This window comes from Vanellus vanellus, assembly GCF_965231255.1.
Source record: "Vanellus vanellus genome assembly, chromosome: 13".
In the NCBI taxonomy this organism is placed as follows: Eukaryota; Metazoa; Chordata; class Aves; order Charadriiformes; family Charadriidae; genus Vanellus; species Vanellus vanellus.
The window spans coordinates 15,662,925-15,735,013 of record NC_138918.1 but is presented as its reverse complement, the minus strand read 5'-3'; positions in this window follow the sequence as shown (position 1 = coordinate 15,735,013).

Below are 72,089 nucleotides of genomic sequence, written 5' to 3'. Positions count from 1 at the left end.
CATCGCTCTAAGTTTGAGCCAAACTTGTACTTACAGAAAGGGATAAGCAACTCAGAATGCTAAACTATGCAGGAAAGTTACTAATTTAGCTTGAATCAGCCACATGAAGCTAATCAGCGATGAACAGGTGGAGGTGGGATGTTTAACACTGGTCGCCAGCGTATCGATTAGAAAAACACCAAAGACTAACTTCTCTCTTCCTAAGCTGAGAACTACAAGGGTCACTTACTCTATTGCTTGTTCAGAGGAGGAATAACGTAGCCTGATGCACTGACAGCACCCTGAGGAAGCAAAACCACAACAGCACCTGTACATGGGTTAAACTCAATTCAGAATTTAAGAAATTGACGGCTGACACTACAATCCTAAATCTACTGTTACAATATACATTAAACAAGAAAAGTAAATACATAGCAGTTTTACTTAGACAAAACCAGCTGAGAAAGATCACTATTCCAGACAATGGCTCACTGCCCATATCTGTTGCATCAGTACAACTTTTTGTGAGAACATGCTGTAAAAAGGATCAATAAATTAGAATTAAAACCACCGAGCAAACAAAACCCAGGAAAAAAAGCAAGACGGGGGTAACAATAACAAAGCAAGACACTTCTATTGGTATTTTTTCTATATTTTCCCATATAACTTTCTATAATTTATATGAAACACATTCTAGAAAATTTCTATTTGCTCCTATTTAGGCTTTTTATTAATCTCTGCTATTTGCTTCTCCTGTTTAAAAGATAGTCCAATAAGTAACTATGTAAGCAATAGGTGTTGCAAGAATGCCTTAAAACAGTTATGCCAAAACCACCCAAAAAATCCCACCAACCCTATGAAAGCATAAGAAGTCCTTAAGGTGAGTGTTAGTACAGACTAATTCAAATAATTTCACTGTCAAGACATGTAGCACCTCCCACACCCTGTAAAAGCAAACATTTAAGTTACAAGTCCAATTTCCCAAAATTGGGATTAGAGCTGCAGAAGGTATTTAGTTGGTGCTAAAAAAAAAATAAAAACCCTAAATATATATATATATACACAAGAATCAAACACTAAGACTGTCAATTCATTTAATGAACTGATCTACTATCTCAGGGAGCAGATGGACTGATATTAGCAAAATATCAGAATCCTGCAGGTTTAAATACCTGTGTACTGTCAAGCTGTCAATAGTAGATATATTTTCTTTAAAACAACATCACATTGAATCTTAACATTTATCAATAATACGTTCAAACAGGACACAGACTTCTCAATATAAATTGCCTAACAGAAGGGATAGATACTCTTTATGGATCTTAAATTGAATGCAAAAAACCCCAAAGCTGTTAAGGCTTTTCCACACTGTAAAAGTAGAAAATGAAAGAACCCATTATGGTGGAAGAACAACCACCTCTTCTCTTCTGTGTAACATTGGCAAGATTCTATTGTCAATGCAATTGCCAACAGGGAAAAAAATTACACATTTGGCCTAGATTAATGTTCTCCTTACTTCTGAAATAGCTCTACTAGAAGAATCAGCAGCTAGACAGGCAAGTTTGCTTGCCAAATCTATTCACGCGGATTATGTCTCATGAAGAACCATAGTAAGTATGAGTTTGGCAAATTTCTGAGGTGAAGAACTTGAACATGCAACTGTTAATTCCTAAACCAGCATTATAGTGGAAAAAACGTTAAAATAATGAGGTGTGAAAAAGATGAATCAAATGTGCTCCTTCTTAGCACTATGAAAACAGAATACAGCAACATTATCCCTAATAAGTAAAATTGAAGTGAACATATACGAAATTAAGCACTTCAAATTTGATTCATACTTCTAACAGGTTGAAGGGAAAATCATAATTGATCAAGTTTTGTTATTTAAAATAATTTCTAAATATTTGCAATACTTCCGAGATTATGAATCTTAATTAATTCCTTCAGCTTCAGGAGTTTTCTCCTTATAGATATGATTTCCAGTTTTAACTCAACTGGGAATTTTAACATAAAGGAATCAACGACTTCTTCTCTGAAACCAAAAAAGGACACAACACACCCCCTTTTTCAAGGTAAAAGATACTAATTTGCTTTTGTCATTTGTCCTGAACTGGGTCTACACCAATAGAGTCACAGAATCCGGTAGTTCTTTCTCAGTTCCAAGTTCCAGGTATTCTATATGCTACCAGCACAAGTGAACGGATGGATAGTCAGACTGCTGCTGATTTGACTCTCTCTTCTAAAGAGACCTTTTTAGTTTGCCATCTGCTGTATTCTCCATTCTCGAGTTGCAGTGAAAACATTACTCAATTTCTTTGAACTCATCAAGCAAAAATTTTAATAAAACCCAAAATCCTTATGACTTGAAATTATTTTGCCACAAATGCAAAGATCTTAATTTTACTAAACATCACCTACTCTCCCGAGTACTACCTAGAACAAGTTCTACATTACTCCATGAAATAATTCAGATCTGTACTAACTTTAAATGGGTAAGCGCTCCACATGACTTTCACCTAGACTACTTATTCAGTTCACTGTAAAGCACGTAGCAGTTTTGCTGAATAGGTAAAAGTGTGCACTAATGCCAAGCTTCCAGAATATTCATAATACTGTACATACAAAAATTCAAGAATTTAAAAAATGGATGTAATTTTTTTTAAAAAATAAGACAGTATTAAGACTAATGGTATTCTAAATACCTCAATTTGATCTAGCGATGAAAGCAACCATACAAAAATACAGTTGTAATTAACAAAAATTCCCACCTGATTCATTTATTTGGAATAAAACTTAAGTTATCCTGCTAAAGGGAAATTCCCATCAGAAAGTTCCCATGTTAAGCCATAGATAATGTAACATTTCAAATTCATTTTCATGTCTCTCAGTAGTATTTTAAATCATTTAAAGAATGATCTTCAGAGCCAATATTTCTTTAGATACGTTTTACCCCCAAGATGAAGATTTTCTTACAATTGCAGGCAGATCCATAAAACCAATAGGTAGAAGAAATACTCCAGAGTTTTAGTTTGTTTTTTTTTCTTGCTGTAGTGCAGACATACTAAGAAACCCAGCTTCTACAGTTTTAAGCCGCCTAGACAGTCTGCCAATCAAATAAAAATAGATTCTGTGCATGTTTGCTTCTTAAGACTTGTGAGCCTTCAACTTTTGTACAGCATTTATAGACAACAGCAAGAAGAAATCATATGATATGAAGTAATAAACCTCACAAGCTAAAACAATAAGATTTTGTAGTTACAAAACCAAATAAAATACAAGTCCACAATATCATTAGCTATCATTAGGTAACTGTATTCCAAAGAAACCTTGCAGTATTCTCCGTTCAAGAGGGAAGGGAAATGAAGTCTAAGAAAAAAAAAAAAAAAAAAACAAACACAACAGCTGCTGGAGAGAAGAGTACGAAGCAGTACACTGTATTCAAGGAACAAGGCTCCCTACAAAGAACAATTATCTATGAGAAGCACGGTCTCAAATTATAAAAAGCTCCTAAATTACAATAGCATGCAGTCTCCAGAACCACAAAAAGAGACAGAAAACAATAAAAGCATCTTAGCTGCATTATAGGGAGCCTTCAGAAAATAATCTTTCACACCACAAAATGACAAACAAAAATAACCTTCTTTTTCCTAATGTTTGTTTTTTCCATACCCTGGAACATGGTACCTTTTCTGGTACCTACAACAACTCTTTTACTTTAGGTTAGAAGAAGAGTTTATTCATTACTATTCCTGCTGTACCAACAAATTAACTATTCCTACCAGACATTACAGTTTCTCTGACATACAACCACTTCCTGAAAGCTATATTTCCCTAAGACTTACTGGAAAGTAACAGAAAGGAGAGGGACAAAAGTCAGCATTACATAATAAAACCAGTAAAAATGACACCTGTTACTCAAAAGGAGTAACTAGGAGTGAACTACATATCATGTCATCTTAATTTTTCATAGACAACTTGACAGGCTCCCTCTCACCATATATTATTTTTAATTTATTTTTTCATGACTGAGAAATGATGCAAGGAAAAACAACAAACAAAAAAAATGTGAACGCGTTGATAACAGGAAAAGCTACCCGGTCAGCAATAACTTGTAAACAAGCACTTAAACATGTTACCTTAAAGCTCCACTGAATGTGGTTTCACTTAGTTATATCTAAGCTTATCTGATATCTAAGCTTCTTCTACAGAAAAAATAAAAACAAAACTTAACTCTTCATCAGAAGTCAAGATCATGAAGTTAAGACTGCCGATTACTTCCTGATTAACTACCATTAGATATCATTGACATTTTAGATTACTGTTTTTTTTCTCTGAAGCAGCAAATCACAGAAACAAGAATAAGAAAAAAAGTGCATTCTTCAATATTTTCCCATGAAAACATGTATAAGAGTTACTTCAGGCTTAATAGCCACATAGACATTAATTTTGTATTCTCTTCAGCAATAAAAAAATGTTATTATTTTATCTAGACGAAGTTATTTGTACAGGATCCCAGACATGAACAAACTGATATAACTGCATTGAATTGCATGTATCCAGTCAATTCTTTCTTGAGGTTTCCAGCAAATGTATTTACATCCATACACTATAGGATGTACACACATACATGTATGGACATCCGTTTCAGGTCTGTAATATGCATGTTACACAAGAATATTTCAAACGTGACTTCCCTTTTGGAAGCCGTAAACTTTGCATACCACATACCAATTTATGAATTTGAACACAGATAGCATTTTGCTATTTTTTTCAGAAATTAACTAGTCTGTAGCACAGGGTTAACTTTAAATTAGTTCTCCTTTTACAGGCATATATGTGATAGACTACAAAAAGTCCTTTTGGAAGTAGGAATGCATTAGCATCTTTCATGCAGTATTTTTTAATTCTTCTGTATTGTACTGTATTATATGTTCTCCTCTTAAAAATGTAATCCCTTCAAAGAATTATCTTGCTAGAGAAGATATTTTCCTTTTTTCTGCTATGTACTTCTGCTTTCAAAAGTTGCAGCAAAAACTCGTTCACACATTAGCTTCCCCCACTGACATGTTGTTTTTCATAGACTATATGCCACTTACTGCATTCAAAGTGCAGAATTTATTCTCAATTCTTTTACAAATGTGATGTCAAAAAGTTAAAAGGACTATTACATTCCCTTAAATATATTTATTAACACTATTAAAATTGCATCTGTATTTTGATATGATACTGTGTTATTGCCATGACAGTCAGATGAGACTTGTACAGAGAAATAGTATGTTTGATTAGACCAAGGGTTATGCATGGAAAATTAGAGAAGTACTGGGGACACTAAGCTCTTTGGGTCTTTAAAATACAGTCTGTCTAACATGTTACAGGTTTAAAAATGTGTGTTTCTATCTGAAGATCTTAGAAAAATTCTACAGCAAGGTAATAAAACTAAGGGGAGGGAGCTATAAGCAACAAGGACATAACCACAAGTACTGTTAGACATGAATTCGGGAAAGTTTCCTTTTGAGTAGAGACTGTGCTGGAGTCAAGCTCATCTCTACACCTACAGGTCAAAGTCAATATAGATAACAAGTACAACCGAATAAACAGCCCTGACAAACTAAACTGCATTTACTAGCAAACTAAATTGGAAGTCACCGGAGATCAAACAGCACACGAAAATAACAGCAAACCTGAATGCAACGTGTTCAACAGGTTAAAAAAAAACAAAACAAACAGGTAAAATATAACACTGGCAAATATAAAGTATCAGACATGAAGGACAGGAGATTTGATTGAAGTATACAAAAAATCACGAATAGAGTGGTAACCTGTGGCACACAACATGGATAATTGGGCAAAGTATGAAAAAAGAAAGCAGAAAAAAAAAAAAATTTAGAAGCTGAAGCTCTCACCTCTCCCTAAACTGTGTACACGCAATGGCCTTGCAGGGATGACACTGCAGAACAGAATGCTGAAGCTATTACAGTGAGCCCATTATCATCTCATGAGAAGGGAGAATGGTCAGAGGATTACAATAAGTTTGATGGTCTTAAAACATTCAGAAGAAAAGGTCACTATTTAATGATATTAAACAACTATATTAATATTTCTAGAAAAGATTCTGTCACATTAAAAGCTGAATAGCCACAAAGATTATATCCTCCTGCTTTGCCTGGGAGATCCTGATTCAGTCTTGCCTATAGAATATATCAGAAGTAGAGATTCAGCCATCTGATACAGCTGGGAAAAATACCGATCCTGATGATAACTAACTAGTCCAAATTAAATTTCAGCTCCAGTTCCATGACAGGCCCATAAAAGAGAACACAAGCTTGCAGCAAAGCAGCCCGCTGAGGCCAGCTACATAAGGTTGTGAGCTCTAATTTGCCAGCTCTGTGATCTTATTGTAAAGACAAGCTAGAGAGGAAAACTGTCATTATCACCACAAACTCAAGTACAGCTGCTCATGTTGGAAACAGAGTTAGCACAAACACATCCAAAGGCAGTATGCACGGTCATAGTATAAGACAATGCTGGTAAGAGAGGTCTACTTTGTCAGGGGTCTACAAGGAAAAGAACGTAACTACATCTACTTTGTTAAGGACTCACAAAACAGAAGAAACATTAAAATCAATAGGTAAAACACACAAAAAAACAAATTCTACCTTCTCATCCAATTTATAGGTGGGGAATGTGGAACACAGCTGTGTAGTTTTGTTTGCAGTGTTCCTGATGAAGGGTATTTTCCTGATGAAGGTTATTCCCACCAGCTTTTGAAGTAGGAAGTATTAGTTTCATAGCAAGAAAAGTAATGAAGTCTGTTCTACTGTTTGTCTGTCTGTCCTGGTTAGATACTGTGTTTAGCAAAAGTGCAAAATCTCACAGACTCATCCCACAGTTAGGACATTTGTGGGTTCTGCATATACAGTCCATGTACCAGCAGTCTTTCACCCCTAAGTAAGTAGGTCTAAGTATCCAAAATTCCAAGATGCACCCTATCTTAATAGTCTTATGCAGTTTGCTTGAAATCAAGTCACCTGTTGATAACCTGCTGAGAAGGGATGGAGCACACCAAGAGACATTCAGAGACCTCATCCTCTCCCAAGCCTTGTTTCCTTAAGAAACAAGTTCCTTAAAGCCATCAACTACTGGGTTCATCACTTGACACACGGTCCGGTCAAAATAGGTCTCTAACACCTCCCCCTCAAAAACCTAAAACAACTCAAACCAACTCAAAAGTAACAGCCCAAAGTTTTACCTAACTGTGAGACTGCAGCAAACTACTGATGCCAATAAGTGCTTAATCTTTTTGATTAAGTAGTAAAGAGGCCCTCATTTCTAAGTCAGTGGCTCCTTAGCCAGTCCCCCAACACTTGATTTCCACAAGTTTGGAACAGGCTCAGAGCCCACTAAAAATACACATTCCCCATATGGCATCGCTCCATGAGGCATCCTGCCTGGGTAAGAAAAAATTTTCCTTGCTGCTACAGCAAATGTAGTCCTCCATTGAAGAAGACGACCTTACATTAAATCTTGTGAAAATACAAGTACAGCATGACAGTATAGCTACACAGTAGCCCTTATTCACTTCTTCTAACTTATGTGGCTTATAAGCAAGAGAGTATAGCCCTCAAAAACAATCTCCGAGGTTAATTGGAACGTGAATGGAATACAATACAGGGCATTGTATCCTTTTGTAGTTTTATTTTTCCTCTATGACAATAGAAATGACATTTTTAGCTTCTCTTTGCATCTAATGAATACACCAGGACGTTCCAAGAACAAAACACGCTATCGTTTTTCATAGCCTTATTTACTCAACTTTTGTTTATTCAATTGAATATAGCTGGGGAGTTTGCATTCAGCATGACATATTTACTGACATTGGCACACAGGATACTCTAGAAGATATTAAGTGTTGAAATAGAGTAACTGTTCACTTCTTAAGCATTCCTGGTTCACTCACCATGTATAACGCATTTCAAAGGCGCACACAGTGCACAAGCAGAAGCTCACAGAATAAAATCTTCAACTATTTTCTCATCCATTGGAGAAACTGATTCTATTCTCTGTCAGAGTAAATCAATATTTATACCATCTAAGAAATCTGACTAATACTACCATTTACTGAATAGACAACTGAATTTTAGATACAAATTTAATAAAAGTAATACAAGACAGGTAATATATACCGGGTAAACAAAAACTATTTCTATTTCCTTTAGGCTTCTGCAACCAAGAGATAGATTTCAAAGTGGTTGTAGGTGTTCGGTGCTCTCAAGGATGTTACTATTCAGAACTTAATCACCATTTATTATTTTTCCCCTCAACATTTACAAGCATAAGGCAAATACATGCAGATACAACTAGCTAGAAAATGACATACATAAAAAATCAGAAGCTAGTAAGCAGAGACATGCAGGGTTTGGAGATTTGGATTCACTATTCTAACTAAAGGGCATCAACATACAGTAGCTTGCATCATCCATGTCATTCAAGTCCATCGCATTTAAAGATGACAGTACCATAGCACGTATGGGAAAGTCAACCTCACTGGATGTGCAGATAGCCAATCAAGTCTACAGACAGCAAACATTTTTGGATGCTATCACACTATCATTTAAGAAATTTTCCAAAATGCTGCTATTGCTGTACACATCCTTTACCTGGCATGCTTTTCTCTCTCCTCCCCTAATGCCCCCCGCAGTGGACTCCAAGCTTCTGTACCACTGTATTTCTACTGTTCTTCAACTCAGTGTTCTATTTTGCCACTAAAAATACAAAATTCTTAGCTGAACAAGAACATCCTTGAAAGAGTAGCCATGCTTCCTTCTGTACTCCCAGATATTTGTTCGCATGTGTACCTAGTCAGTCCAAAATACTTGCCAATCTCACGGCAATGGACCCCTTCCCACTGAGGAAATCAAAAGGCTTTAGGGTATGCCACCTCTCTGCAAGAAGATATGTGATACCTTTACAGCTTCTCCAGCTGACAGAGGCATCCTCTTGTACAGCATCCAAATCTCACAAGGATCACAGCCACACAACAAGCATCACAACTTTCAACACTTCTGATATGGTGGAGAACGTGACTAACTTTGCTCACAGCTGAGTTCAGTCTGGAGAGCATATCAACTCTTCTCACAGCTCTGAATGCCTGGGTATGCCAGCTTCCAGCCCTCAGAGTCCAGTCCTGCGTAACAGGCTCCACAAGACTCCTTTGGAGCTATCTGTGCAGAGTCTTAATGACAAGAATTATTATATAGGAAGATTAAGCCCTAAAAGCAATCCTCTTGATGTTCAAACTGAATCCCAATGCCTACTCTAAGGCCACATATTAGATTATCTAGTAATTTGTGTAGAAAATGTATCCTAATTTTACATTCCATGTAACCAACAAGGTGTCGGACGGGACTTCCCAAGAGAGGCTCATGTTGCAGTTGATGTCAGTTTGTCTAAAGTTTGACAGAAACTTCCCTGGATAGCTTTTTTTTTTTTTTCTTCTCTGTATTGCGCCAATTTTCAAGTCAGTTTATGTTCTCAGACAGTCTTATATACCTACAAAGATTTTCCTTTCAAATGTTGCCCAGGTTCTACTAAGCAGTAGAAGCATGACTCTTTTTTAAATGTTTACTTAAAATCTTCATTGCACATTGGAAGTTTTCTCTGCATAACATCCAGCAATGTTTTGTTAAAGAGAATTAAATATGGCTTTAGCCATCCATAGCCAGCAGAGCTCTCATTACCTTTATAACGTTTACTGTATACACGGAGAAAAGAATGAAGATAGATAAATACAATATTAGTCAGGTGCTTTGGGACTTGAGAGAGAAAATAAATTCCTGAAATGTCTGGTGGTACAATATAAGGGGAAAGGTTGGTGCAAATGCTCACTCAGAACATTTCAATCAATGCAGCTTTCAACAGTAATGCCAAATGGCACAAACACTTCACCTCCTTTCTTGGTTGCCACTGATTCATATTCAACTTGATGAATAAAATGAAACACATTTTGAGAAGTGTCCTACACCACTAAAAGACTGGTCAGTGCACAGACCCTCAAATATTAAATCTCCAAGAGAAATTTAAATTATTTTGAATTGAGAGAACTACAGTGAGAAATTAGAGTACATATCCAGATAGAGAGGCAACAACATTTCACCTAAAAGAAACAAAAGCAAACCCAGAAACTACATTTCTAACACTGTGAGAGGCGACTCCTTCACAGTCAGGACCATGATTACTTGCAGCATCTGAAACAGGTGAGTTAATGATCACTACAAATGTCACTAGAAGAAAGTGGAAAAATTCAGTTTTCAATATTTTATAATTGAAAGAAAACAGAGCCTGATGAAAAAGTACATCTCACTACTTGTTCATGTCAGATAGGTTCCTCAATCAGCATTTACTTCCAGTATCTGCTTCACTACTGAGCACAAGGCTAGAGGCAAAACTTCCTACTTCTTCCTTCAAATTTTTCATATACATTGACCATCGATTAGCCTGCTCCAATGCCTCCTTATTTCCAAGAGGTACAATGGTACTGATTTTTAATTTGGTTTAGTTTAGTTTGAAAGTAAAAGGTAGATTCTGCCTCATTTTCAAATTTGTCAGTCTTCACTCTTCATCCATCTTGTTACGACTTACTTCCAAGCTGTCTCCTCTCTTACATAGCATACATTGCTATGTAGACAACGTACTTACAGTTTTTAATGTTTTATGTGCGCCTCAGTAGACCCTGCATTGTCTATGTTCTTATTCCTTATGTATATATTAACATCTTAGACTTTTTATGTAGCATAACTAATGGTACCAACTTTCTTAGTTTTCAAATGCCTTTTTTTAAAAAAAAAAAAAAAAGCCAATTCATTTATACACCTTCTTGATCACCTATACTGGTCCTTTACACACTACCAAGAAGCAGATATATAGCCTAATCAGACTTGATTATTGTCTGAATCAGGCACTGCACAGTTCGTTTATGTTTAGTTGTTTTGCTGGATATTTCCTCATGTATTGCCATGCCCTACTTTATAATTTTTAAGCCCTTTTAACCCACCTCCCACCTACAGCTACAGTTCTCCTCTGTAGAAATTCCAGCACCTCCTGCTGTGTTGGACGTCATTTCTTCAAGTTCTGTAGCCTTGGTAATAAACCTTCGATGCAGTTTACTTACTCAAATGCCAACCTATGTTATCATGGACCAGCACAATGCTGAGACAGAGGCTCAATAAATGATAGAGTTGTGGAATTCATTACAAAGTCAGATGAGCTCTTTGTCATTTAAGTAGACAGGAGAGACTGACATTAAAATACAGTTCATTAAAAGTGAATTTGAGCCTCAGCATTCACTGTACCAAAACATCTAGAGACAGTCTAATTTATACTGGAGTGCCTTAGAAAATATTTGAGCTTCTAACTAAGCACAGGGGATTTGGCAAGTAAAAGTCTGCCAGTTTTGTATCACTATATACTTGAGGTAAATTTATTTTTATTAATGCCACAGTACCTCCCATCAACTGAGAAACCACGGACCAAGTACCATAGACCATTCATATTAAGAGCTAGTATTTCAGAAAGTATTGCAAACTGTTTGCTTCGGCAAATTGTCCAGGAAAACATGCAGTTAAGTAGGTAAGCTCCTGTGTATTCTTTTATTTATTTTACACATTCATCACTTCTGTCTGCTTATGAAAGTGAAAAGACAAAGTCAGGGAATACAAGAAGCAGAAGGCGTGCAGAAGAATCCAGATGATAGCTAGACCATGGAAGTACCTTTCTCTTTCTTTACAGTGCAAACATAGGGAGGGATCTATTCTAAAAATGAAATATCAGTTTATTGCTTTTGTCTGTTCTAAAAGGAAGATGTTATTTACGTAGTGTTATTCAGTCTTGACCTTCATGTTTCATTATTACATGGTACCTTCTTGGATCACTAGGACTAAAGACAGATCAGATAAAGTAAGACAAAACTGTAAACACTTCAGTAAACAGATCATAATCCAGCTCAAAGAACCCAAGAACCCACAGAGACTGACAATCAAGTTTTCAGAGTGCCTCAGAAACAGCTAACATCTGTTTTCTTAAAGCTTTTCCCTTTTCTTTAAGAGGGTTAAACTTGTTACTATGTTATCAAAAAACACAAAGAAAAAAGAAATGGGACCAATACATACGCTAAAGGCATGACAATGAAAGTCAGTACATCAAGGCAGGTGGAAATACCACTGAAATTCCATGCCTCTCTTTAGATGCGCATTTGTTGTGATTTGTTAATACATCAGAACTGTTTAGTCAGGTTGAGCATATGTAACTTCACACTCTTTCTTTTGACCAGAAAAGGCACGAATGTTCATGTAGAATAGTTAGGACAGTATGCATTGTCAACTAATTTCAGAAGCTAAAGGAAAACACTCCAAAAAACATAACAAAGCAAATAATATGTAGCTACACACCAGAAACACCAAAGTCTTTCATTCCAACCTTGATTTGCATTTATCTATTTATACTTGTTTAAATCATGAGACCTTTCCTTATTTTAATTTCATGCACAGTTATCTATTTTAAAATATATCCTTATCTACGTAAGTTTATAATACTGAAAAAACGTAATGCGGGTTAACTTGATGATCATGAATGGAGTGTTTTGGTGTTTTTTTTTTTTAAAAAGGGATCAACCACCATTATCTTTCATAAGTCACTCTGTCTTCTCATAGCCATTTATCTAGAAAGTTATTTCTAAACATGGTAACTATTAACAGTATAGTTCAACCGCTTGGATAATACTAATTAAAAATTACAGAAATTAGCATATTACCTTTCTAGGCAGCACCAGATTAGGAACATCTTAGCATCATAAACCAGTGATTCCCGCTGTGATATTCTCAGTTAGTAATTATTTAGGGAGGGGAGCGAAAGATCATAAAAATAGCTTTAACAGCTGTTTACATCTTTAAAACAAACTAACAATGTAGTGACAAAAGTCTGCCGTTGACATCAATTCTATTTTCACTGCATAGTCAAAAGAAGAGTGGGAATCAGAATGAGTCTCATTTCATGCAGAGATACCATTCAAGCAGAACTTTTAAAAATTCAACTCAAAGGAGCTGCACTTAATGTGAGAATAGAAGAATATGACCCTAAGGAAATATAACGTGCTATTAAACTACATGTGTATTAAGTTATTTTAACCCAACAATTTTAATGGTAAGCTTTTTTTATTTAGTCAATGATGGAGCACAAGACATAAATTTACTGTGCTAATCACTTCACAGTTCAAAGGTAAACCTTACGCTTTCCTCAACAGCATCAGCTGTTGTCAAAATGCAAAACATATGCGAAAGCAAACAACATAATGCAATTAGTTAATTTTGGTAGATTTGCACAAGTGTTACCAAAGCAGAGTTTGTTCCAAGTACATCAAAAAATTATAATGAAAAAAATTTCAGCAAATTCCTGAATGTGCAAATATATTACCTTTCATTTTTGATACGACTTATTTCTATATCACTGAAAAAAGGAAGAAGATAAAATGTTAAATATTGCTTCTTGAAGTGTCGGACAGAATGATTCCCTATTGATTTTCCTGCTGCTGTTCTGCTGAGGGTACAACTGAAAGACACGCAAGTACCTTACACTTTTGTAAGGTAAGTAAATATTTAGGCACCGAAACACAGAACAAGGCCTTGGAGGTAAAGTAGCTGAAAATTACAGAACAAAGTAAATTAGTTGCCTTAATACTGTCTACCTGACAATAAAGTATTTAATTGAAAATGGAACTACACTCTGTGTACCAGGTACAGTTGTGATCCATTATCAGTAGCGTTAAGGATTTTTGCACTACTGAAGTGAATTCCCTACTGTTTGAAAAAAGGCCAAACAAAATTTCTGCTCCATGGACATTAATTTTTATCTTGCGTTTCTATCAAGATACCCTCAAACAAGAAAATGATCCCAGAAAATGTAGAAAAGCTTATAAGCTAAGTAAACAACTATTTCCCTATTTAACAGAATGAGAACTAAGGAAAGGAAAAATTAAGAACAGGAAAAATTACGAGTGATTGTGTCCAAAGTAGCATAAATGCTTCTCAGCTAGCTCTTACCTAACTTCAATATTGACAGTAGCACAATCACAGCAGTATAATTTGAAGATCAGGTAAGCTACTGCAGTATATACTCAATGTCCTGAGCAGCTCTGTAGCCGACACTAAGTTCTGGCTATTCAGTGTACCTGATCCAGTTTTATCGCTCTTGGATAGCAGTGCACACCTGTTCTACCACTTCTAGTTCTGCTATTAGTTACAAGTCATTGTAATTAATAGTAGAAATAGAAGTGAACTGACAATTTACTGTCCAGTGCTTTGATCCTTTCCAAAAGTACTGTTGTAAGCACTATTTCTTCGAAACATCACTGAGACTGATAAAACATATACCAAAGTTGTTTAAATATCAAAAGCATCAAAAACTGTATTTTGGTTAAAATGCCTTTTTCAATGATACTTATTGCGTAAGCCTTAGAGCACAAATTTACTTTTTTTTGAATTTACAAGTGTGACTTCACAGCTGTTGCTCTCAAATGCAGTCAATATTTGTATATTACTTTAATGAGTTGCTAGTAACCCAGACTCCTAAAGCACAGCTGTGCTTTCGGAATCAAACATGCAATTCCCATAGATTTCAGTTACCAGAACTGCATTGCTCTTCTCCGCCTCTTTTACTTTACATTTCTGGCACGTCAAGTTAGGACTTAGGGTTTTTTTTTCCGTTCTCTTCCCTCCACGCTTTTCAAAGGAGTCCTGTATGAAAAGATGGTGTTTGGTGGCTCTACTGAGCAGCTGGGATACTTTGATATCTACTGGAGTCCAGCTGTGAATGTGGATTGAAAGGATAAGTCAAAGCCCAGCAGACTATGATTTTTATGATTTATGTTATTTTTTTTTCCAGGCCTCTTGGAAAATCTGAGGCAAGCTTGTTTACCACTGCACAGCTCCAGAGAAACAAGCCTTAGGAACACATGCTAATGACTTTTGACCACTACTTAATTTTTGCAAGTTTGGGGACCAATTTACATGCATTCTCCTTAGCCCCTGTTTGGCTGGGTGTGGAAAGGTTCCTGTTTTAGCACTAAGAACCAGTCATATAATGCACAGCCATTTTAAAGTAGTTTTTATGTTTACAAGAAGTTCTGCTTCTTTTCCCTGTTTATAAGAAAAATATTTCCCCTTCCTTGTTATACTGAGAGGCCAGTCATGAACTCAATCATTAATGAAGCTCAGTAGTACACAGTACAAAGCTCAAAGAGAATATCACTTTCAGGCACGCACAGCAGGAGCAAGCAGTTAATTCTGAAAAATAATTAAAGCTGTTTAGAAAATGGGAAGAAGGAATTCTCTCACAGTCTTTCCCAAATACATACATGTTTACTTTTTAATAGAAATTGTCCAGGTACTTCTTTTAAAAGACTAAATTTCTGTTTTCACCTACAGATCAAACTTCAAACACCTCACAGCACAGAGCTAAGGGTATCAATACTTGTTCCAGGATAAAGGATACAAGTTCACATATATTCCTCAGGTCTTTCCCTGCTCTTCCCACCACCAAAGCAAACCCACAAACCGCCAGAATGAGTTATGTTTGTCTGTCTCCACCTATAGTTTTGCTTAGCCAAATCCTTCAAAGTAGCCACATCTGTGTCAGCAGGAGCACAACATAAAGCGCGTAGAACAGACATGAGGGCAAGAAAGCAAAACTTCTCAGAAACTGAAAATTTAGTTGTGCACAGAAATGAAAGATTTTCAGTGAAATTTCTCTTTTGTACCTACTTACCCACTTCCAACTTGCCTGTATCTTTCTGCAGGCTTAAAACTTAATTTTAAAAAGCCTAAACCAAATATTTGTTACATCTTATTTCTTAATTCCCAGTTATGTTTCTGTCAAATATACAGTTCAATGCCGTCTTTCACTAACACTGTTCCGCCAAAAAATATCAACTTTTCAGTGGCTACATAAACACAGAAGCAATTATAACAAAACTATCAGTGACCCGTAAAACAAATCCTAGATTATTCTAGGCACTTTGGCTAGTTGAAAAAGTTCTCTTGGATAACAAACAAAACTGCTTACAAGGAATATTGCCTCTTCATCTACATTGGTTTCACGTATAAAAAGCAAGTTTTGGGAAAAGAAAATCCAATCAATACTGATTAATGTTGGCAAAGGGATCCAAACACATACTTAATTTTCTGGAAAGGCATTTTAGGTCTTTTGTGGTGACAGAAAAGAACGTGTTATTTGTAATGTGGGTTCCTACTTCTTTAATCTGCATAGAGACATGCATCAGGTTTCAGCATACCAAAAAATTCAAAAGGTGGGTGGAGGAGAGAAGGGAGAAAATGATCTTTCAAAGGAATAAATAAAAGCCCATACAGAAAGCTGGCTGCATTGTTTAAAGTCAGCTCTTTGCCTGGCTAAGTCAGGGGAAAATTCTTGAATGTGTGGCACTTTCTTGAGTGTTTGTTCCTGATCAGATATCCACCAGCCAAAACTCTGGCTAAGTGAAATGGTAATCACCCTGATTACCAAAACCTGATCCTCATATAACAACATATTAAAAACCAAAACCAAAACCAGCCAGCCTATCACGGTCGTGTCCTGTGGCCTTTAGTTGACTACTGCTATCAGTTTACCCCTCCATGAGTATTTAGCCTTTTTTAAAGCAATTAATTTAAAAAAAAAAAAAAAAGAAATCAAGCTTGAATGTGGCATTGGAGCATCTTGGTGACTGTAAGGAGGTAAAGGAGAGTAATTCATTTTTTGGCACAGTTTCATTTAATTCTATTCGCCCATATAAGAGGTACGTATACACGTTCATCTAGCAGCGTTATTCTTTCCAAAATAGCATGTCTTTTACTGCTCTTATGTTTTGTTTAGTAGGAAAAAAAAGATGAGAAAGATTATTGGTAAAAATAGATGCATGATTTTTATGTAACATACGTCATACAAGTGCGCATTTACAAAGAACTTTCAAGACATATCTGACGTAAATTAATTAATAGATCTAGGGTCAGTACTATTTCCTATCTTCAGAGAGTTAATTTACTAATTTTCATGCAACATTTTATTCTTAACATGTTTTAGCACATTCGTATTGGGTTCTTCCATTTAGCCAGAAGAACCCTACACCACTAGATGTCACTACAAACAGATCATTGCGAATCACACATTCCTGATACAGAATTTACAGTGTATCCTGCTTTATTACTATCTTTTTTAAAAATAAAAATTAAAGAAAAGGTATTTTCAAGTCATATTGACTTGAATATTGAATATTCAATATTTGGATCTAAAGATATGATGAGTAAAAACATTGACGATATAGGAGTAGAAGATGGGGATGATTACAAAAACTACCGCTCTCTTATTTATTAGCTGATAACGTCATGCATAGCCAGTCAGTTTGTATTATTTCTTAAGAAAGCATTGTAAGTATCTGTCTCATTAGAGAGCAGAAGCAGCAGACAGATTAATGCACATATGCTACAACATTAATTAGACAATCAGATTTTGCAGAAGATTGATAATTTGATAGTGACAATTGTAGCTGCAATTAATTGAGTCTTTTCTGGAAGTCTTCTGATGAGACAAAATGAAGAGAAATCACAAAGATGCCAAGATCCGGCTTGAGGTGGAAAGAAGGCAGGAATTATCTCCAGCATAAGACAAAATGCCTCCCAACAAAGCCAAATTTGCACTATGATTTTGCAATTATATTCCATTGTCTGCATTGGGCTTCTAATGGAGGAAAAGAAAAATCAGGCCACATGAAAAAAAAAAGCTTGTTTTTAACATAGACAAACAAACGTTCCAATCAGTAATATAAGCAATCAACAGTTAAAATGTCCTTAATAATAGGATAGTGGCAACAGAATAATAGTAGCAGAAAATAACTATTCAAATTACCCTGCTCAACTGACATTTAATAAATTCATATTTAAAAAATGACATTTAGAGAGCTAGACGATAATGCAAATGAGGGCTATATTTATGAAGGGGTGAAAAAACAGCTTCTAATCTCAAATATAAGAATATCCTAGGTTTTGGTACCTGGCAAAAAAATATCGAAACTTGATGATGGATAGCGATCTGGTGCAGTACTGCCATTCTCAGCGAAATGCCATGGATTCTCCATCTGCCTTTATTGCCATTGCAGAAATAACTTTCTGGCATTTGCTCATTCTTGTTTATCTGTGTCACCCTCTTGACACAAGCTATCGTCTTCCAAATATAAAATGGTCCAATAGGCCAAAATGAGCTGCTGTAGTCTATGCACTGGGACACTGCAGTCTGCTAAACAGGAGTTTGTTTACTAACTTTCCTGTGATAAGTTCAGTATGTGGATGTCTCAGTCCATTTATGAACGTATATTATACATTTTTAGCCTGCCTAATAGTTTCCACTATAACAAGGATATTAAAATTCTTTAAGAGCATTTTCAGTGTCTGGAACAGTCCTCTGACATTTAGCATAGTCTTTTTGTGCTCCTTGTTGCTCTGCCACAAAAAAAATGAGGGCCATTTTCAGCAACAAAGTAAAACTTATTTTGGTTAGCATTCAAAATGCAGCACAATGGTGGTACTGCTCCATTTACCTTTGGATTCCTAGCTCCAAGAAATTGCCTTGAGCCAGATCACAGTTTTGTCTCCCACCACATTTTCCCAATGAATATTTCTTTTGTAAAAATAAATAAATAAATAACTTTTGATGCTTGCTTGCATTGCTAACAACAGTTTTGCGCTCCTAGCACTTCACTGCTAAATAGGGCTACACAGTTTATGGGACTTGGCAATAGAGTGGAGTATTCTAAATATTACATACTTGAATCTCAAATTTAATAATATTGTCTCTCTAAATATCCATTAAGTATTTGCCCTAGCCTACAGGAGGAGCCGCCTTTGCAGACACAATACATTAGATCATTTATTATGTGTCTTTGACACAGTACAAGACAGAGAAATCAGTCTTCTCTGGTTATAGGTTAATGCCTAGTAAAGACTCTAGTAGGTTTAATCTCTTCTGCTGATACATGGCTTAATGCTCGGGAAAGAAAGAATCAAAACCCTATTTGTGACAATGTCAAAGATGCGCAGGTTGGTGAGGAAGTAATTGGGTTAGACATTTCAGAACAGTCTTAATTCTGTTCCCTTGTTTATGTGTTTTATTACGTGTCTTTAATTACATGATTACTCAAGATTACCCCATAGGGCCCCAGCCTCTCTCAGTGGTGAGATCAGACAGTGCAATTACAGGGTTAGAATTATGGGCAAGAAAGGTTTGGGAAGGACATTATGTTTCTATGAGGCGCGACAGGAAGAGATTCAAGGATGCATTAGGAGGGTATACGAAGAGAAAGTTCTTGTTCTTAAAATTAAACTACCTCAGATATTTAATTATCTCCCCAATTTGTTTCAGACAGAGCTAAAGATATGCAAATGACCAGTGTCTTTGCTTTTAAAGAGTACTTTTTTATTCTGACAATTATGCAGGACTGGAATGAAGATTCTTACCAGGTCCAGAATACACATGCTACACAGCAGCTTCTTCATGCAGCTATTGTATCACTCACTAGCTGTAATACCAGTAGATTTGGGTTCTTGTCCTTCAGTCCCTTCTTCATATCAATTCCTTTAAACATACAGCCTCACAAGTACGTAGCTGACATACTGCAACTATTGCGTACAATGAAGCCAACACAGCTCACATGTCGTAGTTAAAGCCTCTCCCTCACACTTCCTCCTGTAGGTAGAAGGCTTATTTGCAACTGTTTGCTCTGTACATAGATCTATCACAAGTCTGCCTGGCATAAAGGAGGAACATAACATACCCTGTTTGCTTTGCACCCAGACATATCACAAGACTGTATAAGTACAAAGCAAAATATTTTGCAGTATGCTTGCTTGGAACAGTGGAATAAAAATAGTAAAATTATGATAATGGTACCCGTTCTACAAGTACTTGAAGGAATATGATGATCAGCATCCTATCGGCAAATAAGTAACATCTATGTGAAAAGGTGAAATGGACCATTATCCTTTTCAACAAGCCAGAACAAACTGGTTCAGATGTGTAAGAACTGAAGCAATCCTTTGGATGAGACTGGCCTTGATCAATGGAAAAAACATTTATGAAAACCCACGATGCAAAACGGAGCTTGGGGTAAAAAAAAAAGATGACCCAGTTTCATTCTAGCTCTCAGAGAAAGGGAGTCACTGAAGACAGCTACCACCTGAAGCCACTGCCGGTTTGTATCCAGGCATCCCATAGCTCTGACACACTCGTGTGCTTTGGCTTGCCACAGATGCGCAGGGTACAACACAGAGGTAAAGCTGATAAAAGCACTTTCCCCAAGATAGCTACAGTACCTGAAGAATTAGCAAAACTTGGTTATACAAAGTCCTCCTTCAAAGTTCGAAAGGGTTCTGTTGCTACTCCACACACTAACAATTGGGAATCAATTCCTCTCCTTTTTAATCATAGCTACTCCTTAAAATACTGTAGGAATGACTTTCACTTAGTACCCTCCAAGTATAGCTGCTTCCTAAGTAATAAACAGTGACAGGAAACCGTGCAAGAACCATATCTATACAAATTAACAGATGCATATGGGTTACAGGATTCATGGGGTTATGATTAATTAGAGTTCATATGGCTAGTGTCACTCTGTAAAGTGCAGAAGTAAGGCCTCAATTGTACTAGAATCGTCAAACACGTAATTGGTTTTACTTCTGTTTTTAAAAGCAGTTGGTTTATAAAAACAAAATGAAGAGACCACAAAAAGACAAACCCCCCCATCTTTAATCTTAGCCAAAATTCCACAAGTAATGGATTACTCTGTCTCAGACTATGATATAGTTGCCCTTTTGCTATTCCCCCCCTCGCCTTTCCCTGAAAAGGATAGTGCTATTGTTCTTGGGGGCTTTGTTTTTAAGCAGCAGATAGCTTTGTTTAGCACCAGTCAGTGCTGAGTAGTAAGTGACATTGATTTCATCCGGTGCTGATTCAAAGATGTATAGTTCGTTCTATATTGTATTTTTTAGACAGTCTCCTAATTTATGTCTTTAAAAACAAAATTACTTGTTTTACCTATACATTTGAAGCATATTAAAAATAACCATGGAGTCAAACATTAATCTTATGTTTTCCTCAGGAAACATTTATTGTAATTAAATCTTAAACAATTATTTTTTTTAAGAAGCCTGAGCCTAGCATTATATTCAGCTTGCAAGTCTTCTCGTTGCACACTTGAAATTACATCCCCTTAATAGAAAAGCCAGTTCCAGTTTGTCAGAACACAAATGTTAATAAGAGCTTCAAAATGCACATTTGAGTCTCAGATAAAAAAACCTACCGATACATAAATCAAAACAAAGTAATCAATACAGCTGCTGTAATATTTGTGCCATTCATTTCAGTATCTAGATAAAAATCCCAGATAAAACCATCTCAAAATGAAATAATCAACATCAATCATTTAAATTGAATTGAGAAGCTTTCAGACTGTGTAAGACTCATGACTACAACTGATTAAGTGGGAATTTCAGGCATACCATTTAATTGCACAAACCAACCCAAACATGTTTGTTGGTGTTTAACTTAATAATTTGTTATTTCAACATATTAATAAAGCAGTATTCAATGAACTTAAGTCTTGAAATGGCGTGTGTCAGTCTGAAAATCACCTTAAAAACCTAGCACTTGAGAGGAAAGACAGGAAGAATTCAACCTCTGCACAAAGAATCAATGTTACCGCACTTCTACTAGTTAAAGAATCTTTCTTAACTTTCTACTGTCTTCTGGCTCTGCTCACCATCCCTTTTGGACTTATCAGAGGTAGACTTTCCCAAAGGCTGATGTTTTGGCTGTTTCAGTTCATGGTTAAAGAAACATTAACTCTCTTTGGGATCATTCACTCCTTTTTTCAGGGTTACAGTCAATCAAGACACATTAATATTCACTTAAGAAAGACCCATTTTGTCAGTATCTGCAACTGGAAAAGAAGGGGAGAAGAACTTATTTCACTTGTACAGAGTTGAAAGAAGAGGGCAAACCACACAGCTCAGAGCAGAGCATTTCATCTCCAGATCAGTGACCTTGACCTAAACTATCAAAACAAAGTTTTTTTTCCTGTGCTGCATTATAATGCTACAGAACATGAGCAACAGGTGTTTATTAAATACTCTTCCAAGTACTTGGAGATACTGAAGGGAGCTTTCCAACCATGCTAAGTTGTAAATTGAATCCTTAGTTAAATTATTGAAAAGCTAATGGTAAACTTTACTGCAGACCTTTTTGCTGAAGTTCCTATTAAAAGGATGAAGCCTCACTGTTTTTCCTATCTGTCATCCCTCCGTCAATGTCTTTTGCCTTAGAAAACCTGCAAAAAGATTAATAAAGCTTGCAGCTTCACCATCAGATGTTTAGTTGGTAAGGTTCACTTATTGACTATGAACACCGATGTGCTAACTTATGTGTGAAGTGACATCACTAGTAGCAGAATATACAAGTATTTCTCCTCTTACCAGTCTGCCAGTTTTGCAAGCCTTATAAAGCTTTCAGGCAAGCTTGCAAACCAATAACAAACTATTGGAAACTGCAGATGTGCCATAGTCCTCAGAATTCATTCCCTTGTTTAGGGTTGCATATGGGACATAATGTAAGATCCTAAAGTAAGAGTGTGACCAGCTCCAGAAAACACCTACTCAACCTCCTGTCTTAAGTCACCACACCAGACTATTTTCAACACTTTTTTTTTCAACCTATTCCCTAATGATCTGATTGAAATGGTATAAATTCACCTATAGCAACAACATCTTCATTAACACTTAGATCACACATCTGAGAGTTACACAGAAGTTGCACTGTTAGACTAGGATAGATAAAGACCTTCTAGTTTATACTTCCAATATAGTATCATACCTCTTTGAAAGATTTTTATTCTTATTCATTCAGAAAAGCAAATCTTGTACAAATTTTGCAATACCTGGTCACAGATCATAAAATGAAAATATAGTATTTTTTGTTACAACTGAAGCAAACCAATGCATAATTAGCTTAACCTACATATGTAAATTTTTTTAAAGTAATTTAAACAACTATCCTTAGAACCATCACAAAAATCACACAACAATCATTCCAGATTAAAGTACACAGAAAGAAACTAAACCGTAATTAATTAAGAACTGCGGGTGAATACCCTATTCCAGAAATTCCAGTCACAAAAATGGGAACCTTTAAGTTACCCATTCAGAGCACTAACTTCCTGTTTTTCCACTAAAGGATGCCATATGTTTTCTGATTGATATATTCATTAAGTTAGAATCTCTAAATTACTTTTAGCAGAGTTACATTCTGTTTGTATACAGGATCTACTCATACTTTTAATTAAATTTTGCCCACTTAAAGGTTTTAATCTTTAAACCTTTTAATCTGGGTACTCCTACAAGTTACATGAGAAACAAAGTGCAGTAGATATACTTGCTAGATGTGTATGTGATGTTAAACCTCAGATCAAGGAATAACTGTAACAGAAATCTCACGTTCCCCTCTTCCTGACTAGTGCAAGATTTACACCCATAAATTATAGTTTTGCTTACTCAATTCCATGAAGTACATCATGTGCGTTATTTGAAGATTTTGTTTCAATTTCATTAATTACTAACACTGTTACATCATTTCATTCCTGAAGCATAAGAACAGTAATACAACCAAGTCACCCACGGCTGGCCAGTATCCCAGAGACAAAAATGATGTGCTTTGCTACTGATCTGATCAATATTTTTCAGAAACCGACTCCTACGCTTGTGCATAGCCTGTTTTGTCGGTTCTTGTAAATTCAGTCTGATCACTTCATATAATTCACAATGCAACATTTTTCTAACTATTCAGACATTGGGAAATACACAGAGATATAAAACACATATCTGCACCCTGTATCTATGACAATTTTTAACCACCTAGAGCACCCGGCATACAGACACCAGGCTGATGGTAAAGCATCATATGATGTCAGGCAAAGGACACTGTAACTGTTGCAGATTTTCCACAGAAGAAGCCCTTGCTCTTGCTCTGTGGGGAAGTTCACTGTGTCTCAAAAATCCTATAATCAACCTGCCTTTAATAATTTACACAATGGAAAAAAGTCAGTTATAGTAAAACAAACAAATCAATTGCTGATTACAAGATCAAGCTACCTCAGCACTAAATAACCCAAGTGAACTGGTAAAAAAACTAGAGTGCAAACAAACCCCAAAATGCATCAGTCTTATTGCATCCTGTGGCAGTAACAGACTGATGAATAACATGACAAGCTAAATTCAAGTTAATGGCCTAGTAATAATTTAGGGCTTAAATGCATATAAATTAGATATGCAAACGAAAAACTTGGAGTCAAATTATATATTTCAGACTTTTAGTCAAGCCTCTGAACTTCTAAAGGATCCTCATGTAATTCACACTAGGTCAACTCAGATCAAATAGGCCAATATAGACACTTAATCCAGTCTGCATAGCCTATGATCACAGTGCAGGAAACCAAATGAAGTAAAAATGAAAATAAGATTTTTTATTTTTTTTTTCTGTCCTGTCAGTATTCTTACTGGTAATGATCTATGTATTATACATGGGCTTTGGATTGGTCTTTGTTAGCGTAGACCAGTTAACGATGTCAACAGATGTTTTGAACCTTCAGTAGGAATAGAGCAAGACTATTAGAACACACAAAAAATTATTGTGCCAGCCTGGAAATTTTTTTGGTGCTTAATAATTACAGGTGCGCTGCTGAAGCATAAGGGGAATTTACAATGGTCATGGAGAATTTAACCACTAGTATACAATTAGGTAGTTGAGGACAAACTCTTTAGGAAGGGTCTATAAATAATTTAAAAAAAAAAAAAAGACAATTTAATAAACAAAGGAAACCTATTACTTTAGAAAGGCAACAAGTGACTATGAATGTCACAGGTCACTAAAACCATAGGCAGCATATTGTCATCAACTACAAACGGCTCTTTGCCATTATTCACTTAGTCTTAGAATGCAAGACAGCTTCAAGGAAAATCACTAAATATTCATTGCTTTATAACAGCAAGACAACTAAAAAAGAAGTCTCCAAAGAATCCAGAACAAGTAACTTGATTTTTTTCAATAAAGAGAACAAAATCAGACATAAATTTTGCTGTAAAGAGGACTGAAGCTGCAATAGCTTCCAATGCGTCAATGAATATGACCTGATGCACATAACCACATGAATTCTGCTCAGACTTTATCAAGTTGGCCTTAAATGAGGTTTGCCTCTGTATGACCTCAGATAAATCTACACGCTCTGGCCAACAACTCCGGGGGCTGTCTCATCTATACTCCCCAGATTGTAGTCACGTACCTTAGAGTATACCTACCCTTCTATGAATGAGTGAAGCTATTAATAACTTAAACTGCCCACACTAATAGTTTGATGGAGTTTCTTGGAAGTTCATCCCCTAGGTGTGGCATATACCAGGGTCTGACTGGAAGTTTTATTTAGTAGTTGACTTCCTGGTTCTGTTTCACTAATGGATTTTAAATTGTTCCCTCCCTCTACCCCAGCCTGCTCTCTTCCCTGCAGTGGCTTACCAAGCTTGGATGAAAACATTATATATAATTGTTAAACCTTAGATTACAGAATAGCGTATAAGACTAATCATAGATATTTATAGTCTGCACAAACTTTGTTTGCTCATCCATGGCAAGCATTTAATAAAGCTAGTTCATCTGGAAAGAAGTTAAATTAAATAATCCAAAATGAATGTGATGCATATTCAGAAAAATATGGTGTTCAGAACTAACGATAATGAAATTTAGGCCTTAGGAAAAAAAAAAAAAAAGCCAAAGTCTGTAATTTGTTTCTTTCTTCCCCCCATTTATTTCTTCCTACCACCAAGGAAAAAAATATTAAAGGCTAATATTTTACCAGCTTGGTACAATTTTCTTTTAATAAATGTAAAGTTCTGATAATTGTCCCTTTCTATTTAAGTGCAAGCCAAGATTCCACACCTTTCTGATAAGGGAAAAGGGAGGGCAATAAATGAAATAACCTTCAAATTTCCATCAGATAAAAGAGACAGAAAGTTAAAGATATTCATCACTTGGGGTGAAGTGCACATAATATCTTTTTATGCAGCTATGTTTACACATTTGTCTCCAGTCTCTGCAGTTGCTGACTTGGGGACTGGATGAACGACCAGGAGTAAATGGCCACTGAGCAGATGGAAGACCTCAAGAGCTGTACTGAACAAGAGCACTAGGCATAATGAAAGCCAGATACAGTTTCTGGGTTTTGTTTGGAAGAACATCTATGAAAGCTCTTCATTGCCTTTACCCAGCTCTACTTGGGAGCATCAGTCAAGCAGGAGGTGAACCCAGATGATACAAGCCTCACCTTGACTAGATCCCAGAGTGCACGCTCCTCCTCCTTGTATCAAGAAGCAAATTACAGTCCCAGCTCCGTTACAAATGGGCAGAGACCATCAGTAGTCACAGGCTAAGATCTTCCGGGCTACACAGCCTCTGCGAGGAAATTCTTCTGCTTGCAGTCACTAACAGCAATCAAGCCTAAATTGTTTATCCTGTAGCCATGGAAACATCAAACTAGTGAATGATATTTGTCCTTACCTCAGCCAAAGACAATCTGATTTTTAAACTGATGACATTCTATAAACTTTCTTTAATACCTGACAGGGTTCCTTGCTGACCAAATATAAAAAAAGTCTTGCTGAACACTCCTAATTTACCCTTCAGCGATTTGGTTTCTCAAACTTCCCAATTGCTCAGAGCCTTACACAGACATTGTACTCTTGTAGCCCGGCAACATTTTATGACCATTGCTAATAACAGGCCAAAGGTACTGTGCTGAATTTGCAAAGCCTCAGGATTCACCTTTCTGGAGCTGCCTTGGTTTAGCTATAACAACAATTTTTCTAATGGCTGTAGTTATCTTTGTGTGGTACAAGTAACATTTGTATATAGATAACAGCAAGAAGTAGTTACTGTGTAGAATGGGATGTTTACAATGAACACGGTGTTACAGTGCAGAGGCGTACAGGCCTGGAATGGTAGCAGAGGCTGCGGGAAGTGCAGACACAGGGTACTCTGGAGTATAGGCATCAAATAAAGAGATGGGGCCCAAGCTTTGCACTGGAGACCCAAGACCTACAAATTCACCACTTGCCAGTTAAATAAATGCAAAACTGGAGCGGGACAGAAATGGTTTTAGCGCTAACAAAGAAAGGCTTCATAAAAATACTAAAAGTCACATGTAACATGGAGTTGCAAATTAAAGAAAAGCAAGGTGTAAAAAGCATGTTCGTAAACTTATAAAAAGGAATTTACATAAGTGAAAAAGTGAAGAAGATAAAAGTACAATCATTTTTCTCCCAGTAAAGGACTCAAAATGCTGACAACTTGCCAACCCCTTCCCTGCCACAAGCACTCCAGACTGAAGCCATCAGCATAAGGATGCAGATGAGAAGGGAAGGAGTGAGCACGTCACCAGGAAAAGGGAGAGATAACAGGGCATGTGTGGTGTAGAACGATTTTAACTATATTAGAGACTCCTTCTGTTTAGCAGTACTCATTTTTTCTACTTTCTGTAACAATTAAATCTGCAACAGTAATAATAACCCTTCTTCCCCCCCCTCCCCCTTACGCTTTGAATATACTAACAATATAGTCTTGTCTTTACACATAAGGTATGTTTCCATTTTGCCTGTAACAAGATTTGGATTGCAACATCATGTTGTGGTATTTGCAGCCTAAGTCAGTTATGAATTTGTTTGGTATACCCTGAACTCAGGTGGAAATTCCTTAAGGCCAAAGAAAGGTATGGATTTAATTTAATATACTATATTAATAAAAAATCATCACAGTAATCAAGCTGATCGTATTTTGAGGACAGCGTGCAATACTGAAACAGTGATACATATTATCAACATTCTACGTCTTAACAGAGCTCTTAAAAGGCATAGTCTGCCACAAACACTCCTACTGCTCTATGCTGTTTATCATAGAACACTTTCTAACTTCCCCTATACTCCCCTTCTTGTTATAGTTTTAAAACATAGTATACTCGTGCAGTACCTGTATCATACTACAAAAGTTATCTTTAATGCACTATCATATCACATAGATTTTAATTTAAGATCCTGTTGCTCTTTGCAAGAGACCGTGTTTCATGATGAAACATGAAATTCGAGAGTTAGGAGCAGGATGTGGAAATTTGAGTCATTCAGAGGAGCAGACATTTCATGCCAGCAATTGGGGCATTCTGAGCTGAGAAAGTGACACTTTTCCTTCAAAGAAGTGGAAAGAAAGAGAGGATCATCACAACCCAAGAGATACCTCCACATTTTTACAGCCAGGATTGGGGAATTAAAATGACAGGAATGATTCCATTTTTGATGGGTGCTCATGAGACTATCAATATACTTACACATAACAGAAGATGCTGAGATAGTTATACTAGCTATAGTTTGAAAAACATTGTCAAAGTTACTATGGATTTTCTTAATATTTTTTTTTCACTTTCTCTTAATAACACATCCACATTGGAACTTTTGTTCCTCGACATTTCTCACTGGCTTCTTATAACTGACAATTTATCAAGATACCGAATATGACGAAGATTTTGTTTAATAGTGCTTGTGTTTATCTTCTGTTCCGACTTTCAATTAATAGTGGTATCTATTCTACATTTACACGTTGAATAAAAAAAAAAAAAAATAAATCACCTTATACCTACTGACAGATCTGAATTTTAGATCAGCTTGTCTCATTACATCTGTGGTAGATCTGGGGCACTCTATCTACTCTGACAGGTTTAGCTCCTGCTGAACAACATACCTCTCAACCTGCCAGTGTTCAAATGCAGGGCACATACTCGCTGCAGGTAGCTTGAAAATTATACTGGGATTTATTCCCGTTTAATGTAACGCAGAGCACTTTCTCTATAACCTTAGTGTTATGGTTCCACATACCTCATCAAAATAATTTTTAATTACAAAAGTGAGCTCCTTCCACCCCAAACAAACCTGTTCATACTTTTGGGTCTAAGTATAATGAGCCATGTCCCTCATAATGAAAGGCAATTAGAATGCGCAACACACACAGACTGTCAATACTGGTGTTGTATAATCATCTCTGGGTGTGCCTACATTAGGACTCTATTTTGGGTCAGGAGTGTGGTTTGTTTGTTTTGTTTTTAATGCAAATTTCACAATTAAGTCTGCTGTATTATATGAACCAAGGTACAATAAGGAGACAGTGAACAAACAAGATGCCTTTCATCTGAAAGGAAGCTAGAAGATGTGCTCCAAAATTACACATAATCCCTTCCCAGCCTGAACGAGCATTCCATTTGGAAAACCAGGCTAGAATTAGCATGGAATGTAATCTTCACAAAATATGTATTACTGTAAACGCCAGGTCTAAGACACCATCTTTTTCTCTTTGCACATTCACTTATTAGCCTGTGTTACCTCCTAATGTGGACTTTGTCATTGAGTATTGTTATGGCCTACAAGGATTGGTCTGGTTTTTTTTAAAGCACCAAAAAGAAAGTTCTAATTTGGGTTTACAGATCAGCATCATTTTTGTATCCTGGCAGAGTTCCAGTTGCAGAAGCACAGCCTAGTCTTCAAACATGCCTCAAGTCTGCATGTTAGGAAATCAGTTCCTGGTGTAATCTTTGCACTACTAATCATGAAACAAAAAGATTTGTTTTGTTTCCTTCCCTCCACTTCAATCACCTCACTTGTGAAAATAAACCAAAAGTATCAGTTAGCTAACTGTCATGCATAGATCGTTACTTGACATTGGCCAAAGGTGCTTTCAACTAGGATGCTGGAGAATTACTTAATTTTTTTATGAAATAATCCTTGTATCACTGACTTCAAATCGCCCATGAAATATTATAATTCTAGGGATCTGGATACTGTAAGAGCATACTTTCTAATTTAAATTCAATATTCAGCTCACATAATATACAATTTAATGATAGTGGAGAAGATAATCTTGAACAGTTCTTAATAAAGATAAAGAACACTTTTAAAGCTATTAATAGCATTAATATTTGCTGTGCATGCTAACAGATCATCTCCTGTATTTTTACTGCTAAAGCATAACCCTTCAGAAGGGGCAGAAGTCAACTACATGCAAAGAGATCTAATATGCCAAAACACAAGGCAGATTCAAGATCTGTCAACTGACTTTCAGATTCATAGGTGTTACTCAGAAAGGTTGTGCCTAAATCAGGCCCAGTACTAAAGAGTACACAAATGCAGTACAATTGAAATTACTCTTTTGCCCTGCCACTTAGTAGGACTATAAGCTTGCAAGTGCTCTGAAAATTGCTCGTGGACAATTAAGGCCCACTTGGTATGTTCAGCTCCTAGGCTCCCAAAAATTCTTTTTAGCATTTTCTTTGGCATCTCTACTCTTTATGGTGATTTAAGTAATTTTCAAATGCAAGCTATGGAGATCTTGTCTCTTTTTTTTCTCCCCCCCCCCCCCCCCCCCCCCGACTATTAACATCAGAACTTTCTCCTTAGAGCCTTTCATTTAATTATCCTCCACCCTTCCCTCCGCGTCTCCTCTCTCCATGCCCAATTCTTAAGGAAACAGCAGTGGGGACCAAGACAGAAAGTGACAGGCAGCCAAGTGTAAGAGAGACAAAGGATGGCTGAACATAACATGAGTAAAGATACAGAGAAACTACTTAGTTGTTTTTTTTGTTTTTTTTTTGTGAATGATGTCAAATCCAACAGCTAGTGAGTGTATATATTTGGTTTTATATAAACAGGATATGATCCTTTTGAAGCGTTTAACAGGCTTCACACTCTTGAGTGAGAGAAAACAGAATCTGTGTGTCCTGCTCTACACATCAAGAAATTAAAATGCGTCTACATGGAAACATGCAAATATATGTAATTGCACCTATTTAACATGCTGAGCAGGTTCCTACAATGTTTTTCCAGCATGTTAGCAAAATTAAAAGTAAAACCAGCTGTCCATCTCTTTATCCTTGCAAAAATCATGCATCTAGTAGCAAAAGCTTTAGTTTCACATCTCTTAAGGTTATCCACTATCTAGACACAAAGCTGTAAATTTGAAAAAAGCTGAAAATGAGTGAAATAATGGAGGTAAGTGTATAGCTCTGCCTAGCCTCTATTTAAAAATGAAGTAATCACATGCATGTTTTTCTATGTATTGTGTGCATTCCTTCTCAAGCTCACATACCTGAAAACCTTACCTTGTGGACAAGTAGACTAGGATGGATAAGCTATTGTTATGTTGTTAGAGAACAAATACAAATAAGTGATAATATACATTTCATTCTGGCTAACAGTCAAACAGAAGTCTTGCATCAACAGTTTTTCCATCAGAAAAGACAGCTTTATCTTCATTTTTATGCCATAATCTTACATAAAAACAAATAGTTTAAGCATCCGAAAGACTAAAATATAAGTGTTTATAGGAAAATTTCCCATCAGAGCAAGATGGATGTACAGACTGAAGGTCTTTCAGTCTTTGAAGTAACAAATGGAAGGGCCTAGATACAACATACAGTTTTTGGTATTTCTGGAAAAGCAGGGCAGGAAAGCATCCCCTTTGAATATACTATCTATGAAAGCCTCCTTTAAACAGCACCCTGCAGTAAACTAGACATTTGTTTTTCAAGATTTTTATTCCTTTTTGAACATACCTGTGATGGAATTAATGTTGTTTCATAAGTGTGAAAATGCAAGGAGAGAAGCTTAATTTTTTCCTCAAGAATACAACTATCGACAACACTGAGGTTATGAGATCATGAAACAAGCCCACAAATACGATTGTCTCGAGAGGCGTTGGTCTATACACTGGTCATATCCCAAAGCATTTCTGCATAGCGAGTATGCATTGCTAACTTTAATGTAGAAGTGATGGTCATTTTATTGCCAGTACTGAGGGATAGTTAGAGAAATAAAACACACGTGCAAAAGAGACACACAGAGCTAGACAACTCCTGTAAACTCCCTTCTAACATTGATCTGAAACCGTGACATGACAGCCTCCCCCTTCATTAATATAGCAGTCACACAGTTATTTGGCAAGAACAGGTAGAGACATACAACTGCACCTAAATTGCACATTTGCATACAAATGAGATATAGATCTGATAACAGCAGCTTGCAAAACTGAGCCCAAGCCATCACTTCCCTCTACGGCCATGAGCACACCACCTCCGGAGCTCTGCAAGCCCACCCCGCAGGCCACCCACTGCCAAAGTCCTTCTTCTCCTTCTCCACAGCCATTTTACCTCAGGGCTGCCCCGCCCTGGACACCCCCACACCAACTCCCCTTATCTCCCAGGCCCTCACTTAAAAACATTCCCTGTAAAGAGCAAGAAGCACTTTACCTTACTTCCACACTGCTCGCCCACCTTCTCCCTTCAGCTCTTCTGCCTCTTTTGTTCCCTGTCCGCCCCAGCTGCCCCAGAGCCTGGCAATAATGGTGGCCACAGCTCAGCTGTGCTGTGCTCCGCTGCCCGCCCTCACCTGTGGGCACCACCCGCCCTGCGCCTCCGGCCTCCTCCTCTGACAGACATAAAGTTCTCTATGGCTATAGCAATGTTTAGTAGTGCAATACTAGCGATTGCTGCAAGTTAACGTTAAATGCAGCATTAAATGCAATTAATGTAAATGTTAAATGGGAGTTCCCTCAGCCAGCAGGTGGGATTCAAGCTCCCACGGCTCCAGAAGGAACATTCTAGAAGGACACATCCAGCAGCTGCTGCTGAGGGTGTTGAATTCTGAAACATTCCATAAATATCAATTTAATGCCAGGAATAACATTGGCGAAAATGTCAACCTAAATGCTTCCCTACTTTTTATCTAGATCACACATCATTCTGGAGCAGCGGGCGCTGTGTGAGGCAGACGCATCAGCGTGCACCCGGGCGGGCTCACAGCACACATTGAGTGAGCTGACCCACAACAGCCGAATTTTTCTGAATTTTGCTGTGGTAAAAAAAATGATTAAATTGAGTATATTGACTGCCAGTTCCTGCTTTGCTGAATACAAAATGGAAGAACAGATCAGAGAACACTCATTTCTGAATAGCCATAATTAAAACACAGACTGCTGAAATAAATGGAGTGAAACACTGTGCTACAAATGCTGAGTTTAGTCTTCTGTTAGGCGACAGCATTGTCGCAGTCCAAAACACTGGAGGTCTAAAGCCAAGCTATCTGCTTATAAATACCATAAACCAGAAGCTTCAGAAGTTTGCTAACTCTTTTGCTGCCTACCTGAATTCAAAAGCCTCTAAGGAAAGCCTGGAGCGTATGATATTTTAAAGGATGCTGTGAAGATATGGAAAGAATAAAAGGTCATGATAACCAATGATTTAATAGATTGTGGGTGGAGAGGTGTGTGTGCTTCTGATAATTAATTGGCAGTTTTAGAGAGTGCAGTTCTTAATTAAGGTGTAAACACGTGTTGATGAGCATTGTGATTTAATAATGATTTAATGGCTTGAGCATGTTACCATAAGAACATACAAAAGGGAGTTAGATCTTCCATAACTTAGCAGATACATCCATAATTTTTTTCCACTAATTTCACAGAAATGCATGGTCTGTTTCTGTAAATATAAAAGTAGTGAACTTGAACATGAAGGTTTGGCACAGATTATGTACATTGTGAGTGGCTGAAAATGCTGAGCAAGTTGTGGCAGGGAAAACCAAAGTATTTCTGAGGGCTACAACATCCATGAAGTTGCGCTGAGACAGCATGCATGTTATTCTGCTTTAAATCTCTTCAGAAGTTTACTATGTGTGCTGAAAGAAACCAGACTTCTGCAACAACAGAAACTCTGTTTTGGTGGAGATGTTAGAAAGGAGAACTAGCATACCTTAATCTTGTGGCTGGTTTTGACTGTACAGAAGAACAAATCATGCACTGTGGAAGATGGTAGGTAGGGTATATTCTCAAGTCTCCAGTGAAAGAGGCAGTGGTGCCTCTTGCTTTTCTAGAGATAAGTCAATGTAAGCACAGGTTCCTGAGTTCCAACAAATCTCCTATCCAGCCTATACATAACTACCAATTGCAAGTTTGTTGGAGAGAGGAGAATTGGAAACACAACTAAGTTTTGGAAGAAAAATGTCTGACACAACGTAATTGATCTAACTTTAAGGACTGCTTTTTACACAATCAACAACAGAATAGTCAGTGAGGTGGAAAAGGAATGTTTTTGTTTCCCTCAGTGTTCGCAGGGATTGATATGCAGCCCTTTGCCCTCTGATGGGACACTTAGAATTGTCTCCTGTGATGCAGCTTGTTCCTTTTCCCCTTGGAAAAAAACTTTCGGGTTCTTTGGCAAAAGATGCTACTGCCAATGAGAAGCAGGAATATTCATTCATATATCACTAGAATTATGCTCCAAAAGAAATGAGGATCCTGCAATCGTCACAATTACCAAGAGTCAGGACCTGAACAAAACCAGAAAAACTGTATAGAGGACTATCAATGACTTAAAATTCTGAACTGTAGCCAGAGTGTAGGTATCTTAGCTTGAAAAATCCAAATGTATTCTTCCTACTGAAAATAGTACAAGTTTTCTGATGGGATCTTTGAAAAAAGTTTGTGTCAATCTTGGGGATTTATAACCTGCTTGAAGAGTATAACTTGAGCTTAACTATGGAGCTGGTAAGGTCTCTCTCTATAAATTTTACATAAGTTTACAATGCCAGAGTGGTGCCTGGTGGTTCACACAGCATAAAGAGCAGCCCCTACCCATACCTCACAACCACAATTGCTTATGACACGTCAATACAGTTGGGGGGGAGGGGGGAAGACAAGGCTTTATTAAAACCTCCCTCCAGTATCTCATGGTAATTCGCTCTGAGCAACAGACAGCTTTTCTTAGGAAAGCAGTATTTTAAACAATGCTGCTTTGCAGTGCACAAGATGGGGAATAGAAAGGCAGCAGAACATCTCAGAAGCCTGCAGTAAACAATTCTTGTTTGGCAATAGTTGTGGAAAAATATATGAAAAGAGTAGCCGAACAAATCATTGACTTTGACTGTAATAAAAAGCTTACTTTACTCTTGGACCATTTGCAAAAGCTGTAGTGAAGATGATTAAAAAGGAGCAAAAAGGAAACAGTATTTGCATTCATTCTGGTAATAGAATATGAAATTAAAGCATGAAGGGATTAATGTTTTAAAGCTTGACTTGCAGCGATAAAGCTAAGGTATTAGAAGAGACAACATAACCGTTACAGGATAGACAAGCAAAGAAAAAGCAGCACATGCCTTAAAGATGAGCAAGGCAACCTAGAATGGAATTACAAAATGATTAATCAATACAAATGAGAAATTGTACAAGGAAAGAGAGCTTGGTGAGACTTCTTATGGGACTCAACACTGCAGCCGCTTAAAGATAATGAAAGGAGCACAGCAAAGCCAAAGAAATGCTTTCATTCAGTAGCAAAGTCATTTGTGAACAGTTTAAATTACCCTAATCACCTCCCCTCCAGCCGTCAGTATGCTCGGTCTCTTTAGTTATTTAAAAAAAAAAGAGTTCAGGGAAATGAGTTCTGCGAATCTAAGCTGCAAAATAATTATACACACACCGTTTTAGCATTTTAACAATGCAATCCCAAACATTTGTTCTCATTAGAATGCAAATCGACTCATTTAATAATCCCACATGAGAATTCCACCACACTCAGCTTAAAAAGCGCAGTGGTATTCAAAATATTATTAATAAATGCCAAATATGGAAAAGCCAGTTTGTTTTGCCAGCAGCTCAGAGTAGATAAAAGACATATAGAACATTTTTTCCAACCAAATTTGTTTAATTGAAATTTAAGAGTGGGAATGGTCTGGGATAGTCTTTAAAAATATGAAGGTGACAGTACCCTCAGCTTAACACAGATACACTCACATTCACCAAAGGCTGAGTACTCCAGCCTGTCATACAAATCAATGACATCAATTTGCTTCAAGTAGAGTCTAATTTCAGTAAGCTACTTCACTGTTAATAGTTTTAACCTCTGGTACAGGTTCAAAGCACTGTTCTGAATTGTGTCATTTCCGATTTATCAGTCCAAGTGGTGGTGTCATATTTTCAGTACTGCTGCAGAATTTTGATAATTAGAGGACTGAAAAAACCCGAAGGCTTAGCAATACTATCATAATCAGACCTTTCCTATAATATTTATTACCTTATTCTTATCCTGGAATACTATACGTTTCTATTGTTCAATGAAGGAGAATATTTTATAACTATCACAAGGAGATCTAATTTAGAACAGAATTAGATATATTCTAATTGAGCTCTCTAAATAATTAAGAAATCTGTAATGACCAGAACAGATACGATAAAAAACTCTGACCCTGAAGCGCCTGTTTTAATGAGTAACTCTCACACAAATATATATTACAAACAGGGTAGAGATAGCAACATTACTTTCTCCAGATTCTTGATACCAGTAAAAATTTCAAATTAAATATACAGTGTGCCATTCTTAGAGAGGGCATGCAGAAGTCTAGTAGATAAAAATGATATATCTGATCTGCTGCTTCAAGACCACGATTCAGGGTAGACTCATAGCGATTAAGGCAACAATTTGCTTTTTTCTAAGGGACAAGTTCTGCCCTTTTACTCATTCCAAACAGCATGATACCTCTAACAATACATACCACAATGTACGTCAGTAGGGCCGCGAGCATAAGGTCATTACTAGATACGATTACTAGCAGCAATCAAAGCTGCTGGTTTCCTGCTCTGGTCCTCCAAATTCCATTCATACAGGTTCTGTTACTTCCAGAAGCTAACTTTGTGCACAAGAAAGATACTCACCTAGGGGTGAGTGGTAAGTAGTCCAAAGAACGTGCTTGGCATATTGTGTACACTCCGTATTGAATGTTTTTTCAGTACTGACTGGGGCACTGCAGCAGCTGCTGAAATATTAAAAGTCTTTTAAAGCTAATATAGTATGACAACAAAAACAAATTAAATATTGTAATATGACATGGAGTATAAATTGTCCTTGACACAAAGTTATAAATATCTGGAGAATCTTTATTTGTTTTGAAAATGTCAGCTTGTCAGAAATTTTCTTCTGACTGTTTTAATTACCTCTACTCTGATGCACATTTAAGCCACAACAAACATTTTAGAAGTTTCAGCTTTGGGTTCTGCAACTATGTTGTTAAGTACACACTTCTGAAAATTTTAAGACAAATTAAAAGAATTCCAGGTTTTCTTCCACACAATGCTTATATAGCACCCAATTCTTCCTGCTACATAAAGCTCTGTATCACGTGCTGATTGCTCAACTAGGTTACAGACACATGCAAAAGAATTCAAAGCATTCATCTACAAGGAGGCAATGCCAAACCTCTTTCTGTTAATCACAAAGTGTGTAATGAAGTTCACAGAATGGTGTTTAACTCCTTCAGAGCCTCAGCTGAAGAAGACAAGATGGTGTGATGAATGAGGATGTTATGCAACGAGCTGCAACTATACTACACCTCCAAATTCACTGCTCAGTCTTTTAACCACCAGATATTTCTGCTTCACATGAGTAAAAATATACTGTAATGTAATTAACTGAATATCCTAGAGACACATAACCCACAGATGGACTAATTTAGTTTACTGGCAATGTAATTGCCCAGTAGCAGTGAAGCAATGGATAATTATCCATTGTAAGCTACTGTTAAGTATGTCCTAATAGATTGGTTTCACTGATTTTTTTCCTGGGTATTTATACAACCTCCTCCATTACATTTTCTGAGCAACTACAACCTTTAGTGAATTTATCTTCACAGTTGTCTTAGAAGGTAAATGGCACAATTCCCATTTTACTGAGGAAGAAACGAAGAAGTGAATCTCCTGCAAAATATTCTTGTGCCAGCTGGGAACTGAAGCTCCACACACCCTCGCTCTGTATGTCAGTTTTGTCTTCTACGAGGAAGATGGTGGGGAGTACTCGGGGGCACAGCATACCCAAATCCATCTACGCTACAGACAGGCATGTGTTTAGACTCATGCTAAAGTGATGTCAGGATTTTCATTCTAGTTTCTCCCAAAATCAAGAATCTGAATATAGGCTTGCCTTAATGATGTGGGGACAGTCAGAAGTTCAGCCTAAGCATGGATTCAGGCCTATGCTCAATATTATAGACAGTCAAATTGCAAACTACTTGCGACTCTGACACATAAAGTTCCTGTATGAAAGTATACCCAGGAGTTTGCACAAGTGTTCTAAACCAGTTTTAACTTCATTTTAAGTGGTAGTTTCCATTTATTGACAAATTCTGACTTTCACCCTCCTGACTCTCCCAGAGGTACAAGAATTTTCAGTCAGCCGATTCTCCTCTGCTCAGATGGGCACAGGGAATGGCGCTGGACACCGTGCAGCTGTCCCGCTGAGCCCTGGCACGCACGGCTGACACTCAGCAACGCCATGCATCACAGAGTTTCCTGAACTAATAGGTACAGGTACAGGACATTACAGGACATAAGCAGCTCTGATCTAGGAACAGCATAGCTATCGTCACACAAAGCACAGGCACGATCTCTTGGGGAAACAGCTGTACTTCTTTCTAGAGTTGGGTTAAGTATCTGCACAGCACGATATCCACTGCTTCTAGTTCCAAGGCTAGCCTTGAGAGGAAAAAACATTCACAATGGATGGAATCATAAAAACTGCACTTCTGAAGTTCACGGGAAAGAAGAATGTCAGCACGGTGGTGTTTTTATTTAATTAAAGATGCCTGCTTGCTTATGTTTTGTATACTTTGTATAACACTTAGCCAATCACACATGACAATCTACAATTATTCTCAGAAAACTTGCTTAGATTATCTTTGCCTCGTGCTTTCAACCATTCCAGACGTGCAATTATTACACAGTTGTGGCTGGGAAATTATCAAAACAGTATGGTATTTATAAAAGCGAGAGCAAGCCCACATACACATTATCAAATTAAACTGTTGTTATGTGCTTTTTTACATGACTAAGATTTTTATTATAACAATTCTGCAATATCTTGTTGCTTCAAAGAGTTGTTACACTTTGGCAAGTAAAAATCTCTCATTCATGTTTTTATGCAAAAAACATTGCAGGTCCTTAGGTATGTCAAATGAAGCTTTTGTAACTTCAGTTACTTGATCAATGTAGAAAGCAATGATCAAAGTCATCATCTTGGTAGCCTCATAGCTTTGTCCATCCCAGCTTCTTGGCTGCAACCAATGCCTTGTGGTTTATCACAGTTTTATAAGAAATTACAGTATTTTAAAATTGTGCTGTATCTTTCCCCCAAATCACCTACAACAATATTTACAAAAGTAGTTAGATTTTAGCCATCTGAAATGACATTAGTACTTTGTTGTGGCTGTATCCACACATATGGCTTTACTCCGGCTATATCAACACATAAAGCTCCTGGTTTATGCTTGGATACAGCCAGTATCCACTGACTTCACACAGTTACTGTCAATATTAAAGTCTGTAGTGCTAGAACTACTTTTCTTGCTACGTGGTCATGAAAAGTAACCTCTACTTGAGTCTTTAGAGGGATAATCTCTTCATCACACTGTGTTCACATGGTGGAGAGCAGGAGAAGAATCAAAGCAAAACGAATTCTGCTCCTTCATGTCCCTTTTCCTCTGTCTCCTGAGTTAAATAATACAAACTCCACACTGGTCAAATGAAGCTACAGGACACCACAAAGCTCTAAGTGCACTTCAGCACTGTACTGAACTGGAAGAGCAAGGGTTTCTCAAGGCCTGTCATTTAAGCTTCATTAAATGGAAGGAAGCCTAACTGGTCTTTGCCCTTGAGGGAGTCATTTAATTCATTTCTTTTTTTAGGATAAGCAAAAATCATACCTAATGGAAATACCAGCTTTAAAGTACAATTTGTAACATTTTTTATTAATTTCCTAACTTTCCACAATGAACATGGCATTTTAAAAAGTAGAAAAAGATGCTGAGGCAGCTTACTATTTACTATTTCCAGCTGAAGTGCATTCATGTAGATTAATTATCCTGGAGTGTTCAATTCTAATATTTAACAGAACACAAACATTTTCAGCTGTTTATGCAGTCAATATATAATTTTTACTAGCACAGTTTTGCTAATGTATCACTGTATGAAGAAAAAATAAAAAAGAAGAAAGATTTCTTATCTGAAAAAGTATATTTTGTCATTTGGCAAGGTTGCTCACTATTGAGTTTTCCTCTGGGAAGCAGTTCTGCTATGGAGCTTTCATTACAGGCTTTGAGTATGGGAGTCTTTTACCGAGCTTTGTCACTGACCGACTCCAAACCAGTAAATTGCAAAGTGGTCTGAGATTCGTTATTTAGAATCAAAGACTATTTAACAGGCTGCCATATAAAGCGATTCATCAGTATTCCCAATATGAACAATACCATCAGATTTTCATATAAGAACCTGTAAGAGTTATATAAACAAGTCATGATTAAGGCACGTTTTCTGAGTGACCATCTCATCCCACTTGGGATTTTTTCCTGTGCAAATTATTTCTCAGGAAAATTGATACCAGTCAGCCGTACTCATGATGGCTCCTAATACCAGTCACAAAGGTTAAGGTTGTTCAAAGGTGGCAGGATAGGTGGTAACTGCCAATTTTAAAAGTTGGTATGTCCAAAAGTCGTTCCGGTAAGTGAACACATAGGGGGGCGAGGGGGTCATTTCTGCTTTCTCTGAATCATCAAAAGAAGACAAGCGATCTTAAAAGGATCTTACAGATCCTTTTCTTTGAGAATCAGGAAGCAGACATCAGAAGATGTGCAGGACAATTTAAAATTATCAGACAGACATAAATGATTTTGCCAATTCTCACCTTTTCTTACAAAGGATTTTCCTAAATATTATTAGGCAATACGATCCCCAGAGGAAAACGTGAAGCCATATCTATGCATTTTGCACGGATCAAACACAATGAGCATAAATGTCAATATGAGAAAGTAAAGAGTAAAATGTGAAGCAGTAGTGCAGCAGAAAAATTCTGACTTTAAAAGGAACTTCACAAACTAATCACAAAAATTCAATGTGAATTATAAATCTGATATTTCAGTTATATCCTCAGTCAGGGTCTCAAAGATATTATGTATGTATAGTTACAGGGTTGCTTTTCTTCAGGATTCACTCTTGATTTTGTTCTCTGTGACCATGTTGACATTTAAGTGCATTGGGTTTGCTTGAGTTGCTCCATAAGGATTGATTCAGAATGCCTAAAAAAGCTTCATTGATCAAGAAGATAAAAAAGAACATGAATCTCCCTCCATGAACTTATCTATAAGATCTTTCCAAATGAGATGGATAACATTAATAACCCTGAATTGAGTACATGGGTCTGCACGGAAAATATCGGCAGGACAAAACACCGAATGTCCTTACCAAAAGATTTACACAGACAACAAACCCACAGTTCAGTGACCTTAACAAATAAACAAATAAAAATCACACTAACCATCTAAGAAAGAAATTACAAGTGAAATTATCATCCTTTATTATATTAGTTATTCCTGTTACATTCTGGTTAAATGTGTAGGGGTTTTTTGCTGTAGTGGTTTTTTTTAAACATACATATTACAAATCAGGAGGAAAATAGGCAACTTTAGGTAAAGCTAACAACCCATTTACAAATCCCTCTTCTCCAACAGCATTAGAATTCTGAAGACTGCTGCTTCTTAATTGTACATAGGCAGCACAATTTGCTCCAAGGTTTTATTACATTAATTTTGTATAACATTGTTATACATTATTAGATTCTTGCTAAACTACATACTGCTGAAGCATGAAGTAGAGACCTCATACTAAAACCCATCCTACAGTCTACAGTATAATGCGGTCTAAAAAGTTTAAAGTATTGCTCTTATTTTTTTAAATATCCATAACCATGTAACTTGGGAAAAAGAGAATACAAGGTTGCAAGAATCACAGAATCACAGACTGGTCAGGGCTGGAAGGGACCTCTGGAGATCATCCAGTCCAACCCCCTGCCAGAGCAGTGGCACCTACAGCAGTTGCACAGGAACACATCCAGGCAGGTTTTGAATGTCTCCAGTGTGGGAGACTCCACAACCTCTCTGGGCAGCCTGTGCCACTGCTCTGCCACCCTCAACGTAAAGAAGTCCCTCCTCATATTTAGACGGAACGTCAGTGCAGTGGTAGATCTTCTAAAGAGAACAGAAAAACTATTTGGAATTGCATCCAAATTCCTCCCTAACTAGTTTGAATAGGAACACTGGTAATAGATGATGGTATAATTAAAGTTACCTTTACGGTCTTTTCTGAAAAGATAACATTTCTAGACAAATCTGTCACTTCAGAGTAAAATGGTAGATTACTTAGGAAATTGAAAAATGTATGGGAAAAATCCCTGCTCTGTTAATTGCAGCATATCTGTTTGAACAGGCTTTTAAATTCTGCATGTTTTTAGTCTTAGGGTTTCTTATTCCTATACCACATAATGGCCTGAGAGGAGGGTATTTAGACTTCACCTCGAGCTCTGAATCTTCATTCAGAATGATCCTTCTTATCTAATACTTTTGCCTCTGCAGATCTAAGTTCCTCAGGCAGCCTAGGGAAGCCTCAAAACATCCAAAAACTTCCTATTGCCCTTCTACTTAGACAAGCAATTGGAACCACAACCTGTCACCAAACTATCGCTGTGGGAGGCAGGGATAGGCCTGAAGGTGACAGGGAACAGAGAGGTGAGAGGAGCCGGACAGTTGACCCAAGGGGTAATCAGACCTGCCAGCCCGACTGACACTATTGGTCAAGGAGAAGACAGTGGATGCTGTGCAGTTTCACAGAATCATAGAATGGTTTAGGTTGGAAGGGACGTTAAAGATCACCTAAGTTGATTTCAGCAGGGCTTTTGACAAAGCGTGCAGCCACATTGATGAAATGTGGACTGGGTAAATGGATGATAAGCTGGATGGAAAATTGGCTGGACCATGAGGCTGGAAGGGTCAGCTTTTGGTCAGCTTTAGAAAACACAACTGGTGGCCAGTGTCACTCAGATGGCTAGTGCCAATACTGTTTAATGTCCTTATTTACAACCTGGACAATGGGATGTAGTGCACTCTCAGGAAATTATACTTTCCAGCTGTTTTGGGAGCTTTTTTTTAGAATTGATTGAGGAACTCTTACTATTAAAAACACATAAAAGATGAAATTATATGATTGGTCTGCTTCTCTATATATACATTTTGTAGAATAACTAACTGATTATACTGTCAATGTCAAATATGACCACTTATGTATTTCAGTATAGAATAATAAATTATTATGGATATTTAAAATGTTTCTAATGAGCACCTTCTGCTTGGAAATCAGAGTCTTTATTCAAATATTATCTATTGCTACATGGAAACAGGGTAGTATTTAGAACTGTTTTTGTCAGAATACGCTCAATCATCACTTTTGCAAGACAAATGCAAAAATAGGAAGTTTTTTTACTAAAAACTATAACATCCTAGAGAAATGAGAAGGTTCAGCGCAGATTAGTGGGTTTGATTAATGCAGTTATATATACGTTCAGAATAAATGCCTAATTCAAGGACTGCTGCTCACCTACCCACATTATTCACAAAACTACAAAACAAACCAACGATAAATATGTTCCTGCAATCTCTACTGCTGTAATGAACCAATGAGGATAAAGTCTTGAAGATACTTCAAATCAATGAAGAATCAAAAGCAACATTTCAAAAAGTTAACTTGGTGAATATGTTGCAAATAAAACTCATATGTTGACAGTTGTACACACCTACTAACTCCAAAACCCAGAAATATTTCAGAGGAAAGGTATAATTGTTCATTAAAGCTTGATGTGTAATGGAAGGCAGAAATGTCACAGTTCAAAGCACAATGCAATCTGAAGAAATAATTTCAGATATTTCCCGTAACTCAAATAATATGTCATTAATTCTTTAGGGAAGTTATCTGAGTTTTCTTTGGGGAAAAACAAAGCATCTTCAAGGGAAGGGCAGGAGTTTGGAACACTTCCAGAGAGAATGTGGACAGGCACAAGCTTGCCCTGTGTTTGTGCTCTTCCCTAACTGCAGCTATTGGCTGCCACCACCAAAGAGAGAGTATTAGATTCCGGTACAGATACAAGTATTGGATAGATACTTGGCTGTACGGACATTTGGTCTAATTCTGCATAGTCTCTTCTAATGTTATGTTTAACTTTCTGTGTATGTGGAAGAAAATTAAGAAGGTGCACGGAAGAAAAACACAGAAAAGAATAATCTGTGCTTTGTATGACTTTTCATAGGTAAACGTGAAGGCCCAACAACTTATCAGTGGAGGAACTGGAGAATTATAAGAGAGTAAACATAATGATCTATGTAATGAGGACATTTTCAGCTGTTTACATGATATATAAACACAAACAATATCTACCAGCAAACTGAGTTTACCCATACAGAATGGAGAAAATTGCCAAAATGGAAGTCTAATAAAACAATCCAAATCTTAGCAAACAAAAATTCAAAATAAAAACCACTGTATCTATTTTTCCTGACAATTCCAGAAGTTGAATTTTCACTAGGCCACTAAATAAATGTACATGTACATGTGGAAGAGGAAAATATAAGGAGAAAATGAAAAAGTTGAAGTAATTTTTGACTGGACCAAAGACGGAATTATTTTTCTGAAATTACACAGGGAGACACTGTGATGAAGAAAGATAAGTCTGGCTGGGATTCTTCAGAATTGAGTCTTGCCATGGGCAGGGAACGATGAGTTTTAGAAGAAAGATAGGAAATGTGTTCTTACACTTTCCTATGATACTTTTTCATTAAAACCCCCGAACAAACAAAACAACAACAAAAAAACACCAAAAACAAACCCCAAACCACTTCTGTTTTGAAAAGACTGTTTGGTAACCAATTCCCATTACTGTCATTGCCCAGAGGGAAAAGAACACCAGTGTTTCATCTAAAATCAAAATAGATTAGGTAATCCAAGGCATGGGGTATGAATCCATAGAGTTGATGCTGATGAGTTGCGCTCTGAGACCTGACTGATAAATGGGAGAGAGAAACCACCTGCAGCTTAACTGCTAATGTGCAAACACCTGGTCAGGAGACTGAAAAAAATTAGATCAGGGCTCACCCCAACGAGAGCTATGTCATTAAAGAGACAGTCTTACCACCAGACGTTCATAAAACAGGAATTATTTCAATAACATATTGTAATTTATCCTCACAAACAATTGCTTTGAAGAATATCAGAACTAAAGGCACAGAGTCTAGAACAAGTGAAAGGAAAAAATATGCCACTTTTCCATATAGTCTTAGCAAAAGATAATAGTTATTCTTAAGCTAATACACTGTAGAAAGGACTAGAATAATTGTTCAACTCTTTCTTCAAACTGAGAGAAAGGTTCATTAATTTTTTATGTCAGTGAATGCAGAAAACTTGACTAATTATGTATTATTTACTTGTCATATTTTAAAATAGCTTTTTGTAGGCTTCCTCTGAAAGATTATGATGTACTACCCACCATTATTATCACCGCTAACACAGAGGTTAAATGTTCTTTCTTCCAAATCGAATCATAGAATAGTTTGAGTTGGAAGGGGAGGACAATAAAGGGCAGAGGAAAGGGCATTACTTCCCTTAAATATGTTTTTGACTTCTCAGCATTGCTGATGAGCTTATTTTATTTTTTCTAATAAGCTGAACCAACGATTCTAACAGGAATAAAGTATTCAACTTCTGCATTTATATTCCTTTGTCCTGATGTCAGTAATAATTACTAAAATAATTTAAATGTCTTGCTTATTGAATAATTGTTTGATGCATTTTTCTTCAAGATAAAAACATTCAGAATGCAACCATTCAAAACACATTTTCCACAACATGCTTTAATACAAGCTTTACAATAAATCCTCAAGTAAATCCAACCGTGCTTTTATAATTATTGCCACTTCTGCACCTGTAGTGTCACTTCATATAGTAGGACAGTGTAGGGTAGAGCACTAATTTCAATTTTCTCTCAAACTCATTTTAGTTGCCTGGTGAGGGGAATAAAACAACAAAAACTGAAAGAAAGAAAGAAAGAAAGAGATTTGAAATAAAATTTCCAGACAACGCTCAAACATTCTGGGAACTGTGTGTTTAGGAAGGGAAGGATACATCGGAAGAGAATTCGAACCAGACCTGGCGCCATGTCACATGGAAGCTTCCCCTGACCGTCTCCTAAACTGTTATTGTCCTTTTTCTGAAATAGAATCACAATTCAGCTTCTGGCTCCTTCCTAGTCATGAGAGAAAGCAGTGAACTCCACTGGCATTCTCCTTGTAGCAGTTTATTTTCGTCTCCGTATTAGCTTTTCTAAGAAAATGCCTTTTCTTAGAGCATTATTTTGTGCACTTTTGTTGGAAGTAAAAGAGCAGCAGTCTCTGTCCCAAACGAGTCAGCGCACGTGAACAGAAGCAAAGGGCAGCTGATGTCTTACTTCCCTGAAGGAGTTGGCAGAAACAGTTCCCATATACCTCACAACAAGAACATAGCAAGTGGCCTTAATGTTAAATAAGTAATTTAACAAGGCAATCCATTCCAAGATGTACAAATTTGGGGGGAGGATCTGCAAGCAAATCTATTGACTTTGGATTCTGCTTCCAATTGTGCCACCCCCGCGTAAGTGGATAAGTAAAACAGTAGATTTAAAGATGGATTGCCAGTTCCCAAGGCCTCTGAATACACCCTCTCTAAAAAGTAATTTGCAAGTGTCACCCCTGGAATAAAATACAGTGTCAGTGGTATGAAAAAGTAGTAAATAAAATTCTGGGAGAAAAAGAAATGGAGATTATAAACTTGCTGCAGTGAAGTATCTGAAAAGACCTAGAAAATGCTATTGTAGTAATATTTGAAGAACTAAAAGGCATTATATCTCACAGGGTAAGAAGCACTTATGAGAGTAGACATCAGTAGAACTGACGGCCACTACAGGCTGTTAACATTATTTGTTAAGACACTTGACTAATGGTTTCCCACGACACAATATTAAGCAAGCATTGTATTCAAGAGGGGAGAAGATATTGCCCACCAAAGCTGCTGAGAAAGATATTAATCACTTCACTAGGCTTTGATTCAGGTCTTAATTCAGCTGAAATATGGCAAGATTTCATCTACACGTTTTGCAGTAGATGGCTTTAGTAGCTTTTTGAAAGCAGACATTGATACAATGCCTGCTTCTCATTTTCACGACCTTCAAAGTATTATTGTGTACGTGACCGACCCATAATGAATTTCACAAACGTTGATACTGCAGATCTACTTTTAAAAGATTTTTACTTATTTGACATAAGTTCAAGTACATCTTATAACCAATTCTCTGCCTCCATAAGATGGGAAAGAAAAAAGAAATACACGTAACTGGGTTTACTTTTTTAACTTAAAAGGAGACATTCTGCCAGTGTGATTATTAACTCTTTACTTAGAATCACCATTTGCCCTGCTGGATTTATGCGAGTGGCTTGCAATAATGGAAAATCTATTTGCTTTTATTAGAGCATAAGGTACTCAACCACCATAAAGCTTATTGTCAAACTAGTGCTGGCTTTGCACAAAATGATTTCTAATGTTCTTCATTTTATTATGTTAAATGAATTCTCCAGTGCAATTATTGTGCAGTGGATCATGGGGGTAATAAGCTAATTGTTACTTGTTTTAATTGCTTAAGTATGAAGTGTCAGTGATTTATAAGTAATGAAGAAGCTGAGATGAAGTCATAAAATACTAAGCACCCATAAGATCAAGTAGCGTACTTCTGAAATGAGAAAGACTTTATTCCACAATGGCAAAAATACTGTATTTTCAGCCTCTAAGTAGTAATCTAAAGACAGAAGGAGGAAAGAATTTTCGCTCCGTTCTTCAGCATTGTTTCTTTTCAAGCAATGGAAAATGTACATTCACTTTACTAAAATAATTGGTCCAACATTAACAGTACATATTTCATGCGCCGGAAACAAAAAGGCTGACTTGAACATTACTATGTATGAACTGTATGAACATATTTTGTATACCTTTATGTAGTCAATGGCCCTAAACCAGTCAGCGCTCAATCAGTTGCACCTGTTTTGAACCGCAACACAGTTGTGTTAAGAAGTGATTTATATGAGCATGATCAAGTAGAGTTTAGCTTTGCATAATACGGAATTAAGTCTTATTATTCATTCTTACTGTTTATAATGAAGCTGTCATACAGTGTATGCTTTTCCTTGATCCAAAATATATAGCTATGAAAATGAGATGGATATGCATAATTCCCTATTGCATTGGTCCACAGAGGTGGATGACGGAAAAGCTGTTTTGTTTCTTGACTTAATATTTTAAGCAAGGTTCCAAATTTCAAAGACTTGATATAAATAAATCTGTATGTGTGAACTTCCAAACTATATTTTAAAAATATTAGGGGATTTATGCTCAATAACTCTTCAAAACTGTGCAAATTACACCAAGTAAAAAAATTTCTGAGCATCAGACCACATTGATAAAATATGTCTTTTAAATTTGCTCATCAACAACGCAAACTGTAAACATACAGAACACATGAACTTTGATTCTAGTTCACAAGCTCAAGGAACACAGGAAAAAAAAATAAATTAAACTTTAATCCTAACCAATCTGAACTTCAAGACTTTAGGGCTTAATACTTTCTGATTTCCAGAACTCAAATTTCTAAAATATCGTCAGAATATCTTTTTACACAGACTTTTTGGAAGAAGAATGTGTTGACAATCTGTTCTAAGGTTTCTCCAGCACTAAAATGGAAAATCGTCTGTTTTCCATAAACCAAATTTCTTAAATGTTAATCCATCACTACATGTGGCTAGAAAATTTGATATTTTTCCTCCTGATATTTGCCAGTCTTTAAACACTTCTAATTATTTGGAAGGAAAAAAAAATAAAATAAAATTAAAAAAAAAAACAGAAGAGGGAGAGAATGTCCCATATAGTACGAACTTTAGGAAATTTATCAGTTGCAGAGTGGTCATTATGAATTGCTCTTTTAGAATGAGTTCCAATGTAGAGAAATAATCAAGTATTTCTGATCAAGAGAGACCTACAAGATGATGGTGATCATTAACATAGCTCCTCACTCTCAAGACAAGTGCCAAAAATATCTGGCTCTACTTTCTTTGTCTTCCTTTTCCTCTCTTGCATTTTAAATAAATATTGCACCCTGGACTTCAAGTTTTATCAACAATAGCAGACTTGTATGAAAAGTTTCACTTTTGATTAGTGTTTTTCAAAGAAACAAACATTCACAAAAAAAGTCCTCTATTTTCTCATCCCTATAAAAACACAACCGGCAGTCGGTCAAGAAGAAAGCAACATGGTGCAGAATTTCAGATGGAGTTACAAACTTCACTTTGTGCTCTGTAGTCACTTATATTCCTATCACACAGCCTACTCTGCATTTAGACACAAAGTTGAAGATATCAGTGACCTAACTCAAGTGTCATGATTTTCCCATAAACCTATGAAAATTTCAGTTTACTAATCAAAAGGGTTTCATCCAAACTGTACATTCAAGTTACCAGTAACATAAATCAGTAGCTATCTCTATACCAAATGCATGTGCACACAGAGGAATTGCACAGCTGAAATTATTATAATTTTACAAATGCAATATCGATTATTATAAAAGTAAGAAACACTATCATTATCATTACAAATGATTATATTTTCCAAGGGAAACTATCATCATATTTTCAATTGCTATTCAAATCTCACTAAGAACTCACTAGCTGGTTATAAAATGATGCGTCTTAATTTTGTAAACATTTATTTAAGATTTTAAAATCATAGAGCCTTGCTAAAAGCATGACTCATGTTCACTGGATATATTCATTCGAAACAAATATTGAAGTCTTTGAACATTTGTGCTGCTGTCATTAACTGTATTTATTGTGGACATACTGACAGACCGAAAATTGTACCTCCCTATGGCATGCCTGCCCTGAGCAATTTACCATCTAAAAGGTTTGGCCAAGAGACACGACACAAACAGTAGCAGAAAAACAAATATAGGCAGGAAACGTCAACCCTTTTATGCTTAGAGAGTATATGGAAGCTAAACTGCTAAACATCTCCTGTTCACTGTACCACCTCATTAAAAATTTGTCCATAGGTGTGAAACTTCATCATTATCCCCATATCTCAGCATAGAAATACCATCCAGCTTTTAACATTTCTCTACACACTCAAAATCCCCCTTATGTTGAAGGGATACAGAACTGCACTCAACAGTAACCAAAGACACTTTTATATCCTTATGAAATAAGACTTTACATGCTTTAGTCAAGTAAAAAATATACATGGAAACTTGTTTGCTTGAATAAACAAGATCTTTTTGGTTGCACAAATCAGATGCTTTCTTTCCATTGCTTCTGTTCTGCTTCTGTTGAAAACTGTTGGGATATCACTGAGCGTGGAAGCCCAAAATAAAATATTTCATCAAAGTGAAGGTTGCCCCCCTCCCCAGGTACACAGTAAAATTTAAGATCATAACAGGACATAAAAAGCCAGATTTTTTTTGGCGTTTAGGAAGATAGCTTTCACATTGCACAATCATTATAATTCTTTCAAAGATATAACACTGCATGTGTCCAGAGCAATGTGAGTACTATACTGCATCTGAACGGCTGTTTACCTTCTATTACAGTGCTGAAGAGGAAATTAAGCTATATATGGTTTTTATTGGCTTGGGATATCCATCTACTATCTGAAATTACTTCTATTTCCATATCCATTATGTGAATTGGATGTGGAAATTATAGTCTCAGGTTTCATATGGCATCTGCACACTAATGCTGATAGCATGTGGACTCAACACCCCTTGGAAATAATTGTATGAGATCACTCACGCCATTACACTTGATGCATTAGGTCCATTACACACTCACAGAGATCTCTGTCCTCAATACTGTAAGCTATATCCTTGATACGGCTGATATCAAGGAGAGAAATTCACCTCTTATTTAATCGTAATAAATGTGATATTTCAGAGCAAAAGCACAGTTCCTGAGGAAAATCCACTTCTTGGTCATAGCAGATTTGCTGATCTCACCCCACACAAGTCAGGCATCTTTCCTCTCTTCCATGATACCGAACGTCAAGAAGAAAATACACTTACTGATCATCTAGTAAAGTTGTTTGTGCTTTCTTCTGCCAGCAGAAAGTCATAGCTATACAATAGTTATGAAAAGGTGCATAGAGATAAAAGGCTGCTTCTGGGTCAAGCCAAGAGAGAAATTCCGCTTTAAGAGGCGTACTAGCTAAACCCATCACGTATTGCAAGTGAGCTGCGGCTTCCCGTTCATCAGGCTTATCAGGTGACAAAGAGGTAACAGTAGTAGAAAATAAGCTAAATACTAGTAATGGGAGTGTAACTATGCATCTGTATACATAACTACTCAGATTTCACAGGAAAACTCTTATAGTTCCTGGTAAAACACAGTAATCTCATGCCTTGCCATCTAATAACCTGGTAGAGAAGGTAAAGCTATATTTTTGGCAAAGAAGTTGTAAACCAGCAAACCTTGCTGTTCACACAGAATATAATTTACCTTTTCTGAATTTCCTTGGTTCTGCTTTTTCCTGTAAAGCTTAACACCACAGCACTGCTTTGGGCTGCTGTGATTTAAAGCAAACACATAAACAAGTATCTTTCCTGTTATTTTGGTGCCTTGGTTCAAAGTATGCGGTATGAGCATTTTTTGAACTTTGGAAAGGCGGATCAGTAGGACACAGAATATATGCTCAGCTACTCCCACAGATGAATCGGGATTTGTCTGAGGATAATAGCTTCATTCATCAATTCCAAAGATGAAAGCCGCATGCTACAATAGGTAGCAAAGTTGGCGTGGGACAGCTCTCCTTCAAACAACACTGTCAGTACCACGAAGAGGGAAGAAGAATACTGGAGGGAAAATGAATTTCAAAATTAAGAATAGTTGAATTTGGACAAGTATCTGATAACTGACTGTTGTTCAGTGTAAGAAGATCAACTACGTGAGTAGATGAGCTATTATATTTTAGAAAGACAATCTATAATTTTCAAATCTATACTTTTCAAGTCCTAAAAGATGACATTATTATAATTTCCTGCTAGGAAGATAACTTCCCACATTGGAAGATTTAAGGCTCTACTGCCTTTGGCTAGATGCTTTGCATTATATAGACTGCAGTGCTAAGAGGTTTACGGTTTTCACGTCCCTTTTAAATAACACAAGTGCCAGAAATTCCAGAGTTCAGGATGATTTGAGGATGGGGGGAACAGGTTGCTTTGGGCTTCATTTCTGTGCTTGTCTAGTACAATTGCATTTCCCTCTTCGCTTTGCTGAGTGCAAAACAGACGTGTGAGAACAGAGGAAAGAAACCAGTTTCTGGTTTAGTTAGATTTCGTTACCAGCAGTATTCTGAGATAGACATACTTCTGTAGTATGTATGCTTCCATTTTGAATTTTTAAAATTTTATGGATATCAGATCATCCTAAATACATCAACAATAATAATAGATGCCCAGCATTAACGTGTTGCCCTTTGCTCTCACAAAGAGCAAATATTATCACCATTTTACGCATACAGATTAATTATAAGGTAATGAGAAAACTCACGATCACAAGACATCATAGAATCATAAAAACATAGAGTGGTACATCACCAAACCCACTTTGTTAGCCACCAACCACCTTCCACAGACAGAAAATCTCTGATGGGGGAAAAAAAAAAAAATCACAACACCACAACCCATGTTCCCTGGTCCTAATCATATCGTCTCAAAGATCAGGAGGACTGCGTGGAGCTTTTGCTGCAACGCTAAAACTCAGGTCAAGAACACCTAGTGAGCTATGATAGCGGTTAGCTTCCCACTCAGTCTTAACTGGAAGGATTTATGAATTTTGGAAAAAAAAACAAACAAGAAAGCTGGTGTATCTAAATCGTGTTCCTTTTCGAGAGTCACACGTGATTTCAAATGAAAACACAAAAATGAGCAAAATGCAGTTTGCTTCAGAATAGATGCTGAGAGAGAGTCTGCAAACTGAGGCCAATGCCAGTATAATTTGCAATACTGTTTAGGCTTCATTTCTTTTCCAAACTTTGTAGGGAAAAAGGGAAGTAATTTTCCCTAGATTGTTTTTATTTAGCATTATTTTTGGAGTCTCATGGTAAGGGGAAAACATCACAGAAGCCCTAGGAAATTCTTGATGAAGCTGCATTATTTCCTTGCCATATATTATTAAGTGACAAAACATCAGTGGAATATGTCTTTTCAAGAAAGATTTTGAAAGACTCAGGAGCTTTGTCAAACCAGTATAATCCTCTTAGATGTGCCAACACTGAAATAAACATTATTGCTTCTGGAATTAAGAAGTACAAAGCTGAATGGGAGAAAATATCATTGCGTGGTTTGATTTTCTTTCCCACCTCAATCTCAAATATTCATATTCAGAGGAACTCTTATTTTATCTCCTGGATTTTAAGTACCAGCCATCTGCATTATCCACAGTATTTGTGGATAGATAGATATGAACAGTGTTTATATGAACATCTTAGAAGACATGCATTTGCACTTTCAGCTGTTGGAAAATATTAGTTGAACACGGTAAGCATAACGATATGAATTCAAAGTAGATGTCAGCTATCATCATGTGCTGTCATCTCCAGAGGAACCCAAAATTACAGTCTAATGAGAATAATGACTAGGTTAAATCTGTGCCAATGCCCACTTTTATCATCATTTCATCTGTTTGTGACATCTTCTTTCAAAAAACAGAGCTGCACTAGTGTACATTTTATACTAGACATTCTGACCTCAAAGTGTATGATATTACTTGGACCTTTCAAGAATTTGGCGAGGGTATTCCGCTTTCACTGTGGGTTAGCTGTTAATGTGGGCAAAAGGGAAAAAGGGATGGACAGTAAAGATCACAAGAAACATCTGTTAAATTTCATAGAAAACATCAGATAAAAATTCAACTACTCTGTACTGATGGACTATTACAAAGATGGGAAATAGCACAAACAATCCATTGCAATGACAAAGATTTAGTTTAAAAATAAAAAAAAAGACAAGGAAGGTTAATTATAAATGAACACTCCCTATGGATTTCTCAAGAGATATGTCTCAGTCTATTTCCTATTGACAGGTGGTAGTGTAAATTAAATGTGGTATTATGAATTCAAATTGGATTTCAACTGCTCATCATCCATACCGTGGCTTTAGAATAGGCTGAGATGATTATAGTCTAAAAGCCATAATGAAAATGGGCTGCTTTTGTGCCATTTTCTAGTCTCTTTTCTTTTTTTTTTTTTTTTTAAGAGGACAGATTTATGATGTTCATATAATATTTATCATCTTAGAAATGTATTGTTCTGGATTGTATACATGTGTTACTTTTGATTAGGTGAAGCAATAGAGACATACTCCATGATACAAGTATAAAAACGTAGCGTTTGGTGGGGGCTGGGTACTTAACATGGACAAGTGTTTTCAGTCATTAGGAACAGAAATGTTGACATAATGTTACAGTAGGCGTTACCAGTCTCCAAACAGCTGTAAGAGTCTTGGAGAAAAAAATATACATGCATTCTCCAAAACCAGGCTAATTTAGTTAGTCTAATAAACACAAGCCAAATGCAAACAAGCACCACACTAAATACTCCATTCCCTCTTTCCCAATTCCATTTTTAGCTTCTTGACCTTCCAGTTTGTAACTTGGTTCAGAATTATGCAATTTAGAAAGACATTTTTATACCTGTCTATATAAGCACCAACACAGGCCCGGAGATGTCCCTGCTAACAATGCAGAAAAGGCACAGAAAAAAATCACTTTCTGGTAACAGTGCAAAAGAGAAGCTACTGTAAGAAAGAGGGAAAATAGTAACGCTAAACATCTCTCTCGTGCTCACTATGGAACTTTTTTCCCTTACCCTCTTGCTGCCTGCTACTGGCTCAAAGGAGCAGTACAAAATCTCACCGTAACAATACAGCTGGGAAAGAAGCATCTGCAAAATGTGCTGGGATCGCCGTACTGGAAAAGCAGCAATCATTTTCAAGATAGGCAGATACCGCAGAAGCAGGGGTTCCTAGAGATCCATTCTTTCAGAAGGATCTAAAAATAGCAAAACATGAGTATTTCATGGATGTAAAGCATCCTGATGACTCTGATGAGACCGCCGCTAGCATACTGTTTATACACACACACACACACAGCTCCTACTAGGATTTTAAAGCCAACCATGCCAACGATAGGAAAATCCCGAAACAATTCAGCTATGTATTCTTCTACAATGTGTCTGTGCTACATTCTCCGCTAGTCTAAAGGACAGATAGTGCTAATTAATACCAACAGCTGTGATGATTTTACAGCCACAGAAGCAACAGTTTGTTGTAACGAGCTTCCATCACATATTAAATTTGAAATAGAAGACTCCCACTACCAAAATATTCACTGATACAGGCTTTAATTATTTGACCGGGAATCTATTATTAGACTTTCACAGGACTATATAGAATAACTTAATCTGTCATTTGAAGTCCATTTTGCAAATATCTTCATTAAACAAAGCAAGTGAAAAGTATCTGATTCAAAATAAACAGTAATAATTTAAAAAAGCACCTCCCATGCAAGCTTCAGTTCAAAAAAACAGGGTGTTTTTCTTTACTGCGGTTAATAAAATGCAGTTATTCATGACATTTGGAATGATTAAACACAAATGCAAGAATAAAAAGGAATGTTCAACCTTTCTGAAGATGGAAAGGGCTCATGTATCTTTATAATATCCCCCTAATTTAATTAATATATTCTTCATACCATCTGGTCTGACTTACTCAAAATGTAACACAGTAGATCACAATTAAAACATTATAAATCTAACACAACTTTAGACTGAACACTTTAGATTGTACCATCATTGTTAAAAGCTGGGCTGTCAGGAAAGTGACAGATGATTCCACGGAAGCTAATTCAGCAGATACTTTACAATGCTCTCTTTGTTAAAAGCATCTGTATATTGATTTCCATATTTGTATTTTAAGACAATGGCGTGCTTAGAAAAAAAGAGCTCAACGTACAAATGAGGCATGGAATATCTGTCACTTGTCAGATCTGGACTGAAATCTGGAGACATAAAAACGTCAGGAAATAAAATATTTTAGATCTGCAGTGATTAACTAACCAAGCAATTATTACTCAATTTCTTTTGAAAAAAAAAAACGGCAGAAACTGGGGGGAAATCATATTTGGCTTTGTTTTTACAAGTCTTCTCTCTTTTCCTTTTAAATACCAGTAAATTGGAAAACAGGAGCATCTTTTTGAGATGCACGTCTTCTTTCCCATTAAATTTTACTATAACTCAAAAATCATTTTGCAATGCATTTTTCAGTATCAGTTTAATTTCCATCGAAAACAGTGCCTCCAGTTCTAGAAGTGGGCCTTACATTATGAAAGTCCCTGACCAGGTCAGCAGATGAACAAGAGACATATTAATTGTATTTATCTATTTTGGGTCAAAAGTGGCTCAGGTCACACTGCCAGAATTAGATTCAATTTGTAAAAACCCTTTCTTGTTTATGCAAATGCAAATAAGTAAAATCAGAATGACAATAATAATTACCATTATTTCTCCTGAACATCTATATACAGATAGAATGTGAAAATATATGGATAGAAACATTTGCTTTTAGTCCATCCCAGCCTCACTCCTTTTCTTTATTTAATAAAATACCACACTCGCTGGGTCACAAACTAGGTCATTTTTAAACAAAGTGGGCAGAAATCAGAAACTTGCATAACAAAATGGTCTTTGAAAAATGAGGGGACTTTCCTACACGATTGATCCCCCAAAGGCAGAAGAATTCTCCCAAACGCAGGCAGGATGTGACTAGGCTCACAGTTAAAATGTATCATATGCTTCCCCAAATTCCCAGGGATAAAGAAATCTTTTTCATTTTTAAGTGGTAAATATCCCAAGCTAACAAAAAAAAAATGTCCCTTGGAATAAGCTTAAATATCATACCTTAAAATATATATACACACACCTTAAAATATTATGAGATGTAAAGTGTGTTCCTTAATACTTTTTGTAGCATAAGGACCAAATTCTACCCCGGTATATCAGAAACAATAAACCTGATTTTTTTCTCCTTTTATATAATATACATTATGTTCTGCTCTTCACCTTCCACTAGAAGAAGTAAAAGCCTTTAGTCCATAAGGTTTGTGGGGAAAAGAAAACCCTTGTAAAATAAGAAATAAAAAGGGACTGATGCATTGATACCAGATTTATGTTTGCACAGTGCACCAGACAGTTTCCTTCCTGGGTGTGAATGCAATCCATTGAGAATCTGTATAGCATAAGATGATAATATTTGTATTAATTCATTTTTTTTCTTATCCTTCGAAGCACAGAAAAGAGAAAGTGAAATTACAGATCGACATAATGTATTGCCAGTGGCAGCCATTTGAGTGCCGCCGGTGCGTTTCCCCAATCTAACTTGTACTGTGCTTGGGCTGTAATGGAAGAACATATTTGCATATCATCACAACCCATCAGAGAATCGGTACTCCACTCGCCCTGACAATGTAAGGAAGAAAGAGGGTTCTCCTTTATAGTAACGTCAGTTCATTTATCCTATTTAAAGTAGCATAGTTTTGAATTGGATGCAATTGAAAACCTGCAAAACAGGGTGAAGTGGAGTTTTAGCTGAAAAGGTAAATAATGAGAGATAAAGTGATGCATGTTACCAAATGCCATCTATCTAGATTCCCACCAGTTAAACAAATGTCAAGGTATTGATCTGGTCATACAATAGTTCAGGAGGGCCCAGTCTTGAATTTCCTGCGGCTCTCAAGAAGTTCAGAGGCAGCTCTCCTGGCCGGGCTATAGCATATAGCTGAAAGCGGACGGGGCTGACGTGGAGGCTGTGGGGTTTATCAGGAGGCCCGGCTCCTGCAAGCAAGACACAAGCTAGTAGGGGTTTTTTTGACACACCTCACAGACTCATCTGCACGCTCCGAAAGGCCATACAGCGCCCTTGGAAGAGTATCGTCACCTCAGTGGTCTGTTCCCAGAGCTATTCACCGCTCCCCATTATTCCCTCCAGTGTAATATACCTACAGCAGGATTTTGTTACTTGAGGAAGCTCCTGGCATTTGGCCAGTTCAGCAAGGAAATTTGGCCGCCTCGGTCTGCATCGGGCACTAACTGCTTTTATGTACTGAAGCTACATCTAATGGAGATTTAAGAAAACGGGCCAAACACTGAGAACGGGCTTCTGAGAAACAGACCACCACGAAGAGAAGGCAAAGCGCATGGTGGAGAGCGGCTCCCCAGGAGCCCGCCCCAGGCACATAGGGCTCCGTCCCTCTGCCACAAGTTTCTGCAGACACCGCTTCATCCCTCACACGCAGACAACGCTGTCTTCACCAAACTTTTCAGCATTGCTATGCAGCTCAGAACGCACTCTTAAAAGACTTCAGCGATGCAGCTACTAACTACCTGGTTTGGGGAGCCTGGATAAAAAGTATTCATCTAACGCATCTGTGCCTCAAACGAGTCCATCCAGTGCTGTTTCACTAGAAAGAACCCAAATCCAAAATATTACCATCATCTTATTTTAAATATCTGCGCAGCCTTTTGTGAGCTGCGTTTTAGTATCTCAGGCAGGCACGGCTTGATTTGTGATATGCTGATTTCCTGCCTTATTATCCCGCCTGACCTCCCCTTTATTTTTTCCTTTTCTTCTTGTCCCGCACCGAGATGGTCCCAGATGGACTTTCTAAAGGAAAGCATTTGTGTCCACTGCTCCCTACAGAAAATATGTTAAGGGAGAAAGTCTGTGGGAGTACAAAGAATGGGTGAGGAGTTAAAGGGAGAACAAAAGGTATCAGTGGGAATATAGATGAAAACAGGCAGGAACCGAGAGGAACAAAGACTGTGCATGAAAGAATAAATATTAACTGTCCTCCTATACATATATGCCCTTTCAACAGAATACGGAGCTCCTCCAACTACTTCTTACCCACTTCCTACTGAAAGAGCCAAACCTGGTTTTCAGTTTTTATTAAAAAGTACATCAATAGCTCCTTGACAAGTAACAATTAATCTGAACCCTTTTTGGTGATATTTGCTTAAAATGTTGTTCCAGATGTATTTCTCGTTGAAAAATATATTCAGCTACTTTGCACACTTTTGATTTTCCAAAGCAAAATGAAGAGCGTGGCCATGTCCTCAGCAGTGCCAGGAGAGGCGAGCGTGTTGGCGGTACTGGTGTGCTTGGGGAGCCCAGCGCGGAGCCCAGCGCAGAGCCCAGCGCAGAGCCCAGCGCGGAGCCCAGCACCAGCCTCTGGCCTGGCAAGGCCCAGGAGACTCGCAGCAGCTTTGCTCTTTCAGTTCCACCCCCTCGCGGTTTATGGCCGAAAACTTCTGCCCTGCTTATAAACATCACCGCTGTAATTTTATTACAAATACTTAGTCTAGCAAAGTGCATTAGGATAATATTTTGCTTTTAGCTTGTTACTTGTAGCGATCATAACAGACAATAAAATGTGTTACTAATGTTTAGCTTGGTTTAATCAACACTAGACCAGAGTAAAGAAACGAAAATGCCGATCCAATGATTTCGAAACAGATTCTTTGCCTCGCTATCATGTTTTTAGATCCTGCTTGCTAGTGATTTATAGCTGCATGTTCCCTGGCCTATATTAAAAGAGAGCGAGATGACTAACTACTTCAGAATCATAAAAGTAATTGGAAGACTACTTTGTAGCTTCAAGGGAAGGTAATAAAATGGATTCTGAAAGACTCTTTCACTGGAGGGGTGGCGGTAGGGCTTTGTGTAGCAAACTTGCATGGCACGATGGCAAAATCACGCCTTTCTTCTTTAGACAGCCACCCTGTCACCTTTTACCCAAACTCATGTAAATGAAGAAAACGAGTGCTGTTCTGTAACTGAATAGCATCTGAAGTAACAGTGTGGAAACAAATGAGATGAAACACATCATCCACAGCTCACTGTAATCACCTACAGAGCTGAAGTAGATGAATGAGGGACATCCATACAGATTTTACTGCCGCCGGTATCTTACTTTTTTCCTCCTCGACAGTTGCAGAGAACACATAATTACATGTAGCGATTTGCATTAGAGAGTAAATGTGCATTCCTTTCGTTATTCATTCACAGGTTAGATTAACTTTGTGTATCAAGACATACATAAAAATGTAATCATTTCATTGTCAGGAGCCTAAAGCTAACGTTAATTACAGTTTGAAACTTCGATTATTAATGCATCTTTACCTATTGAAGTGTGAAATAAGCAATAGTAGTTGGAATACACCAATTAAATTAGCTTTTGAGACTGGAATTCATAAATAGGATACTATCTTGTATTTACAGTCAAAATTGTAACACAGCACGCAAGAGCTGGAGGGTTCTGTATTGTAAATAACAATACACCTTAACGTTCATACAAAGAAGGAAAAATATTGGCCCTTTTCCATAAACCTACTGCTAAATTATAAATACACAACAAGCTTTATGTCCTGTGGAAGCAGCCGCTGTATTTATTCTATTCAGTCAACCACTACAGAAATCAAACTCGCCTTTCTCATAATTCTTGCACTAATACACACCCCCACGCTCCCTATAAAAGCAAATGTATTCTATAGCCAGAACTAAGCAAATATTGAATACAGGTATTCAAGAACAGTAATTCAAAGAATTAATAGATATTTTTTTTTCGTTAGCTAATAACTTATTTTGTCCATTTTCTAAGTTTGTTCATTTCACTTTGTTGAGTTGGAAAGTCAACAGTGAGAAAACGTATCACATGGTAAGTTAATATCTTAAATACTTGGCGAAGAAAATGTATATATAATTTACAGGAAAGCAGTAATGCTTTCAATATCTTGTAATTGTTTAGGAACTGAGAAAAATTAATTATTAATTACTTATAAAAATTAAGCCTTAAAAGCCAAGAGATTTCAACTTCTGTAGAACAGACAATATTCCTTTCAATTGTGCGTTATTACGCTTTAAAAAATTTACTTTCTTCAGTTCAACCATAGAACAAAACTCCCCTGATACTTTTGCTCCTTGTAAATTCTCTCTCACTTTATAATCTCTAACTTTACTGAGTTAGTGATTTCCCTTTCTGTATTTGTTACAAAGTATTGCTTTTTAAAATTAGTTTTTCATCAACTTTCATCTTTCTTCTCCTAGTATCTCTATTTTTCTTCAGACCACTTTTCATCCAATATAAGGCCCCTAGGGAAGGCAGTGATTTCTCAAATGCTGCACTGAAGCATGCACACGCTTCTTGCGATCTTTGCAAGATCTTTCTCATCCTTCAGTATAATTAAGAAACCAACCATCCCACTGTAAAAACGGTGGGATTTTTGACACGTGTTTTTAACAAGTCCTCAGCTGGGGGAATGTACTTGATAACTGGACATTAATTTTGTTCGTGTTTTGCATTATCTTATACATGTTTGTTACAATTGGAATTGCCAAATTATTATTAATGTGAATTAAATGAAATGAAATTTCTACTGAACAGAAATTGGTAAAATGTCATTCCAGAAAGAAAGAGCTTCAGAGATATTTAAAAAAAAAAATAAATTGTATGCTGCCATAAACAAATTTGACTTTCCTAACTTGAGATCATTGAAACCTGTCAGCTTTGCACCTCCATACACCATCAACAGCTCCTGACAAAGCATATATTGTTTAAATTAACCAATCTGCCATCAAAACCAGCAACTTAGTTTGGACATCTGTCTATTCATGAGTCCATACATGATTCATTTTCACATAGTATGGAAGCTTAGAATCTTCACCATACGCATTTTAAGATTTTTAAAAAGCAGAAAAAAAGTGCAATAAATTACTCATTATTCACTACAGACAGCTTTAATTACAGGTACTGACTTAGACTGAAAGAAAAAGTCTGCACAAAGTGATCTAATAAATTAGATATGAACAAGAAGCATGAAATGACAACCTGAAATTAGTATCATAAAAGGAAATTGTTCTTCAAACTTTAAAGTAGATCATAAGCTTACATTTAAACAAAGAATATATTTTTTTAGTGATTCTTAGAAAACTCACTCCTTTGAAGGCAACACCAGAAACCTTGTTATTCGTAATGGACCAAAAAGCGGGGATGAGCGAACAATAATTAAGTAGCAATTAAGAGAAGGATTTTCAACATCTCTTTAAAGGCCTGAGTACACTGGAGAAAAACATTTAGAGAGCGAAAATGCTGTGGAAATAATTTAAACCCTAGCAAAGACAATAATTAATCCAGCATAAAGTTAGTGACATGCACAGATGACACCTTATCTCAAGAAATACCCTGATACAAAATTAACCCATCAAAAAAATGTAAATACTTTTGAGTTGAATTTATTGCTATGGAGGTTTTGGTTCACCGTGTTGCTGACCCCCAGTTTCAGCTGATGACAAGAAAAAGACAGAAGTGCTTACGAGCAATCCAGAACAGAGCTGTGGCAATAGACAGTGGGTTAGAAGGAATCAATGATACAATAGATTAGTGGACAAACCGATTAATTGGTTACTTTGTCAATATGCCGGAGATGTGGGGGGAAAACTGCTGCTAGAGTGTCTGGGGGGAATCCACGGCAGAGCCTGGAATTGGCAGGTCTGGGAAAGATCACTCACTTTGGCCTTGTAGATTCTGCTGCCCTGTTTCATCTCAAACAGCCAAAATTCAGGATGCAAAGGTTGTGAGGACAGATAAAATTCTCAAAGAATAATTAATACCCTGATGCAAGCCAGCTTCTTTTAAAAGAACACGCTAAGTCCTGTAATGGGACAGGGAAAATCCATTCAGGAGACAGATTTGTGTGTACTTTCCTTCAGAGTTTTAAGTCCCCCGACGCCTTTCCTTGGGGCCACAGTGCCAGTGCTCCGACATGTTCTCACTGCCTTCTCCATCATTTTATGCTTCACCTGTGTCCTTCATGTAAGACGCCTCTACTGAAATAACAAAGCCTCGGTGCTCCTATAGCTCATGTTCCTGAGAGGCCCTGGGCTAAATCTAAATTTAAGATAACACCTTAAAACTTTTAATAGTGTCCTGCAACGCACTCAGAGAGGGGACCATGACCCCTCTCCCCAGCTCCACTCACACCCTTTCCTCTTCCCCTGCCGACCCATTTCCGTGTTACTAAATCCAAATCACAGCGTTACTATCTGAGTCTCTTTGCAGCGCAGATTGGTTTGGAAATTCCCTAGTCAAGCAGAATTAGAAAGTGCTTTGTGGAGATAGTTTGCCTCTTGCTGAGACAAGGCAATAGCTAGCACAGCTTTGGAGCGTGCTGGTTTTGTCTTTTTTCTACCCTCCGGGCTGAAGGAGTTCTGCAAACCAGCTGGAGAGCTCATACGGCAGCCAAATGGAGAAGATGCTATTTCGCTTGCTCCACTGTAGCTGCATCTGATCATTTGGAGTTCCTGACCAAAATCAGGGACGCAACTGCAGTGAAGAAACAACCGTGTCAGAGCGATCCCACTGTGGCAAACGTAGACGCCAAGCCGCAAACATTGGGGTTTCTTCAGAATATTGTGATGGCGCAGGTGACCACAACGGTCTGCACTGTGCTTCACACGTGCAGACAGCAGAGTGCCTCTAGGTCTATCTCACCCTCTTTTGTGTAGGAGGGCCACATTTACTCCTCCTAAGCAAGTCAAACAGGCTCTATAGGTTATCTAGAATAGAAAGTGACTTAGGGATTTCTGAGTCTTCTATAAGTTCACTTCAACACTACACTGAAAATCAGGACAAGAATTGATAACCTTAGATCCAAATCTAATTCTGCCAGAAGCTTCTTTGGATGCCCTAAGTCCAGCATTTCTGGAAGTTTTTCCGACATCTGTCACTTCTATGTGCAATTGTACAACACTAAGAGTGAGACACACGTGACAGGAAAGGAACAGTTTGGTGTTAAGCTATTAGCCTCCTCTGCTGTTGTGTTAAAGGAACTTAATGCTACCACGACTCTACAATAGGAAAAAAAAAAAAATTCTCATCAAACAATTTTTAACAAGAACAGATTGAAAAATCTTATTTAAAAACAAATAATGAAGAGCACAATCATTAAATTACAGGGCTCCACCAGTGTTCTGGTAACTAAACAAACATCTCGGCCATTTACTCTGTCGTTTAAAATATCACCAAAACCTCTGGTGACAGAATCCTGTAATTCGTAGTTTCTTGTATTTATTCTGTGTATATCCAACAGATTATATATTTCAACTAAATTGCACCATACTGCAGAATTCATCCAAAGAAACTGTGACTGAAACAGACTTTTGTTCATGTCTAAAAACCTGCTGGAAACTTCATCTCACTGAACACCTGCACTGTTATTTCTGTATTTGTTCTGACTCATTATTAACTCATCTTTGGAAAGAAAAACAAACAGAAGCAGTAAGAATTTTCAAGCTACTGGATTCTGATGGAATATCTAATTACAATAATCTTCGGAGGAAAATTTCAGTAAAATTCATCTCATTACCAATCTGACACTGTATCTTACCCAGCATACAGTAACTTTATGCTAGGAAAGTTTCTTTCTTTGCAATTTTCGATGGGACCATATAAAATTAACTTTCTAGTTAATTTTATCAACATAAACTTTAAAGGATAATGAAAATAGTATTAATTATTTGAGCTTATAAATTGATCACAGTATTCAGTAGATCAGAGGCTTTATACATTCTTATTTACTGTAAAGCAGTGGGAAACTCAGTTTACTATAATGATTCAAATGTATGTAGGGTCTGATTGAGAAGGGTGTGCTAGGCATAATGATCCTCACAGGTGCTCAAACAGTTGCTTAGCAGATAACATACCAAACCTATACACTCAAGGGGCTTGGTTGTTGGGTTTTTATTGGTTTTAATTCATGACATGCCCATTTTCTTTGCTAGGATCCTTATTAATTTTGTGAATGCTCTTCCTTCTTCACTACAGAAAGAAACTTGTTTACAAATTGCAATGTTAAATTAGTAAAAACCGCACTTACAGACCCTTCTAAAAATGTCTATTAATAGATATTTATACAAATGTGCGTGAGCAGAAAGAAATAAAGAAGAGACGAAGAATTCAACAGCATCAGTAAGTGCCTATAAAAACATTTTCTACAATACCTATACATTTCTCTGTTTTTCAGAGTTATCTGGCAAATTAAAACACTGAGATTAACCCTCAAGTGAAAGAAGCATCAAAGACATTTTATTCTCTGTTATCATCCCAATATTCCAATGACAGGTCAAAATGGGAAACATATTCAGAGATATTTAGTAGAGAGAGAGCTGCACAGGGTCCAGATAGAGCCATAGGAATCGTTTGCTAGTACACAAGAAACTCTTGACTTAGTAGGTTTATAGCTGCCATTATTTGGACTTATCTCTTCACAGTTACAACTGCAGATAAAATAATGTTGCTCCTAGTTATGCTAATATTCCTAATTGTACTTTTTGCTGTGTTTAACTCCTTGTATTGAGGAGAAAGACAAAGTAAACCTGTCATCTAGCAACAGGTCTAAGGAAAAGACTGATTTTTCATACTGTGAAAGATTAATGAAGTTCTTTCTTTTAAAAACACCACCAGCAAAAGAGTGTCACGTAAACGCACATTTTCATATTGGAATATTCCAGTAATTAAATGTCTGTCTTAATGAAAGAGAAACAAATACGTCTTTATGAGAACTCACACATTTCAGTAATTGACAATTCCCACCAAAAAAATCCTACAACCCTTAAAAGAAACAGATACATATTTTTCAGTCCTCTCCTACACTGCTCCAGCTCAGGTTAAATATTTAAATATATCTTGACCTGAAGATGTTAACTTTTCTTAGGCTTTGAACTAGCTTTGAAAATGATTTCTTTTCTGCCTCACGGATCACTGGTACGGCTCTAACCCCGGCTGAACACAAAAGCTTATGGTCAGTGATTTCTATGTACGGTGATTTCATGTTGTGAAATCTTGACCACAAAGCTGCTAAGGTATGTCCCCAGGCTTAGGAATCATGATCATTCAGGGTAAATCTTTAAAACTTCGCCACACCTGAGGTGCATTTAAGCCTCATTTCCTCCAGGTCTCTTTCTCAACCAGACCCTTCTTTTCCTCTTAACTCCCAACTTATTGTCTTTTCAAGCCTCAATCAATTTTATGATCCTTTTCATCTTTGCCGCCTGCTAAGAGCAATTCCTTTTCATCCCCTACTATCTCATTCGTCAAGTTTCATTCCCTTTGCCAAGGACTTTGTTAAGTCTGGCAGCTCCCTCCTTTGAGCCAACCATGCTGATTGAGTAAAGCTACAGTGGAAGTAACAAAATATTTTCCCTGCCTTTAGGGAGTTCTAGTTTCCAAGGCAGTCGATGTTCATGAGAGTAAACTCAACCTTTAAAACACCTTTTTTTGGAAAGTGGGTATTCAAAAGGACTGCCGAATCTCATGGGGTCAAGCTTAAGTAGCAGGAATGCATATGCTGCATAAAACTCTTGGTTTGGAAAACCGATTTCAGATTAAGTTAAAAAATTAACCAGAACGCTACCGCTTTCTATTTCTAAAGATCTTTAAAACCCTACAGAGAAATGTATCTAGTGTTCCAGCACTTATTTGATGACCTGAAAGCATAATGCAACTCTCAGAGGACCGTACAGGTTTCAGTAAATTTTCAGTCCAGCAAGTTTGTGAATCACGTGCTTATGCTCTGCCTGATGCAGGTCAGGGCCACTCACCCACTTTTCTAAGTGCTGAAGTGATTCATTGGATTTTGGAAGAAGAAACACTCTAAGGCCAGCTTTTACAGCAGCAGGCAGTGCTTGCTATTTCACAGCATATTTTACATCCGTTCATTGCTGAACAACTCAGTCACAATCCAAAGCCATTACGCGCTTAACACCCCGCTGTTAAGTGTAGCAACAGGGTATCTCATGAAGACGCAGTACTGTCTGAAGCCACAACCGATTTTTTAAAACTACAATTAAGATGGAAAGACGTCAGCAACAACAGTAATGGCTGAATAGAAAAATCAATGACTGCCTTTCCATTTTGGGCAGAATTTTAACAAATAAAGATAAACTTAACCTTATATACACGAGCCTATCAGGGAAATGAAAACACATTATTGAACTCTAATGCCTTCACCAAGCCTAGCCTGAGTCAACCCATTGATATTTTCAGGAGATGCTGGATGACAGATAGATTCTCTCAGCAGCTCTGAAGTTGCCTGGATGCCAGAAAGCTGGTGGCCAGCCGCTGTGTTGAACTTCTGAATGGTCAGATTGCAGTGGGCCAGAGTGGTAACGTGCAGAGAGAGGAATAATGTAAGAGTAAAGCTTCAGGTTTGGATGAGTTGTTTTCTTTCCATGCCTTCTCCTGGGCACGCAACATGACTTGCCACTCACAGACCCTTTGAGCTCATGAAGGTTCACAAAGTGTGAAGGAAGAAAGTCAGGAAAGTCAAGGCTTGTTTCCTACCTGTGTTTTCACAAAATGCAATGATGTGCATCCAAAGCATTCATACACATTTTATCATATGGCAGAAGATGAATCTCTAAGTAGTAGATATGTTTCTGTTAGTAGCAGACACATGACCACAGACCTGAAATAGTTTTTTTCACTACTGGACTCTGCTTCAAAAAAGCATGTTTAAAAAGGGGGAAAATATAAAAAATATGAGAATTAATTAATGTTCAATAACCTGACCTTCCAATATACTCAAATTATGAAAAAGAAAAGGGAGAGAGACTTTCTTAAGTTAAACCCACCTAGATGAGAAGATTCCAGTTGGAGAGGGCTCTTGAATTTAGAAACCAAAGTAGAAGTTCTAACTTTAGCTTTCAGGCGGAAGATGAGCCAGCTGTCACTTACAAGGAATCAGAATAGGCAGAATGTCTTTCAAAAGAAGCAAACCAACACAACAAGAAAAACTCCTGTAATTCAGCTACATGCTATAATTCTGCTACTTTAACTCAGTGACATTCCTCCTCCTTTGTATGTATAAATACATACACCTTGGTGAGAATGGCTCACCAAGGTCTAAAATACCTATGCTTTAGAGCCGGGTTTGAAGACACAATATCAAGGCAAGATATGGTAAACAGTTTTGTCATAATCTTATTCAATCACCGGCACTGTAACGTGATAAGTTTTTAATTATTTGAGGTATTTTTGGTAAATTCTCACTATGCACATACATCTAACTCTTTTGTGAGTACTATTAGGTCCTTGGCTTCAAGGATAACTTCTTTACAAAACTGTTACATCTTTTCAACTCCTGTTAATGTGTTAGCTCTGTACTGGTCCTATTAGGAAGCAATATCTTCAAGATAGAAAGTTAATTGCCAGGGTTCAAAAATTCAGTCATGATTAAAAAAACACATTAAACTATTAAGTATGGCCATGAGTTAGCATCGAGTGACTTTAGAATCTTTTTTTTTTATTTCAGCATAAATTCAGAACATTCTTCCTTCGTTCACGATTTAGCCTTCTTTAGTTACGTGCACCACCATCTTGATAACAGCAATAAATGATAAATGGGTCTAAAACATGTATTCAAAAATTGAATTCCATCCAAATTGCCCAGTCTTCTCTCTAAATGCCAGTGAGAATCAGTACAAGTGATAAAATCTTAAGTGAGTACCATCAATTAGATGCAGTTATAATGAAATAAGCTGTGTCGTAATGTAATCTGAGCAGCGCAAAACTTTGAGGATGAAGTCTCAAATGAGAAAATGGTGCTGGAAAAGATTTCTAGGAGAAACTAGATGAAACCCTCTCGGTTCTTTTACCCGAAATGAGGACTTATAAGCCCATTTTAACTTATAGTAAAACTCTTGTAGCTTCTCCACCTTCTTCCCTCATGAAACACCTGCAAATGAGAGTGCAGGTACAGCAAACTGAATTGGACACAATTCTGACTACAAGAGAGAAAATCTTTAAGGAAAGAGATGAAGTATCGTTTCCTTTAAGCTCTGTGTTACGCTGCTTCTGTAAGAGAATGACTGCAAGGAAGGGGTGCAGTTGTTTGAATATTAGAGGGCATAATGAATAGATTTCATTCCATTTGTAAACCACACTGGATCACTGATAGGAAATAAAATGAAAAAGTGGAAATCTTCTCAGAGCACTGATGTGGCCCCACAAGATTTCCTTCCCCATATTTGTTGCTTTGGGTTATGTCAGTTTGTTTTATAGCTGCAGTAATTTTAAATGCATTTTCCTCTCTTGTGAGATGCACTCTTTCAACTTTCCTTGAGGGAAGCTTGAGGCACTGATTTACGGTCAGATATGTTCACACATATCTGACCATAAAACACACTGTACTTTAGTATTTACTGCTAGAAGACAGACAATATTCCAGATTCAGTGTCTGAGTTATATTAGCCCTCTTGCTGTATGCAGGTACCATGACTTTCTGTTAAAAATAAAAAAGATCTGGTTTAGTAAATTATTTCTAAAGGTTTTGCAAATGTAGCATGTCGACCTTCATTAACGGTAAAGGGAGACCTGTAGTAGCCCGATTTTACTTATAAAGGAAACTTAAGTCTGGAATTTTCAACCAACCCCTCGATAAAAGATGGAGGCTGGACGGATTTGAAATTTCCATTATCAGATTTAAAACAGACAGGTTTTTTCTCCTTACACTGTCTAGAAACTGGATAATGCTGTTGAAGAGTCAGAAATGTGTAGAAGAGGGAATCAGCCATGCAGTACATTCAAAATTTGTTCTGTCTACAATTTTGAGTTAGAAACAAACGTAATTAAAAGTGCAGGCAACGCACTTGTTAGGCTGCCTCAGTGCTCAGGCTGTGGGCTTCTGGGGTTGTGAAAGAACTGGACGGCAGGCTTTCTGGACTCCTGGCTCCGTCGGTAGCCTTCCCGTGTAGGCAGTGCGGCCAGGCTGGCAGAGCCAGGCTCCCCGCCATCCTGACCGGAGGATAGGCGAAGAGTCAGGTATTTACATGAAAACTGATTCAGCTGGACTGTGCCTACAACCTGTCCTCATCCGAACCAAGCACCCATGCCACACCCCACAGTTTCAAGAAGTCACACCCCACAGTTTCAACAAGTCAGTGTTCAGAGGGAATTTCCGCATAGATCTCCAGACATACCTCGTATAGATCTCCCTGTATTCCACAGCAAAGGTCACTAAAACACCGCAGCGCAACAGCGTCAGCGTGGCATTGCCTCGTGGAGCACGCACGTAAGAAATATTATTTGAATTGAAGCTCTATTGATGCAGAAACTCCTGAGCCAACATGAACTCTCAGTAATATCTAAACCTCCACCCTAATTTAAATTTGAGGAAGAAAGAGTGCAAGGGGTGTTCTCTTTTATTATAAGCAGAGATGAGTTTCTTTTCAAAGCAGGTTTCTTGCTCCACTGATATTCCTTCTTCTCACAAACATAGGGACATGCACAAGGAAAACATCGATTTTGCCCTGTCTGCAACAGTTCACAGGAAAAATGGGTGAAAAGAAATCCATCCCATGATTACTCAGCTTCTGCAACATGAACATGGAGTGGGAGACTGCCATTCTCAGTCAGTGGAAATATAGAAGTAAATTTTTTTTTTTGAATGCTATTTGTTATTTATCGTATTAACATTTGAATTACCGAGAAACACAGACTTGTTCATGCAACATGACAAGAAAGAATGAAAAATTGCACTGCCTGTGTAATTACTTACCCAGGTTTCAAAGAGGGAACCCTCGATGTGCTGTATAATCTAGACTTGTAGCTTCTATGAGGAAAATAATAAGCCAATAATGCAGCATGAGAACTTGAACTTTATAAAAAAGTATAAAAAATGAAAAAACCCTGCAAGTTTTAGCTATTAATACGATTCCAGTAATATTTGTAATACCAGCTGTATAAAAACTCACAGGCAATAAAGGAGATTTTCACAGAATCAAGGAAAGAGCACCAGACTCTTGTAAGAATGATCTAAAGGATCAGTCCCTGCCCCTTTCTATCATAGGATTATAAAACCAATACCTCTGATTCCAATACCTAATAGAAAGAGGTAAGCTCTCCCAAGCACCAAATTCAACATCTCTAATTATCTAAAAGCTTTCAGTACTGTTGCATTCTTTTGAGAAACATTATTGAAAACGCATCTGATAGAAAGTGTTCACAAAACACCCTTTTCCTACTGCAAAGCTGCTTTCCAAACCAGCTGTAGTTTCTGCTTTCATTATCAATAGTTGGTCTGTCAGATGGCAACAGTCACAGATGTCAGTGATGCAAAGTGCTGCTTCCAACAGAAAGGCAGACGAGATACTTTCCTCAATGACCGCAGGTAGTTAGAAAGTTGTCATCCGACTTGAGCAGTATGGCTGTGCCTAGACTGATAATTAGGGTTCACCTTTAGGCTTCTTGCTTGGAAACAGGCCTTTTCGGTAGCAATCAGTCTAAAGAATATTTGCCCTTTCTTTCATTCTTGCCATCGTTAAGGGACATTAGGAAGAAGAAAGAAATGAGAGCTACAAAAGGTCCAAAAGTTATTGGGGGATATTGTACAGACAACCAAAGGTACGTCTTGTTTGTGATCTTAAGGCCAAATCCTGACCATCTATAGAGGTATAGGCATGTTCCCTGATTCCTCTTCAGCTTACAGGTATTATCTGTAAGAAGAACAACTACAGCAGTTTCAAGTTGGAATAAGACTGCATACTTCATGCGAAATAAATATTGCCTGAATTCCTACTTCTTAGCTCTGCGTGTGCATTTAACCGCCCTGCTAGCTTCATGTGCTGAGAAATAATCGCCCACGATTCAAACTTCTCCTCAAGCACAGTCAGGGTGAGAGAGAGCTAATTTTGGCACCAATGTAGCTGCTTAATGCTAAGGCACGAGTCAACAGCATTCTTAAAAAAAAAAAAAAAATAGAAACAGAAAGAAAGAAACTGGAGAGGAACCACTTAGAAATTAACTTCTTTATAA